This window comes from Rana temporaria, chromosome 8 (genome assembly GCF_905171775.1).
Source record: "Rana temporaria chromosome 8, aRanTem1.1, whole genome shotgun sequence".
Lineage (NCBI taxonomy): Eukaryota > Metazoa > Chordata > Amphibia > Anura > Ranidae > Rana > Rana temporaria.
Genome location: NC_053496.1, coordinates 156,146,464 through 156,207,411, shown reverse-complemented (window position 1 = coordinate 156,207,411; position 60,948 = coordinate 156,146,464). Strand labels below are relative to the sequence as shown.

Below are 60,948 nucleotides of genomic sequence, written 5' to 3'. Positions count from 1 at the left end.
CTGAATCGATAGCAGCTTCACCATTTAAAGTCTGCTGAGAGTTTTAGCTCATCTAAGGCCTTGATAATGTCCTCCTTCGGGAAATATCCTGTTGGATTACCGACTCTATATTATCTGTCCAGACACGTAGGGCGTTGGACACTGATGTCAGGGCTATCGTGGGTTTACAGGCATTGCCCGCTATATGGTAAGCTTTCTTGAGGTAGAGATCCACCCTTCTGTCGAGTGGATCCTTAAACAAAGTCGAGTCTTCCATGGGCAGTGTGACGTTCTTTGCTAACCTTACCATGGCTGCATCGACTACTGGAGGGCCCTCAAGCATTGCGGAGTCGGCCTCTAAAGGAGGGTATAGTTTTCCCAGGCGATTAAGGGAGAATCTTTTCTCCGTCCTTTTTCCACTCTTCCTCAATCACACCCTTAATCTCATCCATGAGAGGGAAAAAGGAAATCTGGCGTTTTGAGAAAGGGGAAGTACGCCTTGGACTTCTTGACTTCTGTCTCAGTCTCATCCCATGCGATTGCTTGTTTTACTGCCTGTACATAGGGCTGAACCATGGCAAAAGCAAAGCCAGAGGCATCTAGGTCATCAGAGGCGTTCCCTGAGATGGCATTCTCCTCCTGATGCTTAGAGGAAGAAGCAGGCGTCAGGCAAGAAATTCCACTTGTGGACGGCCCGGGAATGGCCTCCTCAGCCTGGTTGCTCCTGAGGAGGAAATGCCGGTTGTTGCGGTGGCATTGTGGCTACCAATTCCGTGAAGGAATCCTTTATTGCTTTCTTAAGTAGGTCCGCCACTTGCAGGCCTTCGGACTCTCTGTCTGCTGCATAGTCCCTTAGGCAATCTCAACAGATCAGTTTGTGTGGAAGTGGAGTGGCCCCACAGGCCTGACATTTTGGAGATCTAGGTCTCGGGGAGCGTGAGTGATGGCGTTTTTTGGCCGATGACTTCCTGACACTCCCATGGTCTCCATGCCTGGAAGACCTGTCTCTGCTGGGACTAAAGTCAGAGTCTTCATCTCGCCTTGATGTCTTCTTAGACATCTTCTGGCGTACAGGGCTGAAATACATAAGAGTACCAGCTGCAGTGCATTCCTTTTTTTTTTTTTTTAACATGTGTAAACTTACCTGGACGTAGGACCTTACCTTAAGTGTAGAGTAGGATCTTGTATGGGCGGCGAATGGCTCATGTTAAGCGGCCTAGCAGAGGAAGCAGCTAAAGAAAGGACAGGAAAGGGTTAACTACTGTGTTCTAATCTGAGTGGAAAAACATCTCAGTGATTTTTGGTTCTACCTCCCCCTTTTCTCTTTCTAACCTTTTTTTTCCTTTATGTAAGTTAAGAAAAAAAAAAAAAAAAAAAATTTAATCTCTTGCACATATGTATAATATACATATACATATGTATACGTATATTTATAATTACATTTTAACATCTATTTCCCCTCACTTTTTTTTTACTTACCTGAAATGCTACAGGTATTCTTCCCTTCTCTATAAAGGAGATCTGTAAGAGTGGCAAGGATGTGGAATTCTTTTCCACTCACGGCGGTTTCAGCGGGGAGCATCGATGGTTTCGAAAAACTATTAGATAAGCAAATGAACGACCACAACATACAGGAATATACAATGACATATAATCACACACACAGGTTGGACTTGTGTCTTTTTTCTCACCTCACCTACTATGTAACTATGCAACTATGAAATTTCCCAGCATTAGGTATTGTGTAACAACCTTGGTATTCACCTCTTAGGCCCCGTACACACGACCGAACATGTCTGCTGAAACTGGTCCGCGGACCAGTTTCAGCAGACATGTTCGGTCGCGTGTACGGCCGATCGGACAGGATTCCAGCGTACATTTGCCCGCCAGACCGTTTTCGAGCGGACAAATGTTTCTAAACTTGCTTAGAAACATGCCCGCTGGAATCCTGTCTGTCGGACATGTTCGGTCGTCTGTACAGACTTACCGTACATGTCCGAGTGGCTGCCATCCCTCGCATGCGTCGAATGACTTCGACGCATGCGTGGAAGCATTGACCTTTCAGCGTCGCGCACGACGGTGCGAACACGTCACCGTGCTGTCTGTCTGCGCAGATTGTCTCTCATTTCTGTATGATGGTGTGTACAGCCATCATACAGAAATCTCCGGGCGGGCATGTCCGCTGAAAACGGTACGGCGGACCGTTTTCAGCCGACATGTTTGCCCGTGTGTACAAGGCCTAAGACTATATTTTGGCTTTCTTCATATCACATTAAGGACAAACACACCTCAGATGATCAAATATTATCTCTAGGGGTGGAGATTACACATTTATTATTTAATGAAAAACTTACCTATGTGGACACAGTATTTGACCTCAATATTTGGAGCACCGCTCAAAGCCAGGGACTTTGTTGCCATTAACCACATGAATGAGGGCATTAAGGTGTACCAGTGTGCTCATCTTAAGCAGTGAAAGAGGACCTTTGGCTTCCTTGGGGGGGGGGGGGGGGGGTTCCCATCACTCCCTATCTTGCTGACACAGAATTAATGGAAATTCCCCAGTAGGGACATGGACAGCAATAGGAACCCAGCAGAAGCTTCAACGCTTTCTTGCTTTATCCGAAACAAAATAAAATATTTTGGCTGTGGATGAAGGATGTTGGTGAACTGGAGAATGACAATTGGGACCAGGTTTTGGATTCCTGTAAGCTAGTCTCTCCAAAACTCTGATAAGGCCCATACACACGATCTGACTTTTTGACAACAAATGTCCGACGGACCTGTTTGATCGGACGATCCGACCGTGTGTACGCTCTATCGTACAAATGTTTTTGCTTTTTCATCGGACAAATGTTGGCTGTGAAAACTTTCCGGCAACAAATGTCCGATGGAGGCTAATCCGATCATCCATCGGCTAATCCGGTCATCCATCAGACTAAAGTCCAAACACGCATTCTCAGAACCAATGCTAAAGATCAGACAACAATAGCAGAAGTTGTCCAAAGGGTGGCGGTAAAGAGCTGAAAAACCACACGATTTGGTGAAAGTTGGTTGAAAAAGTCCTGCCGTGTGTATGCAGAACAAGTTAACGGCCAACACCCTTCGAACAAAAATCCACGGAAAAGTCTGATGGAAGTCCGATCGTGTGTATGAGGCTGTAGACTCACTTATTTGCATATATTGCGTAAATCTTATTTGACCCCCATTCGTTTATCCAGGTACCGACCACATCACAACTCAGTTTGCCCTAGGTGCGGTGAGGACAATGCTATTTTTTTTCATTTATTTTGGTCCTGCCCTGTTATAGAATGTTATTGAACCCAGGTGGTCACGTTTCTTCATGATGGGCTCTCCACTTACCCTTTGCCCCAAACAGTGCATTCTGGGCATCCTTCCCACCTCAGAAGAGGATAAACACCTCAATATTTTCCTCTATGAAACGCTTTTCACAGCTAGATTGTTGATTGCAAGTCTATGGGAGGTAGTCCCCATCAACTTTTCAGAGCTGGGTTGCTGCTGTTAATATGACCTTACCTTACAAAAAAGTTGTGTATGTCTACAGAGGGGGCCCTACCAAATACCATAAAAACTTGGATAGGTGGTTGGACAACGCCATCGATGATGAACCAGTTGTTCGATCTGGCACTGGGCTATAGACACTACAAGTTACTTTAAATGGGGGGGGGGGGGGACTTTTTCACCTTCTATTACCATGTTTTGTAGACCGATGTATGAGATGTCTGCCATTTGATTACTGTAAAATTTCACATGATGAATGTGGGTACAGCTACGTGCTACTCAGTTTTGGCACCGTATGCAGCTTCATATGTTAATTTCTTTCTTTTAATAAAGAATTTGTCTTTTTGACAAAAATCAAACAAACATTTTGGCTGGAGTCTGCATATTAATGTATTTTTATTACGTTTAGCAAAACTACCAACAAGAATTTCAAGAACTGAAAGTAGTCAGGCTGCTTTGGAGTTTAAGAGCTGTATCTCAATCAAGTACAACCGGTACTTTCCTCTTCATATGCTTAGGCAATGGGGTCTGCAGGAAGTATGGAGACAGCACATAAAGGACCTGCCCAGTCCAGCAGTGACTTTATTCTGATTAGCCATAACTTTATGACCACCCACCTAATATTGAGTAGGTCCCCCTTATGCTGCCAAAACAGCCCTGACCCACTGCGGCATGGATACCACTAGACCTCTGAAGGTATGCTGGGGTATCTGGCACCAAGCCATCAGCTGCAGATCCTGTAAGTTGCAAGGTGGGGCCACCATGGATTGGACTTGTTTTTCTTGCACATTCCACAGATCTTTGATGGATTGAGATCTGGAAAATTTGGAGGCCAATTCAATACCTCAAATTTGTTGATGTTGCACAAACCATTCTTGAACAATTTTTACAGTGTGGAAGGGTGCTTTTTCCTGCTGAAAGAGGCCACTGTCATCGAAGAATACTTTCCATGAAGGGGTGTACTTGGTGACCAACAATGTTTAGGTAGGTATCAAAGAAAAATCCACATGAATGGCAGGACCAAGGTTTTCCCAGCAGAACATTGTCCAAAGCATCACACTGTCTCTGCCAGCTTGCCTTCTTCTTATACTGCATCCTGGCACCATCTCTTCCCCAGGTAAGCAACACACATGCACCCAGTCACCCACAATGTAAAAAAGCGGGATTCATTTGCACTAGGCCACCTTCTTCCATTGCTCTGTGGTCCAGTTCTGATGCTCACATGCCTATTGTAGGAGTTTTCTGTATTCAACACATCAACTTTGGTGACACCACGGGGGTTATTTACAAAAGGCAAATCCACTTTGCACTGCAAGTGCACTTGGAAGTGCAGTCGCTGTAGATCTGAGGGGAAGATCTGAAATGAGGGGAAACTCTGCTCATTTTATCATCCAGTCATGTTTTTTATTATTTTTTTTCCTTGGATGTCCCCCTCAGATCTACAGCGACTGCACTTGAAAGTGCACTTGTAGTGCAAAGTGGATTTGCCTTTCGTAAATAACCCCCCAATGTGTACTTGCTGCCTAAAATATCTCACTGATTTTCAGATGCCATTCTAATGAGATAATCAATGTTATTCCCTTAACCTGTAAGTGGTGATAAGGTTATGACTGATCGGTGTACAAGCTATTGTCCAGGATGGAGATGGGTTGGTAACACTAGAAATTGCAGATCTGCAACTCTCAATAGTGCTACCATCCTTTGGTATATATCACATGACAACCTTGTTACAAATCACTTCTATTTCAACATGTGTTTAGATTTATGGTTGGAGTTATTTTTTTATTGTTCTCTGGATAAAAGTTTTTTTGTGGCACTGATGTCTACATCACTTACAGGACTAAAGTCCCGTAAACACGGTCAGAATTCCCAACAGAAAAAGTCAAATGGGAGCTTTTGGTCGGGAATTCCGACCGTGTGTATGCTCCATCTGCCTTTTTCTGTCGGGAATTCCCGACAGAAATAGATTGAGAGCAGGTTCTCAATTTTCCTGTCAGAATTTCCAATGGACGTTTTCCCGTTGGAAATTCCGACCGTGTGTACGGGGCATAAGTCCTCTTTAAAAATGCAAAGTTCATTCACTGTATAGTTATAAAAACTATGAAGGAACTGCAGATACATATTTAACCAGTAGACGGTGTTGCATACCAACATCATAATTGTAATACTTGGAAGTGATAATCATGAGCTGTCATGGTATTTAGACATTCCTTGCATTTTCCTGTGTAGTAGTGTATTCTAGACATAATAGCTGCACTTTACTTCACAGGATCAGCTTTCTTTATAGAGGTTCAGCCATGGAAGCCGCCTACTATGTCAGCAGAATATTAGTTGGCTAGAGCCTCCCTTGGGGACTGTATTGTTCTAAGCCTAGAACTACATGTGTTCCAAGTCTGGGCCGACAGACTGGCTCCATTTTATAGAAGTAAAAAGCACACACACAAGTTATTTTAAAAGGTTTTATTGGAATGGTGTTCCTGGTGTGTTTTGGTCACACATCATTTAGCAGCATTGCAAAAATATTTCACAAATTATAGGGAAGCTCCACCCAGAACTAAAATGCAATTTTCGGACAAGTTTGTTGACTAATATTTAATTCTGTGGGGTTGTTCTGGCACCTTTTGTGGAATAGACAAGTCAATGGTGCTTTACATTTTTAAGGATGGTCACTTGTAAAATATTGAATTATTCATTCAGTTTGATGCAAGTTTGTGCATTTTCTACCTTTTTTAGTATTTTATTTGAAAAAAACAAAACTATTTTCTGAATTACCACTTTGCCTACAATTGCTTGTTTTACCCTTTGGCCTACAGTGTTTTGTATATACCTCTATTCTATTCATGGCTTCTGTCGGACCTTCCTCATTAAATTTTTCTTAATTTCTGCAACTCTAACCTAAACCAGCCGAATTTCGATCCATCTATGGTCAGCTTTAACTAACAGTCAAGTCAGTGAAAACGGTTAGCTCTAACATCTAAATGACAACAGATATTTCTAACCCGATTTAAACTAACCAATCAAAGGATATTTCAGGAACAGATAAGGAGAGGTCAGAAATCCACATTTCTGCCATGCTGGAATGGAAGAACTGTGAGGTATAGGTACGTGTAATTCTAAAGCTTCTGGGCTCATACTGTACATAAAATGTATCTTAGTTCTGGGTGAGGCATTAACACAATGAATGTGATGGATTTTGGTCCTGTTATAGTTAGTCAAGCTATAATGTGGGGAAAATGACAATGTTCCTTACAGATAATAAAATTCCAGTTGTCTCTTCCAAAACCGTGCTTTTACTGCAAAATTACTTATTAAGGCCATGCAAAGTACAACAACCCACAGCAAACTCTTTTGTCTGTTGCAATCACACTAGTGAAAGTAGTCATCCGATTGGTTGGTATGGGTTATTGCATATTGCTTTCTGCATTGTTGCCCTGGGAGAAAATGATATGACAGGCTCAGTGTATTAGGAATGGGGCATTCAAGTAACCACAGAAGGAATGTAAAGATGTAACACAAGGGGGCAGTGGAGAGCAGCATTTAGTATGTGTAGCTGGGCTGGAAGAGGGATTCGGAAGAGGCGGAGTCTGAAGATCCAGATGGTTCATACTTCCCAAGGGATGCCAAACCGTTGATCTGCAATATACAATGGCAATTAGTAGACAGTTAATTAAACCTTTTAAAGGCCATCACCCTATGCACGACCAGAACAGGTTCCACGCCATTTATTTATACTTATGTCTATTATTTTATTTACTGATGGCTTTATCAGTGGAAGAAGTTGAATGATAATCTGTTACTGGCCTTTAGAACTGATCAGACTATCCTGTATCATCATAAAAACACAAGAAGGAAACGCTTACAGGTTGCTACAGGCAAAAAAAAAAATGTTTTGGTTCATACACAGTCATCTTGAGTCCAGTCACAATGGGTGTGCCACCAAGTGGCAAACGAGAATAACTAGGAACGACTTTTTTTTATTGCCGTTCTGAACAGTGATGTCTACTGAAATGGCAGGATCAACCAGGTATTTACTGAAGGGAGAAAGAGAAGAAGCCGCTCTAAACAGGGGAAGTCTTGATAATGATCCACCTCACAGAAGCCACAGGTGCAGGCAATGCATATAGAAAGGCAGAAATAGAAAGTTTCTTTCAGGACAGCCACACTCCAAACAAAAGTTGCCATTATTGAAAATACAACAGCATTACAAGCCACAGCAAACTGGACAGTTGACACGTTTCACACTATTCTTAGGCCCTTTTCACACTAAAAAATAAATCCGTTTTAATAATCCGTATTAAAATCCGTCAGATAATGTTAAAAAACGGAAGTTATACGTCCTTTATAACATATCATTAAAGTCTATGGGATTGATAACGTCCGTTATATTTTAACATTGAAGTCTATGGCGCACGGACGTTAGTAAATGTCTCCGTAAATGTCCGTTATGTTAACGGGCGTTAATTTTACTGAGCATGCTCAGTAAAGACTTCTGGAGCTGGACTTCAAGAAAGGGTGAAATGGTTTTTATTAACGGACGTTAGAAAGGAATGATATAACGGATGTATACGGATATATACGGATAAACATTATCCGTTTTCAATAAAGGAAGAATAAAGGAAGAATGGTAAAATATTTATCCGTATGTATCCGTTATTAAATCCGTTAATAAACGTCCGTTAATAGGTGTAATAACAGTAGTAACGGATATTATAAAACAGACATACAATCCATAGTGTGAAAGAAGCCTTAGTGTTTAACCATAGCTGACTAGCACATGAAAACATTTCAAATACCACTCTTGAATAACCATGTGACTGGAGGGAGGGATAGTGAGTTCATTAACAAATTAGTGGTGAAGCGAGTGATTTGAACCTCCTGTGAAAAGGTGACCAGTCAGGATGTGGAAAAGTGAAAATAAAATGTGTGGTGTTGAAATAAATGGATTCAAATAGTGCGTGTGTATATGTATACATGTCATGACAGCTTATAAAGAAACACATGTCTCTATAACTGTCTCATATATGTACCGTACCGCAAATTTATTTAATTTAATGAATCCCCAGTGCGATGCAAAATGTGTAGTGATGAATAAAAAAAATATGAAATTATTATGTGTATAACATTTGAGTGCAGACAGATTTTTTTCTCCCCTTTTTCCTTTCTCCCCTAGTCCTACCGTGTTTCCCCGAAAGTAAGACCTACCCCGAAAATAAGACCTACCCCAATTTTCAAGGAGGGCTGCAATATAAGCCCTACCCCGAAAATAAGCCCAAGCGTGTGTGTTTCTGTAATCTAATCTGTAGTCAAATACCTTCGGTATACAGTGACACTCCTCTATCTCTCCTCTTCCCCTTCCTGTCAGCAGGGGATCTCGCCCTCCCTCCCTCTGCAATGCTCGGATCGCCGCAGGCTATGAAAGTGCGGAGGAGCACTCAGCTGATCTCCTTCTCCTGCTTGTCAGCGGGGGGGATCTCCGCCCCCTTCTCTCTGCAATGCTGGTTCGCGGCGGGCTATGGAAGCGCAGAGGGGCACTCAGATGATGTTTTCTTCTCCTGCTTGTCAGCAGGGATCTCGGGCCCCCCTCCCTCTGCAAAGCTGGATCGCAGCGGGCTATGAAGGCGCCGAGGGGCGCTTAGCTGATGTTTTATTTTCCTGCCTGTCGGTGGAGGATGTCTGCCCCCCCTCCCTCTGCAATGCTTGGATCGTGGGAGAGAGCTCCAACCGTCTATGGAAGCGCAGAGTGGCGCTGTAAGAAGGTATGTGACACAGAAACGCACACCTTTTTCATGATATTCTACTGTAATAGAAAGGATTCTTGGAGTTTACAACCGTGTAAACTTCACACTGGGGATTCCTGCCAGGCAGGCAGGCAGGGAGAGGGGGCAAGAAGACAGCACGTGAAATAATTATAATATGATTATAATATTGTTAATACGGTTGATGTCTCTTTGCTGAGAGTGTTTTTGTTTTTTAACAACCTCACCTATACAACATATTTTCGTTTTAGAGCATCTCCTTTTCACCCCCTAAGGATGACCGCCCTCCACAAGGTCGAAACGCGTCGGGGTTATACTATGTATTATGTGCATCATGTTTGTATGATTAAGACCATGCCATGCTCTTGCTGGTTTGCCCTTAACTTATATACTGCCAATTCATGTATACATGTTTTTATTGTGACCATTCATTTACCTTTTGTGTTTTAGTATAATATACATGTTCTTTATGAGACGCATAAAACACTAATAAAACCTTTGTAATATTTCTACAACATCTATTATCATTATTTTTTGCTGCAACACAAAGCCCCCCGGGGTAATTTTTCCTTTTTCCTTTTTCTTGTACTGTGTTTTTGATTGCCAAAATTATCATAAGACCCTGGCTTATTTTCGGGGAAACACGGTAGCTAGTATTGGGTAATATCTTAGGTTGTGATGTTTCCCTCTGCTCTCTTTTGACATAAAAGTTGTTTACTTTCAGAGTATGTATTGATACGTTTTGATTATGTGTTAATGTGTGGTACTCATGTACCCTTGCTGTATTCTGTACTCTGTTTTTCATTCCTTAATAAAACTTTAATGATGAGACAAAGAATGTATGAACATTGATCTTAAATGTATATGGACGCTATAGTATAATATATTGTGATATGATAAAATTGATGGATGGAGTATGAAATTCGCATCCCTTTAATTTGTAAATGAAAAAGTGAATGGATAAATAAGTGAATGGATGATATGGTAGAAACCAAGAACAAAAGGTGATATGAATTGATTAAAATTATGTCAAAACATGTAATCATATTCTCATATGAAAAGACATCCAACTACCATATTTATCGGCGTATACCGCGCACTTTTTCCCCCTTAAAATCAGGGGAAAATCGTGGGTGCGCGATATACGCCGATACCCGCGCTGTGTTTGAACGCCGCCGCCGACATATACTGAGCGCAGTACACTCGGGTACACTCTGCCAGGCTCGGCTCTCGCGGTCACGCCCTGTGACGCCTCCTAGCCTTTATGCGAGAGGAGCCGAGCGTGGCGGAGTGTACTGCGCTCGGTATATGTCGGCGGCGGCGTTCAAACACAGCGCGGGAAGCGAGGATCGGCTCAAAAACAGCGCGGGAGAAGCGGGGAGGACACCACCAAGGCCGCAGACGGACACCGGACCGGACAAGGCCGCCGGGCAAGACACCAACGAGGGGCATTCAAACTGTAAGTATTTCCTTTTTTCCCTGAAATTTCCCTTCTAGGTTGGGGGTGCGCGCTATACGCCGCTGCGCGCTATAGGAAGATAATATGATGAGTAGATGAATATGCCCAAGATTTAGGCAAGTATGTGTATCCAATATACCCTGCAGATGTGGCAACAGTTTAGTATAGATGGGTATTAATCAGCTCGACCATCGCAACTAAGATACATATTAAAAAATTATGAAAATTATCTTAAAACGTAATAATTTTCAAATATCATTATTCACATCAGTCTATTAGTGCAAAATGTACATGTTTATGTATTATGTTCAATGTTTTTTGTGTCCGATCACCATTTCACATTTGGTTTTATATCTGACGTTATTTTTATAAGTCTTGTGAATAATGATATTTGAAAATCATTACGTTTTAAGATGATTTTTTAATATGCATCTTAGTTGCGATGGTCGAGCTGAACAATTCCTATCTATATAGATACTAAACTGTTACCACATCTGCAGGGTATATTAGATACACATACTTACCTGCGTTTTCTTTACTCAAATCTTATGCCGTGTACACACGATCAGATTTCTGATGGAATAAAATCCGATGAAGCTGACTTTCATCAGAGTTGCATACACACTATCAGACTAAATTCCGACCGTGCCAAAACGCGGTGACGTAAAACACTACAAGGAGCCGGAAAAAAAATGAAGTTCAATGCTTCCGAGCATGCGCCAACTTGATTCTGAGCATGCGTGGATTTTTCTCCGATGAAGTTCCACACAGACGATTGGAATTTACGATCGTTATTTTTTCCATAGGAAAAAATGTAAAACATGCTCTATTTTTTTTTAGACCGATGGGGCCCACACTCAATTGGTTTGTCCGATGAAAAAAGTCCATCGGCCTGTTTTCATCGGATAAACCGATCGTGTGTACAGGGCATTAGGCATGTTCATATGATTCATCCCAATTACACTAAGACCCAAGTTATACCAACATGTTATATATCATTAAACTATATAGTTGGATGTCTTTTCCTCCTTCTATGGGGGGTACACTAGAGCCAAGCACAGAGAATATGATTACACGTTTTGACATAATTTTAATCAATTCAGATCACCTTTTGTTATTCTTGGTTTCTACCATATCATCCATTCACTTATTTATCCATTCACTTTTTTGTTTGCAAATTAAAGGAATGCAAATTTCATACTCCATCCATCAATTATATCATATCACAATATATTATACTATAGCGTCCATATACATTTAAGATCAATGTTCATACATTCATTGTCGGCACTCAAATGTTATACACAATAATTATTTCATCTTTTTTTATTTATCACTACACATTTTGCATCGAACTGTGGATTCAATAAATTAAATCAATTTGCGGTACGGTACATATGAGACAGTTATAGAGACATGTGTTTCTTTATAAGCTGTCATGACATGTATACATATTACGCATACATGACATGTATACATATGTAATTACATATTACATATACATGTATACGCACTATTTGAATCCATTTATTTCAACACCACACATTTTATTTTCACTTTTCCACATCCTGACTGGTCACCTTTTCACAGGCGGTTCAAATCACTCACTTCACCACCAATTTGTTAATTAGATGAAACTCACTCCAGTCACATGGTTATTCAAGAGTGGTATTTATTTGAAATGTTTTCGTGTGCTGGTCAGCTATGATTAAACACTAGGAATAGTGTGAAACGCGTCAGCTGTCCAGTTTGCTGTGGCTTGTAGTGCCGTTTTATATTTAATAAAGGCAACTTTTGTTTGGAATGCAGCTGTCCAGAATTTTTTTTTCTGCCAAGGTATTTACTAAAGCTGGGTACACTTAGACGGAAGATCAGCCAGTTCAGCAGGGACCAGCCACCTTCTAATTTGTGCGTAGCCCTCCCAGTTGGACAAAAGGGGATCATTATATCTTCTTCTGCCAAATGGTCCTGCTACAAAACTTCCTTTGATCAGCTGCTTGCAACCAAGCGGCCGTAGAACTTATTAGTGTGATCAGTGTATGAATACAATAGCATCAAGGGGTGGGGATATTCCTGCATCCACCTCGCTTGTCGGGATGCAGGAATCTGTTCAGCCCACATGGTGAACGAAAAAAAAAAAATGAACTGTGTGTACCCAGCTTAACAATCACAACTTGGGTGATAGAAGGGTTTTACAGATAGGTAGAGACAATACCTTTTTTTTTTTTTAATACCAATAAAAAAGGGGGGTTTGTGACACTTTAAATACCACCCTCATCACCACCCAGCTCAGCCCTAAAGAATGAAGGCAAGCAATGACCTCTGGGAAATGTAGTCCCAGAAAAAGCAGTCACGTCACTTGCCTGTCCATGCCTGGCGCTGTTTTAATCTCCAAAAGGAGTGAGTATCTACAGCACATTACATATTAGATGGTCAAAAATATCTTCTATTGTAAAACTGAGGGTCGGTCTACTTTATTATGGTTATATAGTCTTTTGGCTGAACTTTAGAGTAAACCCTACATGGATGGAAGGAATGAACGGATTCCTTCATCCTCAAAATCAATATAGATGGTAGAATCCTCCCTGCTGCGCTATTGTATTCTCACAGTGGGACTTCTCTGCTGTCAGAATACACCGATCAGCGCTGTAGAAGATTGGCTGCATGCACTGGTCAAACGAAAATTTACCAACAGTCTCCTTTGAGAGGAGACCCTCATTAGATTGGCTTCTTTCTAACTGGACCAGCCATGGATCTATGGCCAGCTTTAGGGTCCTTTCACACAGGCGGATCAGTATTGATCCGCTCCGTGTGTCCGCAAAAGCTCAGCGGGGATCCTCCATCAAATCCCTGCTGAGCTGTGCAGTGACCGCCCTGTCTTTCCTCCCCTTACCCCTATGGGGGATCGGATGAACACGGACCGTATGTCCATGTTCATCCGATCCGATCCGGCAGACGGAAGAAAAATAGGGTTTTCTTCCGTCCGCAAATGCGGATCTTTGCGGACGATTACGGGTGTCAGCGGATGGTCATCCGCTGACACCCGTAATCAAATAGGGACCAATGTACGTCCCGTTTTCATCCGCAACGGACAAAAGAAAATGCAGACATACGGTCCGCACATGTGAAAGGGCCCTAACTGTATATCTGTAGTTTTGGATGTTGGGAGTTGTTAGAACAAGTGTCAGGTTTTTATTGCTGTGTGTTCACCTGGGAAGATCCACCATCTTTATTTGTCTTGGTGGCCATTGTAACAGTAAGGGCACTATAAACTGAGGTGCGGGAGCGTCGGTGGTAAAGCGCTGCTATTTTTAGCAGCGCTTTTCAGCTGCTAGCAGGGAGCTTTTAACCCCCCAGCAGCTGAAAAAGTTAAAAGCAACCGCAAAGTGGTACTGCCCGTGCATTTCAATGGGCAGGGGCACTTTATGAGCGGTGTATACTCCTAAAGCACCTCAAAGATGCTGCTTGCAGGACCTTTTTAGCGATCTGCCAGTGCACCGCTCCAGTGTGAAATCACTTGGGCTTTCACATTGGAGCGACAGGAGAGGTGCTTTGCAGGCGCCATTTTATAGTGCCTGTAAAGCACCTCAGTGTGAAAGTAGCCAAACAGAAAGTGATGAGAAATCTAAAATTTAAGGCTACCTTCACACCAAGGTGTTGGGGGCATCGGCGGTAAAGCGCCGCCATTTTTGCTGTGCGTTTCGGCCACTAGCGGGGTGCTTTTAACCCCCACTAGCGGCCGAAAAAAGGGTTGAATATCGCTTTTCCGGCAGTGCTGCCGATTTCAATGGGCAGGGGCGCTTTAGGAGCAGTGTATACATCTCTCCTACATCGCTGCAAATATGCAGCTTGCAGGACTTTTTTTTACTGTCCTGCCAGCGCACTGCTCCAGTGTGAAAGCCCATTGGAGAGGAGAGGCTCTTTCATTATAGCACCCGTAAAGCGTCTCAGTGTGAAAGTAGCCTTATGCCGCGTACACACGTCCGGAATTTGCAACTAGAAAACCGCCGGAATGTTGGCTCAAACTTGTCTTGCATACACACGGTCACACAAATGTTGTCGGAAAGTCAGAACGTCAAGAACACGGTGACGTACAACACTACGACGAGCCGAGAAAATGAAGTTCAATGATTCCGAGCATATGTAGGATTTTTGCACAGCGGACTTGCATACAGATGATCGGAATTTCCGAAAATAACTTTTCCCGTCTGAAAAATTTGAGAACCAGCTCTCAAATTTTTGCTGTTGAAAATTCCGACAGAAAATGTCCGATGAAGCCTACACACGGTCGGAATTTCCGACCAAAAGCTCACATCTTTTCTTGTCGGAAATTCCAATCGTGTGTACATGGCATTACAGTTGTTTTTGAAACAAATGATGAGGGGTAATATTTTCAATCAAGGCACCCACAGACCTCACTTTCTAAATTCCTTCTCATTTCCTGTTGTGTCTCCAGGACAGGAAGTCTAGGGAATTCTCTGCTATAGGACACCAACAGAAAATTAAATACCGAACACAAGTTAGATTTGTTCCTTGATCTGCACGAGGCTAAAAATAAGTTTGGGCGATAAATACACTTAACGCTTAAAGAGTTGAGGGGTTATCCTGACCTTTGCTCTCTTAGCGAAAGCTTCCTGTGATGCTTTCTGATTCTCTGTTTTCCCGACCCAGGCAGAGAGTGCTGAGGCCTGAAGGGCACGGCCATAAGAGAAGGACAGACGCCAAGGACGAAGGAGATTGCAGCGGTTCATGGCATTCAGGTTAAGAGATGCCTCTTCTTCACTCTGACCTCCAGACAGGAAGCAGATACCTGCAGGAAATCAATGTACAGATGATATTGTTAGTTTGTGATGCTTGTAAGTTGAGTGATCTGACATTTTGTATCTCTTGAGGCTTGTAGGGACAGACCCGGTCATTAGCATTGTCATCAACTCTGGACCCTATTGCTTTTGATCCGTTATGGGATTCATTATAGCATGATCATTTTGTTTAATGGTCTTTATTATATGACATGTCTCAGTGAAATATGTTTTGGGCATTTACACATTTTTCTATTTACTGTATATAGCCGATTCTAGTTTATACCACAGTGTTTGAGTTTTGGTTTTTGGTCCATGGCAGTTGACTGGAACTGCAAATTAAGGTGTACTTTTTGCTATAATAAATATCCCCCAAAAACATATATATATATATATATAAAAAAAAAAATTCCCTCAGTTTAGGCCGATACGTATTCTTCTACCTATTTTCGGTAAAAAAAAAAAAAAAAAAAAATCGCAATAAGCGTTTATCGATTGGTTTGCGCAAAATGTATAGCGTTTACAAAATAGGGGATAGTTTTATTGCATTTTTATTAATTATTTTTTTTACTACTATTGGCGGCGATCAGCGATTTTTTTCGTGACTGCGACATTATGGCGGACACTTCGGACAATTTTGACACATTTTTGGGACCATTGTCATTTTCACAGCAAAAAATGCATTTAAATTGCATTGTTTATTGTGAAAATGACAGTTGCAGTTTGGGAGTTAACCACAGGGGGCGCTGTAGGAGTTGGTGTTCACTTAGTGTGTGTTTACAACTGTAGGGGGGTGTGGCTGTAGGACTGACGTCATCGATCGAGTCTCCCTTATAAAAGGGATCACTCGATCGATACGCCGCCACAGTGAAGCACGGGGAAGCCGTTTTTACATACGGCTCTCCCCGTGCTTCAGCTCCGGGGAGCGATCGCGCCGTCGTCCCGGATCGCTCCCCGAGGGGATCCGCCCGCCGCACACAGCGGAGGGGGTCCTGATCGGACCCCCCACCCGCTAGAAGGCAAGGACGTATATATACGCCCATCTGCCTGTCCGTGCCATTGTGCGGACGTAAATAGTCGTGCGGCGGGCGTTAAGGGGTTAACTATGCAAATGCAGCACTGTCATTCTGATCCTGGCTTCACAATCTGGCATCTGTCCCACTAAGTAGTGATGCCAGGATCAGGCACTCATGGTGCCTCTACTATTCGAAATGGGTCAATGATGGCAGCCCCATATCTCTATCCTAACAGATTCACTTTGACGACAGCCTTACTTACCTGGGACTGCAGAAGGGACCGTTCGGCTGAGGGCAGTAACAGTTGACATAGCGACCTGCTCAGGTGTAAATTTTTGAGAGCATGATTGTCCTCCTGTCACCATGTTTGGCTTTAATAGAGTGCCTTCAAGATACACATGATGCTGGACGAGAGCATGGTACACTGCAGACAGGACCTGCAATAAGGAGGCACACATTTATATAATGTATGTACATGGCAGCATTAACTATTATACTCTGCTTTGTAACGCAATACTCTCTGGTAAGTGGACTCCGGGGAAATAACTCAAATTTTGCAATGCATTTGTGTTATCAAGTGTCATTCACCAAAAATCTGGACATTTTTTTTCACATATGGGAAGTATTTTATTATGGGGAAGAGATAAAAGTGGGGGTTTCCCTTACAATAAACATTGAGATTTATTTGGGGCCGTCATTGCTGACCTTCCTCTAAAAATGTAATTCCCTTGACCCGTTAGGCCCATGCACTGGCTTCAGCACTTTAGGTGACTAAACTAGAACCAGAACACAAATTTGAATAGTTGTGAAAAACTTGGAAGTCTTTATCTGCATGTTTTATTTTCGGTCAGTAACTTAAAGTCAGAAGTCACAAATGTCAACGCAATAGCAAGGAAACTGCCTTTCAACACAGGCTTATTTAAAAAAAAAACAAAAAAAAACACTATATACACTATACAAACTGCCATCCCCTGACCACTGAGAGTGCATTAGTGACCATCAGAAGCACTGTTATTGGAAATTGGTGGCACTTAAAGTGGTTGTAAAGCCTCAATCTTAATGCATTCTATGCATTAGGGTGAAAAACTCTGTGCTGCAGCTCCCCCCCCCCCAGTCATCCCTTTCCTTACCCAAGCCCATATGATCCAGCGATGTGCACGAGCGCAGCAGCTCTAGCCGCTATCCCTCTTCTCATTGGACAGATTGATAGCAGCAGGAGCCATTGTCAGTCAAATCCAGTGACACAGGAGTGGGGGGCGTGGCCAAGTCCCGCTGTCTGTCAATGGATGCAGCAACAGGGCTCAGGAGCGAGCACACATGCGTGCCCCCAGTGAAAGCAGATTTCTGTGGGGGCACCCGATGAAGAGGGGCCTGGAGCACCAGCGGTACACCCCAGAAGATGAGGATCAGGGCTGCTCTGTGCAAAACGATTGCAGGGAGCAAGTATGTATAGGCGTGTTTTTGTTATTTTTATTTAAAAAAAAAAAAAAAACACAAGGGTTTACAACCCCTTTAATACATGAAGTCAGACCCATTAACAAAATAAAACTAGTGTGAATAGCTGCACTAGGGAGGCCTTATTGGCCAATAAAGTAAGAAGCAAGCAGCTCTTTCACTTTTTAAAAATAGCCAGAAGGTTTGCTTTAGGCAGATGCAAACTCAGCATTTGTATTAGTGCAAAAAAGGGCGCAATTATAGTGTGAAAACTATACACACTATTCGCTGACTGAGCAAAACTAGTCAGTATCTTCAGGTCAGCAGGGCATGGTTCAAACTCCATCTGGCAACATTCCCAGACTTCTCCAATAACCATCAATGCATAAAAAACAAAGGTTAATATTCAACAAGGGTGTGGGAAACAAAGGACTCTACAGGTGCTGGCAAACTACAAGTCCCATCATGACCTAAAGAAAAATGGACTGGAAAGGAAATCCTAAAAGTTGCACATTACAGCAAAACTCTGGAGGTGTATGACCGCCTAGGCCAAACCCCCCCAAGCTTTATGTAACCTGCAATCTGATCCCACCCAGTTGTGCGACAATAGCAAATAAATGTTTCCTTTTTTCACACTAAATCTCCTCCCCGCAAATTAGTAAGTGGGTTGTGAGACCCGTTCCCAATTGGCCAAAACGTCAGGTGATTCTATTGGATGCCTAGGAGAAGGAGACGTGCGGCGGAAGCCGTTGGAGGAGAGGACACTGGAGCTGCTGCCTATAGCCTGCCATCTAGATGGGGTCCACGGTGCTGAAGGGCACCGGAGCCACATAGATAGGGTCCGTTGCGCTGGAGGACACTCCCTTGTGACAGTGTTTGGCCAATCAGGAGGCATTAGTACTGTCACAAGGGAGAGGGACAGTGATTCACATGCTCACCCATACCGGGGTATTTCATTTCATCCCTGGCAGTCAAACAGAGTGGCAGAGGAGCAATGGTAGGTGAATATTTACTGCACTGGAACGGAGGGTGCTTAGTGAACCTTTTATTTTGCATTGCATGGACACGGAGAGTGTCAATTTACTATTTACTAGGAAGAGTGGCAACACTCCTGTTGTAGCGAGGGGCAAAAATCTGACTGAAAGCTATGAAATGGACATTTTGTCACTTAGGGTTTGAAAAAAATAAATAAATTATATATATATATATATATATATATATATATATATATATATATATATATATATATATATATATATATATATATATATATATATATATATATATATATATATATATATATATATATATATATATATATATATATATATATGAAGGCCAGTATGGTGGCCTGAGTTTATGGGAGGAGCCCGGAGGGTATTTAAGCAGCCCACTCATACATGCTCTTTGTCGGTTCAGTGTGCGGTACTACACGTCACTGGGCCGACTCTTCCCAGCTCACCTCATGTCCGTGAGTCTGCGCATTCAATCGCATTCGACACCCTCCCGCCCTCCCCTTTTTCAGGGCACTTCTCAGCATATCCTTCTTCAATTAAATACCCATTACTTACCTTGGGTATGCCCCTTTTTCTTGGCATACTGACCAGACCACCAAGGCACACTTCAGGTCTATTTATGTTGTAAGTCTTGTCGCGTGTTTATGTGATCCACATCTCTCTCTCAGAGGGTAACGACCATAAATATATATATATATATATATATAAATATATATATATATATAGCTTACTAATTGAAAAATCAAAAGCCATACACTCTACAACACTTTTTGAACCGTTGAGGAAGCTTTATACACATGCTCGGGTACCCCAGGATGTTTATTCCTGATACTGGTACCCATAGTAGAGTGCTTAAGGATTAGGCAAGAGGATAGTTGGTGGCATGCTGAAACTCGGGCTCTGGGTGGTCAGAACTAGAACATGGGAGCCAAAATTAAACCAGGAAGCGTATTCAGGAGGAGCCTAGGTCATGGCAGACAGAGGATGATCAGGAAACCAAGAACTAGCAAGGTCAGCTATCACCACAAGAAATTAGGGAAAGACTACAACTAGAAGAGATAGACTCCAGCAGGCATCAATAATAGAGCAATATACCTTTAAATAGTACCAATCAGCACTGGGAACCAGGAGAACTAATGTATGTTCTTGTGCCACACACACTATAAGAGTGTGTGCACACATGGATGAGCATTAGGGTTGCCACCTCATCCCTTTAAAAAGGAACACATCTGAATTACACAGATTCTGAGGATAATTTAATGCAGATAAGGCACCAAGTGAGTTTAATTACCACCTTAATCAGCCACAGAACCTGTGTAATTCAGATGTGTTCCTTTTTAAAGGGATGAGGTGGCAACCCTAATGAGCATACACAAGCGCCTGAGGGCATAACATATGACTGGGAATAACAGGATGGAGGTAAATGTTTTACAGACCCCACTTATGACTAAAATACCACTTTGGGCCTGGTAAACCTGCAAGCCTTCTCACCTTTTCTGTTTCATACTGGCATCTTTGGAGATCATGTGATCCATCGGACAGAATTTCAGGTTCCACGATTGGCACAAGACCGTTCTGCAAGACATACATTGACAGCTTGTTAATTCAACACTTTATTTACCAAGCAAAGGCACACCAATCATAGAAGTTGTAGGTTATATAGTTAGGTTGAAAATAGACACTAGTCCATCTAGTTTAACCCCAAAAAACAAACAAAAAACAAATAGAAAACCTCCATATACACAAACCTGTACCCACAGTTTATTCAGAGGAAGGCAAAAAAAAAAAAAATAATAAAACATGATCCAATTTGCTCCAGTGGGGGAAATAAAATCCCTTCCTGATCCTCCAGGAGGCAAAGGATATTTCCTGGATCCACTACCCCTGGTGGTATTACATATAAATGTTAGTATCCAGTTAGGTTTTGTGTATTTAGGTATACATCCAGCTCTTTTTTTTTTTTTAAAACAATCTACTAAACTGTCCAGAACTAGTTCTTGGGGAGTCTATGCCACATCTTCACAGCCCATACTGTGAAGAAGCCTTTTTGTATGTGGAGGTTGAGGCCCCGTTTACAAGTGTCAGAATCTGATTAGCACAGTAGGGGATCTTTTTACTGATCCCCTTCTGAGCAGATCAGAGCGGGTGGATGAAAGGTCCGCGTCCCCTCAGTTTCTGCAAAGCGGACATGTACAAAGCCCGCTATGCTTTATTGCTAGCCCGGTATAAACAGTCCATTTACTGCCCTCTTATCAGCCTAGATAGAGGGGGAAGGATCCTCTTTTTGCAGACTGGATCAGATTGGAGGTAGGCGGGTGTAAACCCACCGGTCCATAGAGATACATGGACCATTTGATCAGGTCCACCAGAAAAAAAAATGATAGGTGGACCTGATCAGATCACACGCATAAAAGGAGTCTTAATCTATTTTACCTCAGATGTAAATAGTGCCTCCCGTCCTCTGTAATGACCTGAAAGTGAATAGCTCACCAAGTTCACTATACAGTATGGACCACTTATGTATTTGTACATGTTGATCATATCCTCCTTAATTGCTCATATCCCCCTTAATCTCTTCTCAAGAGAATACATTCAATTCTTCTAATCTTTCCTCATAGCTGAGCTCCTCCATGCCTCTTATCAGTTTGGTTGCCCTTCTCTGTACTTTCTCCAGTTCCGATATCCTTTAAGAACTGGGGCCCAAAACTGATCTGCATATTCCAGATGAGGTCTTACTAATGATTTGTACAGGGGCAAAAGTCTCTCTCTGGAGTCCATACCTCTTTTAATCAGTAGCGGCCTGTCCATTAGGAGAGCCCGGGTGCTGCTCCCTCTATGCACGTCACCCACTATATGAATAATAGGTCGCAGCGACCACGCCCTATTCATGCATTCGGTCCCTTTTCACCTGATTAGAGCCATAGGCTTCAAAATAGGGTGGCCTTTGAGCGCAGAGCATTGCGCCATGAGCCCACCCAAGTGTTACAACAGCGAATGAATATTCACTGTTATAACACGGATCCTCAATCCGGCCAATCAGAAGCAGGTCTGAGACCCGTTTTCCGATTGGCCCAAAAAGAGAAGACTCCTGATTGGCCACGAGGAGGATGAAGAAAACAGAAGCTGCCGATGACCATGGAGTGCAGTGGAAGGGAAATCCTTCACCGTCCAGAAAGGGAAGCTGCCGGTGAAGTGCTGCATAGATGGGGTAAGTGCACCAGACCCACCCGTCGACTGACCGACAGGGGGGTGGTAACGTTTGCCGCCCCCCCAAAATTACCACCGGCCACCACTGCTTTTAATACAAAGGATTTTGCAAATGTAGTATTTTTCAATGTGAATTCTAGACACAAATTCAGTAGTGGAGCAGCGGCTTACATAGTACAATAGCTGGCAGGGAAGAGGTCTCCATCAGCGCTGTTAAGCATTGGAGGAGTCAAGTGATTTCTCTTGATCAGCCCATGTGTCTCCTTAAAACTTGACAGAGGACGTTCTAACCCTACTCTGCATTACCCAAAATTAGGCGAAGACGGACTTTAAAATTAAAAGTATAAAGGATTGCTTAGAACCCATTTATATCGGTTTAGAGGGTATGTGTAACCAATATACATCCACAAATCTGCCCTCAGCTACATTACCGGTACTAACTTTGTCTCAAAGTACCAACCAAACTGTTCTTTTATTTCCTCCCGAAAACCTCCTGCCCTCTAGCTCCCTTTGCTGCTCCACAACATACAGGGATATACAAGTTAAAACTGACATATAATCACAGTTGGACTTGATAGACCTAATGGTCATTTTTCAACCTCACCTACCATGTAACTTCTTCCCAGGCTCACCTCCAAGACTTCACCCGAGCTTCCCCCATCCTCTGGAAATCCCTAGCCTAATCTGTCTAACTTTCTCCTACTCTGTGCACTTTTATCCGATTTCTGAAACACCTTCTCTATAGAGAAGCCTATCCTGCTCCACCTGTACATTTGTTTTTTTCCACTAGCTCATCCTCCACAGGTTTTACCTTTTGTATCACATGACCCTCCCTTTTAGATTGTAAGCTCTAATAAGCAGGGCCCTCTGATTATTCCTGTATTAAATTGTATTGTAAGTGTACTGTCTGCCCTCATGTTGTAAAGCACTGCACAAACTGTTGGCGCTACATAAATCCTGTAAAATAATAATAATAATAATAATAATAATAATAATAATGCTCAGGGTATTACCCCCTTAAAGAGGCTAATTGAGGGAAATGGACGAACACCAAGGCACCTTTGGGGGTATCTGGCTAATGTTGTAAAAAGCAGCAAATGTTATAAACTGCTCTAGACGAAAAGTAAAAACATGAGAAAGTGTGAGATTAGAATCCCTTTATTGCTGAATTTTAGACATTGCACTGTGCACAGAGCTGTACCATATCATGATCCGGGCTCTGATAAGCCCTTTGTTTTTGCTCTCACTGCAATCCTAATGGGGGTTAATGACAGCTACAGAGCAAAGGAAAAACAGCTTAATCAGCTCTGTTTGTTCTGCACAGAACCTCTGTGTGTCAAAGAGGCAGGGGTGTGACATAAAACTATACAAGCTACAATAAAGATCACACCACCAGCCCAGTGCTGAAAAACACTGCAAGCTAAATTAAAGAGACTACGTCACCAACTTAAATCGCAGGTAGACATAAATATTGAGAATCTGAAATGCTTATTTGCAGTGTTTTTCCTTTCCATAAATCTTTTTTTGCTTGAAATTTGCTTCTGAACTTGCTAGAAAATATTATAACATAAGGAATAAGGAGTCATTTATCTTTATTTATAGGAGTCAGTTACACTGTCACAGTTCCCTTTTCTTTCTGTATGTCACAGCTCTCTTTTTTTCTGGGAGTGTATAATTTCTGTTTGTGCTGACCCAGCTCCTCTGCTTCTCTCCCCAACTGTCTACACTTTTTTTTTTTATGTAGCTGCTGAGATGGGTGCAAAAGGAATACTACCGAGTGTCACTTGAGTGACAGCTGTGAGGCTGCTGACTTCACATCCAAGATAGCGGCACCCAACAGCAATGTCTACATAAGGGAAGCTTTTGCAGATCAATAATATGAAAGAAAAAAAAAAATAGGAAAGTTTACAACCCCTTTAACTATATATCCCAGGAGTCTTCAAGAGGAGAGGCGAGGAGGAGGGGTTTTATCAGCCAATCACACTCTTGCATGTATGCTTAAAGACGAATTGCAGTCTACTCACATACAGGCATACCCCGCTTTAAGTACACTCACTTTACATACACTCGCGAGTAAGGACATACCCGTGAGTGTATGTAAAGTGCCTTACAAGGACTGTACAGACATTTTGCAGCCACAGTAGAAGGAGCTGAAGCTCAGAGAGCATAGCCCGCCCTGTTGCAGTGTGCCCCTGACACCCCCACTACAGCCCCTGAGACCTTAACTACAGCTCCTAACACCCCCATTACACCCCCTGACCCCCCACTACACCCTATAAGTAAAAAAGGTATTGTTTCACTTTAAGTACATTTTCGTTTTACATACATGCTCTGGTCCCATTGTGTACTTAAAAGTGGGGTATGCCTGTAATTAGTAATAAAAACATCTTTGCCATTCTGAAGCTTACCTCCAACCACTTTGCTATAGCCTACCAACAGCTTATTTCCAAAACTCCCATTCTGATGTGTTACCAACCCAAAAGCAGAGCTGAATGTTGCATCAAAGACTTATAGAACGCTGAGTGAAGCTGGCTTAAAGCTTTGCAAATGCTTTGCAATAGCTTGTTAAACACACTGGTTTCTACTTACAAGCTGGAACTTTTGTGGTATGATGTCTTCTACTAAACCAGGTGCACTTGGTACCATCAAGTCCACCCTGAAACATACACACATATATATATAAAAAAAAATAAAGTCACCTGCTGGCAGATGCTGGCGTACCGTGCCAACACGTTGGCATTTTCATAGATTGCAAGGCTTGAGGGTGCGTGGTCTGAGATCTTCAGCACACAGCGCCACTTGGCAAAGTCAGCACCGTCCTTCTTGTACTGAGCGCAACGCTCGGACAGTCCATCCAGACCTGTAATTGTAACAGAGGTTTGCAAAGTGGAAAGCATAACAAGAACGAATGCGCGGTTGGGTAAGTGAACCTGTCACTTATGTACTATCAAGTCTGGGATTTAACACAGCAGATAGCTAAACCTATTTTGCATGGACTGTATTTTAGCACTGAAGAGCTCCTTCTATGTTCACTTTTTCATATATCTACATGATGCGATTACCCTATAGAAAGATATATCAAAAGGATAAGTTCACTTTTTGCAAACAAAATAAATGCACATTTTTTGCAGGTTAAAAAATGTGCATTATTTAAAAAAATTTGGGAGCCTGTAAAACATTGCACCAGCGATCTGCAGATTGCTGGTGCCATTCAGGTCTCCAGCAGAACCAGTGTACTGAATCTGCTTGCCCGTACGGGTACGCAGACAAAATCTGACAGGAAGCATGAATGAAATACCAGAGTGCTCCACAGCACCGTGGTAGTTCACTGAAAACTACAAGCCGACAGCTGCAAAGGCTACCGGTCTTTGTCGTTTTCCATGCTCAGAGCCCTGTCAATCAGTGATGCGGGCAGAGTCCCGCTCGGCCATGTTTTTTTTTTTTAATTGGGACAGCTATCAGAGAGGGAGAAGAACAGTGGGGATTGGGGAGGTGCGGGGGCCGTCTGTTCATAACACGTTACACCCATATTCAGGGTGTAACAAAAGGTGAACTTGTCCTTTAAGGCAGTGATTCTCAACCATAGTACTCAAGTACCCCCCAAACGGGCCATGTTTTCCTTCACTTTGCACAGCTGCTTTAAATCAATATCAATGGTATTGATAAGAGCTATTTTATCCAAGGGAAGAACCAAAAAACATTGCCTGTTGGGGTACTTGAGGACTGAGGTTGAGAACCACTGCTTTAAGTCACCAAGCACATTTTCAAGGATTTAGCCATGACATCAAAAACTTCCCAGGAGCACCACACACTAACAACTGGCTATGAATTTTCTAATGCTGGTCATACATACTAATAATTCGATTTTATGCAATGTCCTTTAGCGTTACCAAAACTATGTGGAGACTAACTCAATCAATTTAAAGTGGTTGTAAACCCTAAAAAAAGAAAAAACCCTGCAAGATTACTTACCTCAGATCGAAGCCCCGCAGCAGTCCTCGACCCCCCCCCCCTCTGGCATCTCTCCCGAAACTTACTTCCGGGTATCGCGGCGCCGTGATGACGCCACACGCAGGAGCCGCCGGTAATGGCACGACGTTCAGTGCGCACGTGGCGATCACTTCAGAACATGCAGACACAGGGGGATATCTCCTAAACCGTGCAGGTTTAAGAGATATCCCGGGTAGCTACAGGCAAGCCTTAATATAGGCTTACCTGTAGCATAAAGTGTGTTGTAAGGGTTTACAACAACTTTAAAGGCATAGTTCACCTTCACCAAAAAACTTCCAATGCAGGTAAGTGGTTGTCTGTAGATAAAAACAAACAGTGCAGCTTTGACCAAAGTTGACTTAAACCGAACTGAAAAACTGAGATGAAATCATCCCATCCTGCCTTGTTGCTAGAAGTTTGCCAAGACGGCAGCTGTGATTGTTCACCCCCAACATCACAGGAGTGAGCTCTCAAACGCTGAGCTCAGAGTTAGTGTCAGGGGAGAGAAAGTGCACGTGAGGGGGTTTGAATCGGAGAAAGAGATTGCTCCTGCGATGGTGGAGGTGAACCATAAAAGCTGGGAGTGTCTTAGCAACGTCCTAGAAACATGGCAGGGCGGGAGGAAGCCAGCCATCTTTGGGAATTTTTTTCCAGGAGGTACATAAATGGCCTACACCTATAGCAAGTGCATTATTCAGCTTTGGGCCGTTTTTAACTACAGCGGTCCCTTACCTGCACAGGCAGTTTTTGGTAAAGGTGAACTAGGTATTTAAAGCCCATATCCAGCCCAAAAAATTATCTTGTGTTAGAGTGGGGAAGGATTAGACCCTGTCACATTTCTGGTGCTATCTGTCTTTCTATTTGTGACATTTCACTAACTTCCTGTTCAGACAGGAAGTGATGGCAACTCTCTAATGGAAACATAGACAAACACATAGGCTGACAATGTTTTATATTTTTCCATCTGTATCCGTTTTTTGGTGATGACCACACTACTCATATTTTGTATGGGTGCTACAGGGGCAGAAGGTGAGGAAAACTTTACCCAATGGGGTCACCAGCAGGAATAGAAAACCAGACAGAAATGTTAACCCCTTCCTCACATCAAACATTAAAAGATTACTGTAGTTAGGCTTTTAGAGAAGCAGGTAGATATTGTCATTAAAAGTCAAGTGATAATTGTTAACAGTAGTATCTGACCTTGTGTGGTGGTTTCTCCATCGGTTCCTGCCAGGGGAGCAGTGCCTTTGTCTACCTGCAAAAGAAAGCCCAGATTTAATATTCAAAAGACTGCAGTGTTGATCACACCATGACGCCACTAAAATGAAGCAGACCGGACCTTGATTCCTACAACGATTCCCTGATCCTTCAAGATTTTGGAGAAAGGGATGCCATCACTGGACTTTTGGTATAAGGTCTCATGGAAAAGGATGACCCCTCCTATGCTTTTGTTGAGGTTGGGATCAGCTGTGAAGAGAAGGTTTCGGAAGAGTCGTCGGTTTTCCTCTGTGTTCTCCACATTAATACGCTTCAGGCGACTCCCCATGGTCCCTTAAATGGCAAGGTTGGACAGAGAGTGGTTAAGACAGTTTCCCATTAAACTTTAGCTTGTTCAATCAAACTTTGACAAAAAAAAAATTGGAAGCCGATTGGTTTTTATGCAGAGCTACACCAGATTTTGCAATCTCCAGTTTAAGTTAAGAAAAAAAAAAAAAACAGTAACACAAGACCCATGAGGAAGGGGGTCTCTAAACTAAGGAGGTGAAATTTAAAAGGTGGACCTTTGGCAGTCAATTATCTGCGTTAAGTTAAAGTCCGTCGCAGTGGTGCTTAACTTTACCCTAACTAATATGAAAATAAACATTTGATACAATCAGTTCAATACAGCTCCATGTTTTTTTAAAAAGACTACATCAACAACTTTTTTTTTCTTTGAAATCTGTCACTTTGTAATAAAAACCTGTACAGAGCAAGAAGAAAAGGACATATTCACTTTGTGTGTATTCTGAGCTTCAGCTACTGAGTTCTGTAAACATGACCTTCTTCAGCGTAGCAGAATATATATATATATATATATATATATATATATATATATATATATATATATATATATATATATATATATATATATATATATATATATATATATATATATATATATATATATATATATATATATATATATATATATATATATATATATATATATCCCTCAAAATTTGCACTCGCCTACTTGCATTTGGCGAGTAAACAAATGCGGAGGGCGAGTAATGACAGGGCTGTGCTGTCCCAGGAATGTATAGCCAGTGCCCCAGCCGCGCACAGGCCATCAGCACGGCCATTGCAATACATATTACACAGTCTGCCGCCTAGGACCGCCCCTCTCCACCTCCTGCCACACATCCCTGCCCAGGCACACAGACCATGCTGTTTAATAGACATGAAAGAGCCGTCCCGGGACCACCCCTCCCTGCTGCAATCCCCACCCAGACCGTGCAATCAGTCTACATTCAAAAGCCGCCTGGGACCGCCCCCACTCTTCTGCAATCCCCACCCAGACCGTGCACTTCAATCTACATTCAAGAGCCATCTGGGACCGCCCCCCTCTGCCTCCCTCTTGTACATCAACGCCCAGGCACACAGACAATGCTGTTTAAAAAGCATGAGAGAGCTGCCCGGGACTGCCTCCTCTCCGCCTCCATTCTGCTACACCCCCCCACAAAGGCACAAAGTCCATGCACATCAATGGGTATTAAAGAGCCGCCTGGGACCGCCCACTCCACCTCCCTCCCTGCTGCACATCTAAGGAGTGATGACTGACCCCCGTGGCTGCAAAATTGTAAATATGACAGTGTGCTGTTAGGCAAGGTTACACTGGGGGATTAAACAAAATATGTGCTGGGGGTGGTATTGAGAGCAAACGTGTGCTGGATATGGGAAGGGGGGGGGGTGCTAATTGGAGGCATAGATGTCATGGATTAGGAAGGGGGGTGGAATTGGAAGTCTGAATCATATCCATGCCTCCAATTCCACCCCCCTTCCTAATCCATTATACCTATGCCTTCTACCACCAACCCCCCCCCCCCCCACCCTCCTATGATAGATTGGGGGGGAGTGGTGGTGAAATTGGAGGCAATGTATGATGGATTGGGGAGAATATTAAATGCATAAATGCGCTGGATTTGGGGGGGGGGGGATATCGGAGGCATAGGTGTTCTGGAGAGGGGAGGTCAGAAGAGTAGGTGTGCTGGGGGGGGGGGGGTCGTTAAAAGCACAGATGGAGGGGGGGGGCATTGGAGGTAGAGGTGTACTGGGAAGAGACGTTGGAGGTAGAGCTGTACTGGGAAGAGGCGTTGGAGGTAGAGCTGTACTGGGAAGAGGCGTTGGAGGTAGAGCTGTACTGGGAAGAGGCGTTGGAGGTAGAGCTGTACTGGGAAGAGGCGTTGGAGGTAGAGCTGTACTGGGAAGAGGCGTTGGAGGTAGAGCTGTACTGGGAAGAGGCGTTGGAGGTAGAGCTGTACTGGGAAGAGGCGTTGGAGGTAGAGCTGTACTGGGAAGAGGCGTTGGAGGTAGAGCTGTACTGGGAAGAGGCGTTGGAGGTAGAGCTGTACTGGGAAGAGGCGTTGGAGGTAGAGCTGTACTGGGAAGAGGCGTTGGAGGTAGAGCTGTACTGGGAAGAGGCGTTGGAGGTAGAGCTGTACTGGGAAGAGGTGTTGGAGGTAGAGGTGTACTGGGGGGAGGTAAAACAAAACCTAATACTGAATAAAGCATTAAACAGTGTAATTTCATGAGATAATTTACGAGGGCGTGTATAGGGGGAGAATTAGGGGTGGGGGAACTGGTGGCGAGTAACTCTGGCTAGTAGCTCAGGACTTTAAATTTTGAGCCCTGAGATATAGATAGAGACATGGATATATAGATATATAGATATATATTCACACACACACACACTTGAAGAAAAAAAGGTTCTTACCCACAGATTCATCTGCCGCCAGTATTCCCCTGCCATCTTTAACAATACGCTGAGCATTCTCTGAGAGTTCCTTCTTCTGTTCGGTGGTGAGTGCTGGAAACTGAGACATTATGGCTGATCTATGTAAATATAAAAAAAAAAAAGAGAAATTTAAAAAGCAGTTCCAGCAACTACATCCAATAGGTTAATCAATAGGATTTTTACAGTGCTCCAATGCAAAAACGCTGTCCCATTATCTTATTTTATGGTGTAAAGTTGTAACGGGGGAATTGCATTGACAGCTTCAATACGGTTTGTGATTAAATAAAAAACAGGAAAATAAAACACAACAATTTCGTGAAAAGTGATTGGATTTTTCTGCTGGGTTCAATCGAGACAATTTATACCCTATCACCCTTTTATTGGTTGAACTAGATAGACGTGTGCCTTTTTTCAACCAGACTAACTATGTAACCCTTCACTTGATCCCAACTACCTTTTTATGTATTTGATTGCTTTGTGACTGCAACAAAAAATGGAATTAAAGGTTTACTCAATTCAACAAATAATCAAATAGCTATGTGTGTCATGGTAGGGAGAGAATATCTGATAGAAACCAGGCATCACAACAGTAACTCGTGCTGAGTGGAGGCTCAGAAGAAATACTAAGAAGTACACCAAGAACACTGGAGGCTTGGGTCATGGAGTGGTGGACAGAAACCTGGAAACCTGATGAGACACTGGGGACTTTTGGAGAAGAGAGGTACCCCAGGAGCACCAAGGAACACTGGAAGCTAGGGTCATGGAATGGTGGACAGTAACCTGATGAGAATCTTGGAAAAAGAGTTACCCCAAGGGCACCAAGGGACACTGAAAGCTTAGGCCACGTAGTGTTGAAAAACAATCTGTACACCTGATGAGACACTGGGGACTCTTGGAGAAGAGAGGTAACCCAAGGGCACCAATGAACACTGGAAGCTTGGACTATGGAGTGGTGGACAGCAACCTGGAAACCTGATGGGACTTTGGGGACTCAGAAGAGAGGTACCCCAAGGCCACCAAGGGACACTGAAAGCTTAGGCCACGTAGTGTTGGAAAACAATCTGTAAACCCAATGGGACACTGGGGACTCTTGGAGAAGAGAGGTATCTCAAGGCCACCAAGGAACACTGGAAGCTTGGGTCATGGACTGGTGGACAACAATCTGGAAACTCAAGACACTGGAGACTCTTGTAGAGACACTAAGTAAAAGCAGAAGCTGAAGTGACAAGAGATGGCACTGGATACTGGGAAGACAACACACTCCAGGGATTCGGGATTAACTTGTCTCAGAGTGCCTACCCATTGAGTGGAGGTGAAAGCCCCAAGGAGGGTCAAGTTTAAGCAGTTGCCTGTTATTCATTAGAGTGCCGAGCTGGGAGTGATGACCTTTGCCGAAGGACAATTTTGAGGTTGTGGCCCTCTGACTCACTCAAATAGGCAGCATCTGAACATTAGGCACTGATATTTAAAAGTGCAGAGTACAGTGGAAACAAGCAATATGGTTACAGAGTGCAGAAAGTCTCACAGGATCACTGAATAGGATCATAGGAACATCGTGGTGAGAAAATCTGGAAGCACAGAGTGCAGAAATGCTGAGAGCTCACTAGGAGTACACAGGGCACACAGGTGGTGGAATACCGGGCCCTTTATAAAAGCCCCTGGGATCTGATTGGCTACAGCACTGGGGGCCTCTGAGTGGTTGAGTGCAGGGGGCTTCACATAGAGGGAAAGATCTGGCACTGGACCTGGGCACAGGTAAGAGAGACGTGTATATATCTTAACTGTTTTCCCTCACTTTCTTCATGAGTGTAAAGCCTGCCATAGACTGTTTGAATCTCGTCCAATTCTGCAAGGACCGGCTGAGATTTGAACCATATATGGGCAGGCTGATTGTACCCAAGTTGATCGATTAAACAACATGGGTGCAATCAGCATATCAAATTTTTCTACACACCGTTACTGCCATCGGCTATAGCCGCTAGCAGCAACCACTGTATTCTGCTAGCCAGGAATGCTCCCCTGCTGGCAGAATACAATAGCAGGGGGCATTACTCCATCAACACCTAACTTTGTTGATGGGGGAATCAAGTGATTTTATTTCCCTACATCCCGGGGGGGGGGGAGGGGGGAAGGAAAGAAAATGTTATTTTCTGTGGCCAGCCTTTGGTGTTAGAGAAATACTGCCCTTCTCTGGTGTCAGTGGGAGGAATAGTGTCTCATCATTGCTGTCAGTGGGAGGAATAGTGTCTCATCATTGCTGTCAGTGGGAGGAATTTTTTGGCAGAATAGTGTCCCAAGGGCAAGATAAAAGGCACTCAATGGGCTACATTTTGTTAATTACTGTTATGAAGTCTGAAGTTTTTTTTTACCTGAAGGTAAAAAACAAAAAAACTTCAGTGTGCTGCTCCCCCCACAGCCCCCTTCCTTATACGTACCTGAGCCCCATCTAGATCCAGCCAATGAGGAGAGAGCAGTGTTGCCAACCGTCCATATTTTTACGGGCACTTTTTTCCCCCGTTTGTAAATGTCCGTGGTTGCGGGAATGTGCCAGTAAAAATAGCCGAGATTGGTTTGCCTTGAACTGTGCATGGAGATTGGAGGCAGGGGGTGATGGTGGCTGCAGTGGCACCGCAGAGGGGGATGGAAGCAGGGGGAGATTGGAGGAACCGCAGAGGGGGATGGTTGGAGACAGGGGTTGTTGGTGGCACCGCAGAGTGGGATGGAGGCAGGGGGTGATTGGAGGCACCACAAAGGGTGGTGAAGGCAGGGGGGTGTTGGTGGCAGAGGGGGATGGAAACAGGGGGTTATGTGACTAAATAATTTGCCCTTATTATATTGAAAATAACAAAAATATGTTTTTTTACCTTAATATCTACCTTAAGCCCAGGTTCACACTGGGTACGATTTGCTTCCATTTGAGATGCGATTTCACATGTAAAATCGCATCTCAAATCGGCGGCATTTGCCGGCAATGACACCATCCTAATCGGTGCGACGCCGCATCTGCGGCGCTGCACCGATTTCAAAAAGTAGTTCCTGTACTACTTTTTGCGATTTCGGGCCGCGATTTACATTGACATCTATGCAGAAACCTGCACAGATGTCTCTTAAATCGCGGCCAAAATCGGGACTGCCAGCGGGAGTGAAATCGTGCGAGTTTAGCTGAATTAGCACGGCTTCACTCCCGCAGCCCAGTGTGAACCAGGGCTAAATCACATTTCTATTTGCCTAGCATACTTGTTTGTAGCCAAAATATTGAAATTTGCACCTAAAAATGTAATTTAGTAACTTTTGTGAAATGCCAGAAAAAACGTGGCTGTGCCAGTAAATTTCAATCTGGTAGGTTGGCAACACTGGGAGAGAGTGGGGGGCGGGGCCAAGCCACATCTCTGTGTCTTCTGGACGCATAGAGTGCGACTCGGGAGCAAGCATGCACTAGTGCTCCCATAGCAAGCGGCTTGCTATGGGAGCACTGGTCAAGGGGGGGCGAGTCAGAAGTGTTGGCAGGGGACCCGAGAAGAGGAGGATCTGGGCTGCTCTGTGCAAAACCATTACACAGAGCAGGTAAGTATAACATGTATGTTATTAACTTTAAAATACAACATTTTCGTATATATACACACTGTATAAATATTGTGCATACTGGTCTCTCCTGTTTGGACGTTGTATATGCTGAATGTCTGCTACAGACTTCAGCAAACATGGACAAAGATAAACACGCACTCCATAAAACAGCCCATTTCACAGCTGCACAACAGGATCTTCACATAACTAACTCCCATAACTGCCACTTCCTCTGATCAGCAGTTCTGCCACCCCCCCTCTCCTTCCCAGTGTGATCTCTGCAGAACATCTCAACCAGCAACTGTATTACACCACACAATGCTCTGCATAGCAATGTCTGCAAAACGTTCAAGCCTTGTTGCAAACAACTAATGCAAAACATTGCTGCTCTATTCCAAAAGACTGCAGATCATTGCACCCCTTTTCCAATCAGTTGCAAAGGTTTGCTACCACCCCCCAACAGATGCAAATTATACGGGGTTTACAGGGCTGTTTCCAAAGAGCTGCAGAGCATTGCTTCATAAAAAAAAAAAAAAAAAAAGTAGCACTACTGTCCTTACTCAGAGCACGCCTCTTATTTCTAACATCTGCAGACCATTGCTCCCTTCCAAAGAAATATGGGCATTTCTAAAGCACAATACAATACTCTCACCTGCATCTGTTGCAGCACATTGCTCTTGTCTACTAATAATCTACAGAGCATTGCTGCAACCTTTAGCTGCAGAGCAATGTTCAAGTTTTCAACATCTGCAGAGCATTCCTTCCATCTCTAAAGGTAACAGAGAATTGCTCACGTATTCCAAAGAGCAGCAGAGCAGGTTTCAACGGCTGCAGGGCATCTCTCCAGCTTGCCAGTGAGATCAGCACGTACTACTCCCTTCTTCAAAGAGCATTCCAACAGCTGCAGAGCATTACTCACAAGGAGATTAGACTGCTCTTTCAGGCTTTATCTTCTGCAGAGCATTGCACTCTTCTCTGAAAAGAATGCAGAGTATCCCCCCCCCCCCATTTTCCTAAAGTTCTGTAGATTTTGAACATGTGGACCCAAATAAGCCAACATTTCAGAACCACAGATGTAAAAATGAACAGCCCAGACAAAATGTATTGCATCTGCAGAGCATTGCTCCAGCCCTTTAAAGCCCTGCAGAGCATTTATACGGCCACCAAATTTTGCAGAACATTGATTTATATTGTGCTGGCAAATTCTTTGGCGCTTTGCATATGCAGATATATCCCTGCGCACAGGAGCTTACAATCTAAAGTCATACAAACACACAGCAGGCTCCCAAACTCTGCAGAGCATTCTACATTCTCCTGTATCAGATCAGAACATGACAAATGACAGTTGTCTTCCATAAAGGAACTTTGACCCCTAAGGTGGCCACATGAATCAAAGCAACCGACCACCAATAACTCAAGAGTTTGTAATTTGCGATGGGTTGCCCTGATTGCTGGTCAAAAGTCGCTCTATGTATGATCTGCAGAGTATTTGGACCCCTTAGATGCACTTACTGGTGTGTTGGCACTGAGCTGGCAGTCAGGATCCTGTGAGTGGCAGGGCAGAGGTGATCACATTACTCTGTATATATATGTCCATCAACTTCTAGGATCTGGGTGTGGACTAAGTTCTTCCATCACCCATAGGCTCCTGTGTCTGCACACTCCTCCACAGCCAGCCAGTAAGTGACAGCCAAGCTGGAGCCAAGGCTGGACCTGGGTGGAGGAAGAGTAGATCTTATGTTGGACAAAGTTCACCCCCCTCCCTCCCTGAGCCCTGGGACACATCACAATTCTGTACAAAAGTCTACCCAATGCTGGAAAAACAGGCCATCACATTCAGGGCTTGCCAACAAATTCAATCACCTAATATTAACCTCTTAATACTGTCCTGGATTCAAGAAGCAATTGCGCCTGTGTAACCATAGTTACACAGTGCAATTGCCTACTTGCCCCGGCGTAACGAATGCTCCTGATTCAGGAACCTCGCCTCGGCTCTTATGCCCGCATATCTTAGGCTGCATTCTTGCGATGGCCGCTAGGTGGCGTTCCCGTTGTGCTCAGCATATAGTATGCAAATTGCATACTAACACCGATTCACAACGTTACGTGAGCCCTGCGTACGCAGTTTACGTCGTTTCTGTACGGCGTTTTTCGCGTAAGGGGCAGCCAATGTTACGTATACCCGTCGTTCCCGCGTCGCGAAATTTCAAATTTACGTAGTTTGTGTAAGTGATTCGTGAATGGCGCTGGACGCCATTCACGTTCACTTTGAAGCAAATGACGTCCTTGCAACGTCATTTGCCGCAATGCACGTCGGGAAAGTTTCCCGACGGAGCATGCGCTCTACGATCGGCGCGGGAACGCGCCTAATTTAAATGATTCCCGCCCCCGCCGGGCATTTTGCCGGCGCGCCCACGCAATTTACGGAGCTACTGCTCCGTGAATCAAGGGCAGCGCAGTAAATTTGCGGGGGCGCAGGGCAAAAACGTTGCCCTGCGCCTCCGTAAAAAAAGCGCAATTGTACTTGAATCTAGCCCACTGTTTATAGTTGTCATTTTTATTTATATATACACTGTGTATAATATATATATATATATATATATATATATATATATATATATATATACACACACACATACATATACATATATATTAACCACTTCAGCTCCGGATGGTTTACCCCCCCCCCCCCCTGTATGACCAGGCCATATTTTGCGATACGGCACTGCAATACTTTAACTGACAATTGCACGTGCGATGCTGTACCCAAATACAATTTTTGTCCTTTCTTTCCCACAAATAGAGCTTTCTTTTGGTGGTAATCCCAATAAGCATATAGTGAAGGTTATACTGTCTACAAACTATGGAATACATTATTTCTTCATCGATCAGCGACTTATAACTGTGTATAAAAGTTTGCCCAATGCTGGAAAAACAGACCATTAGGCTGCATTCACACCTGAGCGTTTTGTCGCCTGAAGCGCGACGCTAGAGGGGAAAAATAACATTATGCTCTATGGAGATGGTTCACATCTCCAACGCAAAACGCAGAATGAACGCCGAACGCCTGAATTTCAAACAAGTCCCGGACCCTTTTTTGACGCGCGAATCGGACGGCTTGGGCGTTTTCCATTGGTACCAATGACCTGTACAAAACTGCGGTACAAAACGCCACAATTTGTCGCTGCAAATCGCGGTAAAAAACGCTGCAAATTGTCTACGCTTAGGTGTGAATGCAGCCTCACATTCAGGACCATCTAATTCGCTCACCCCTTAATACTGTTTATAGTTGTCATTTTTATTTATATATATTGTGTATACAATTGTTGTCCGTTCTTTTGGTGGTATTTGATCACCTCTTTTTCATTTTTTGCACTATAAACAAAAAAAAGGACATAAAATGAAAAAAAAAATGTGTATGTATATGTAGCGCTACCCCCTCAGGAGCCGCTGGTTGTTGTTGGGATCGGCATATTAAGTTACCTCTTACCGTTGTCTAGGGGTGAAGTTGATGAGTAGATTAGTGAGTGAATGTCCAGACAATAAATGAAGGTTTTCTGAATGCTTTATTCTCGGCCCAACATGAGGTAGAGAGAAAAGGTTGATGAAGCAATAGAGAACTTTGCAGTATCAGGCCTGGATATGAGAAGCAGCAATCCTGCTCTCAGTAGTAGTAGATACAGTTCGTCGCCACTCTAGCCAAAGTGGGTGAAGTGCCCCCGGACAGACTCCTGCCACGAGCCTGTCAGCCGGAGCACCACTTTAAGGTTGCTGGGAGGAAAAGGTCTCTGCCACAGACCTGGCTCTAGGGACCTCTGCCACAGGCCTAGTATTTGGATGAGCTGAATGGATTGAGCGAATCCTCCCAGTAGATTAGATTAGGGTCACCGGGTGACAGTTGAAGTGTACCTGTCAATGTCCCGGTCACCAGATCCCCGATGGTTCGTTCAAGCCCCTCAGATAAGCTGCCTCCGGGTTTTCTTTGAGCCGATCCCCACCGCACAGCACATAGCTTGGGATCTCTTCAATAGAGCCGGGGACCCAGCAAGTCACTGGGGCCCCTTTCAGCAACATGGAGCACCGCGTAGCATGCGACCCCGGTCTGGTAGGCCATATCGCCGGGGTCTGTTGGATGCGCACACCCTAAAGGTGGGTGCCGCACCTGGAACCCGGAACCCGCGAAGAACCAACAAAAATGGCGTCTGCCACAGATATACTCATCCCCAGCATGCCCCGCGAGGGAAAACTCCTCTAATTGGCTGCTGGGAAAAGTGGCTCCGCCAGAACCCCTTTAGCGCCAACTGTCGCCCAGGGGTGGGATCGACACCCCTGGAGCGCAGACTGACCCACAGGACAGTTCAGGAATGACAGCAGCCCAAATTTAGCAAATTATGAATGGGAGCAAAATAACTCTCCCATACCCCACTAACTTTAGCGTAGTGCCCGTACTGAAAGTAAGGGTGCGCTATATATATATATATATATATATATATATATATATATATATATATATATATATATATTGTAAGATTGGGATGATCAGCATACCTCCCAACATTTAAAAAATCAGGGGGGGGAATTGAAGTTGTTGAGTGGGGGGGGGGGTGCCTCTCACCTGTCCACAGACTGTCATTAGCCCGGCTGTCGGCTCTCTTCCCTTCAGCAGCCACAGTCCTCCACACACCGCTCCGGTATCTCCTCCTTCCGTGCTGTCTCCTCTTGCACAGTATCCTGTGCGGGAAAATTAACCCTTTCGCGGGACTGCGGGAAGATGCTGTCTGTGCGAGAAAGTCCCGCAGAATCCGTGCGGGTTGGGCGGTACTGTATGTGATCAGAGTCAAGCGGTGGGTGCGTTTTCAGTGAGTACGCCAGTCCAGAACTGAGTTTTTAAGGGCCTGGTAGCCCACTTTTATTTAAAATGACAGAAAAGTTCACAAAGGTATCAGTAGCCCACACAGGGGGTTCCACTATTACTGTATCTTGTATATGCAGTACTTTAGCCTCCTGGATTACATTCTTGCCATATGGCTGCTTCAGGCCTTTAGCCTAGGCCTTAGGTCTGCTCCTAAGACCAAACAGACTTTCCTGGAATCAAACTTACACCTGATCAGCGCCTTGCTGCTCTATCACCAATGACATCTGCCTCCTGCAGACACGCATTCTCTGGCTGCGCCCATGCAACCTCTGACTCCTCTCAGAGGGATGGGAGTCCATCTGACTCCCATGCACAGACTTCCTGTCTGTTGGGTGGGGCAAGGTGACCAGATTTTTAAAATGGAATCCGGGGACATATTTTTTCTTTACTAGTAACTCTCTGCCTGTCGCCGCCCGCCTCACAGCCTTTCAAGTCTTACTCTTCGGGCCCTGGCTACTACTGGATGGGGAGTGGAGGAAGATCACTCCGCCAGGGAAGGCAAGGAGATAGGCAGGTGACTGGCCAGGATTTGAGCCAAGGCAGAAGAACATGCGAGCGAAGCTGAAGAAATATTCCCTCTGCTCCGACCAGCACATGATCATCAGAAAGGGGCACAGATAATGGTAAAAATAATTCAATTTTTTTTATTTTAATTCTGCACTGACTGTCTTTGAAATTGCCCCTGCCCCCTATTAAATCCAATCTGGGAACAAAACCAGGGACAGACTTGGTCAGGGGACAGTGTCCTCAATCAGGGGACTGTCCCCTGAAACTGGGGATGTCTGGTCACCCTAGGGTGGGGCCCTGAGCCATAGTTAGGTCACAACTAATTAGCCCAACACACAGCTGTGCAATCAGCGTGTCTTTCTCTACAAAATTTGGCGTAAACCAGCAGTCTTTAATGCCACGTACACACAATCCGAATATTGCACGAAAAATGTCGTCCGAGGAAGAATCGTCCGATAATCAGATCGTTAGTACAGGGCTGGACGAGCCGATCATTTTATCGGACATGCATGAAAATTTTCCTCGTACGATTTTCGTTTGGACAGTACAGTTGTCATCCGAAAATACAACACAAATACATTACAACACATGACATCACTTCCGATTTTTTTTTTCTGTCGTACGAGAATGTTTGTGACTTTAGTAACCTATTCAATTTCTACTTGCGACTAGTAAATTTTCGGATCGTGTGTACGTGGCATAAGGCCGCACAGGGTCCCACCGCCACAATATTATATATATATATACACACACACAGTACAGACCAAAAGTTTGGACACACCTTCTCATTCAAAGAGTTTTCTTTATTTTTATGACTATGAAAATTGTAGATTCACACTGAAGGTATCAAAACTATGAATGAACACATGTGGAATTATACATAACAAAAAAGTGTGAAACAACTGAAAATATATTTCATATTCTAGGTTCTTCAAAGTAGCCACCTTTTGCAGCAGACACATCTCTAGAACTGTTAAGAGGAGACTGTGTGAATCAGGCCTTCATGGTAGAATATCTGCTAGGAAACCACTGCTAAAGAAAAGGCAACAAGCAGAAGAGACTTGTTTTGGGCTAAAGAACACAAGGAATGGACATTAGACCAGTGGAAATCTGTGCTTTGGTCTGATGAGTCCAAACTTGAGATCTTTGGTTCCAACCCCGTGTCTTTGTGCGACGCAGAAAAGGTGAACGGATGGACTTTACGTGCCTGGTTCCCACTGTGAAGCATGGAGGAGGAGGTGTGATGGTGTGGGGGTGCTTTGCTGGTGACACTGTTGGGGGTTTATTCAAAATTGAAGGCATACTGAACCAGCATGGCTACCACAGCATCTTGCAGCGGCTTGCTATTCCATCCGGTTTGCGTTTAGTTGGACCATCATTTATTTTTTCAACAGGACAATGACCCCAAACACACCTCCAGGCTGTGTAAGGGCTATTTGACCAAGAAGGAGAGTGATGGGGTGCTGCGCCAGGTGACTACCTCTTGAAGCTCATCAAGAGAAAGAGAGTCCCAGAGCCGGGAGTGCAACCTTAGGAGGAGGGACGGCATGACAGGGGGGGACCGCAGGAAGGAATAGTGTAGCTGTGGCCGTTTTAAGATAGAAGGAGGGGCCGTGGGGGAAACAGAGCAGCGCTGCTTTAAGGGAGAGGAGCAGGCTGGGGGAGAAAGGAGGGGCCGGCTGGCTCTAGCCTGCGGGGAGGAAGTGACGTAGCGTCACTCCTCCATCTTAAGTTTCAGGAGAAACGTGGTGTCTGCTCGGCTCTGCATGATGGCGGCCGTTGCAGACTTTTTGACGCAATTGCGAGTGGCGGTATCCGCCCGGCGGGGGGGGGCGGCAGCAGCACGCGCTCGGAGGTCTAGGCCTCCAGAGCGGTACAGCCCTGACAACTCCCCGGGGGCTGGGAGACAAGAACGGAGACCCGATAGGGGCCCTCAGGCCTCATCTTCGCAGCGCTCTCCACCTGCGTCTGGGGGGGGGGCCGGGAGGAATCCGCGGCGTGGACGGAGTTCGACAACGGGGGAAGCGAGCAGGTCAGCGGGCCCCTCCCCACCTGCGCGTAGGATGTGCCGGGACGACGCGGACGGGGCTGCCAGAGGAGGCCAGGGCAGTCCTGCGGCCCAGCGTGGAAGACCTTGCCAACGGGCCGGAGGCCAATCAGCGGTGGCGGCCAGGGGTCCCAGCTCATCGGGAGGCGGCCCAGCAGGAAGGACAGTCGGGGATGTCAGTGGTCGGGTGAGCGAGTCCAGAAACCCGGGGGAAGGGTCAGAAGTCCGTCGATGGAAGTTGCTAGCGGGTCCGGTGCTTCGGGTCGTGGGGGACGGAACGAGCAGCAGCAGGGGCCCTCGGCATCCAGGTCACGTCTGACGGGAGGGAGATCGGTGGACGTCTCGCCAGCACGGAGTGCGGTCAGGTCGGAGGGGGAGCTGTCCGGGTCGGAGAGCGGAGAAGACTCGGGACATCGGTCAGCGGTGGATGACGGTGCAGCGGCTCGGGGACCCAGTCCACGGCAGCCCGGTAAGTCGAATACATCTACTACCATATATGCACTGTTACACGATTTGTTAGGTCAAGGCCGGCAGGGGGTGGGTGCTAGCTCAGTGGAGGCACATACAGCAGGTGATGGGGCCTTGGCAGGTCGAGGGGCTGGGGATCAGAGTCAGGACTTATGGTTGGGCCTGCTAGACTTGGTACAGCGTTTTGGGCCCGACAGCGTGGGGGTGCGGTCACCGGCGGTGGCTTGGGGGTCACGGGTGGAGCCAGCGGCGGCACCGGTGGTGCCCGCGGCGGCTGCTGCACCGGTGGCACCCGCGCCGGTGGCAGCGGTGCCCCCGGCGGGAGAGGTGTCGGCGGGTGGTTCCACGGTCGAAGGGGTAGCAGAGGCGGGAGATAAGAAGAAGGATGCGGTTAGGCTGGCGGATGCGGCGAAAAGCGAAATGTATTTTTGCTTTGAAGCCCCCTTGGGAATGCATCTCAAGGCAGAGGTGAAGGAGAAGATCTGGAAGGGGGAGTATGTGGAGATCTTCACGTTGCTGCCCCTGGAGAAATTCAATCTGGACAGATTGAAGCCAGAGGAGAGTAAGAAGGAGGATGAAGAAAAGCGGCGTTACCGATTGATTCCTCGCACGTTTACCAATTGGCTGCAGGCCTTTTCGATTATGGCGTGCGTGATTGGGGAGAAACACCCTGAGCATTGTTCGGGCTTGTTTATCTATCAGGAGTCGATTTGCGAGGCTCAGAGGACGTATGGGGGCACAGCATGGCTCCGTTACGATGAGCAGTTCAGGCAGAGGATGGCCGTGAGACTGTCTCTGCATTTGGACCACAAAGACATAGCGTTGTGGATGAAGATTATGACGGCGGCGAGGGTGCCGGGTCAGTTTTTTCAGGGGGGGGGGGGGTCGGAGGTGCCTCGGCCTCGGGACAGCCGACCGAAAAACGTTGGGGCTATTGCTGGCAGTTCAACGACAGTGCGTGCAAATACGGCGCGAACTGCCGTTTTAAGCACACTTGTTCAGGGTGCGGGGGCTCCCATTCCCTGGCTAAGTGTTTTAAGCGTGGAAAGGGGCGTCCCGGAGATTCTGCAGGAAAGGGGGTTGACTCCGGTCCGGGTGGAAAGGATGCACCCCTTTCTCAATAGGTACCCTGACAGACGCGCCGCCAGGTTGTTGGAGGACGGTTTTACTGACGGCTTCAGAATTCCGTGCTCCCTTTCGGTGGTCCCCCCTGAGGCGAAGAATTTGAGGTCCGCCTTCTTGCACCCCTCGGTGGTGGCCGAAAAGCTAGCAAAAGAGGTGCAATTGGGGTGGATGGCCGGGCCTTTTTCAGTGGTTCCGCTGAAGAACTTGGTGGTTTCTCCTTTGGGGGTAGTCCCGAAGAAGGAGCCACTTAAGTTTCGCTTGATCCATCACCTTTCCTTTCCGAAGGGTGGGTCGGTGAATGAAGCCATTGCGCCGGAGGCATGTTCCGTTTCGTACACTTCTTTTGACGCGGCTGTGTCGTGGGTACGGAAATGCGGACAAGGTGCACTCATGGCGAAGGCTGACGTGGAATCGGCGTTTCGGTTGCTTCCGGTTCACCCGGAGAGTTTTTGTTTTCTGGGTTGTGCTTGGGATGGAGCATACTATGTGGATCGCTGTTTGCCCATGGGTTGTTCCATCTCTTGTGCCTTATTCGAAACCTTCAGCTCCTTTTTGGAGTGGGTGGTGCGGGATTCGTCGGGGCTCAGCTCGGTGGTCCATTACCTAGATGACTTCTTGTGTGTGGGCCCCCCGAAGTCGAACGTTTGCTCGGTTCTTTTGGGGACATTGCAGTACGTGGCGGATCGTTTCGGGATCCCTTTGGCACCCCGAAAAACGGAAGGTCCCACGTCGTCCATCGTCTTTTTGGGCATTGTGCTGGACTCGGTGCGGATGGAGTGTAGGCTACCCGTTGATAAGTTGGAGGCGCTTAAAGAGGAATTGCAGGGAACTATTGGGCTGCGTAAGATTCAGCTGCGAAAATTGCAGTCCCTGCTGGGGAAGTTGAACTTCGCATGCAGGATAATTCCCATGGGCAGGGTCTTTTGCCGCAGACTGTCCGCAGCGACGGCTGGGGTGAGGGCGCCGACTCATTTTGTGACTCTGACGGGGGAACACAGGGAGGATTTGGAGATGTGTCACGAATTCTTAGGGTCCTTTAATGGACGGGCATTGTGGATGTCCGGGCCTGTTAGCAATTTTGACTTGGAATTGTTTACAGACGCCGCCGGCTCTACTGGCTACGGGGCTTTTTGTCAGGGGAAGTGGAGCGTGGGCGAGTGGCCGTAGGCATGGGAGGAGGCGGGTTTCTTGAAGAACCTTGCACTCCTGGAGCTATTCCCAATTGTGGTGGCGTTGGAGTTGTGGGGCGAGTCTTTTCGGAATTTAAAAGTTCGCTTCAACTGCGACAATTTGGGCGTCGTCCAAGTGGTGAACCGTGTGTCGGCTGCTTCACAGCCGGTGGTGCGGTTGCTTCTGCATTTGGTTTTACGTTGCATGTCCTTGAACGTGTTTGTGTATGCTGTGCACCTGCCGGGGGTGGAGAACACTTTAGCTGACGCTTTGTCTCGATTCCAGTGGGACAAATTCCGGGAGTTGGCACCAGCAGCGGAGCAGCACGGAGTCCCCTGTCCCGAATGGATGTGGGACATTGCTTTGAACAAGCGGCAAAGTGGATTCAGCGGTCGGTGAGTGGGGCTACATGGAATGCCTACTCTAAGGTATGGCGGGATTGGCAGTTTTTCGTGGATGGTTTGGGAATTCCACCGGCTGGACAGGAGGCTGGCTTGGCGTTGCTATACTTTCTTACTCTAAAAATGGAGGAGGGGGTCTCGGCGTCAGTGATTGATCGGCTCTTGGCCGGTTTGGCCTTTCTTTTCAAATGGCATGGCAGTAGGGATTTTACCAAGGATTTTTGGGTGAAGCAGGCAGTTAAGGGGTACAGGAAGGGGTGTCGGACGCCGGACTGCCGCCGCCCAGTTTCCTTTTTAATGTTACAGAGTTTGTTTCAACACTTACAGTCGGTGTGCAACTCGGCTTACGAGCGAGTACTTTTCCAGGCAGCGTTTGCGCTTGCCTTTTTCGGGGCTTTGCGAATCGGGTAGTTGGTCAGTTCGTCCAGGACGGTCCATGGGGGCCTGTTAGAACGCGATGTGAAGTTGTGTGGAGACGAGGTCAGGGTTTGGGTGCGCAGGTCGAAAACGGATCAAAAGGGTAAGGGCATGCGCTTATCGCTGTTTCGCATTCCTGACGCGACAATTTGTCTTGTACGGGCGGTGGACTACTTTTGTTCCGTGCGTCCTGGACTTGGGGGTTCTTTTTTATTGCATCAGGATGGATCTGCGCTATCCCGCTTTCAGTTTTTAGCGGTATTCAGGAAGTGTGTGGTAGCAGCGGGGTATAATCCCAAGGAGTATGCTACGCATTCATTTTGCATAGGGGCTGCCACGGAAGCAGCTAGGGCGGGATTGGATGCGGCCGCGGTGAAGCGGAATGGGCGTTGGGATTCAGACAGGTTTAGGATATATGTTCGCCCTCAGTTGTTGCATGAGTAAGGGTGTGGGAAGGGGAAGATGGTGGAGGTAGGTCATTGGGGTATAGGTGAGCAATTGTTATGTGCGTTGTTTGTGTTCTTGTTTTTCAGATGGTGAGCCCTGTCTAGTCTGGATCTTTGGGCACTCTTATGTGTCTTGGGGGGCCAGGCGGGCCGAGGTAAGGCCTACTGGGAGACAGCTGGGGATCCCCACTCAGGAAGCGAAGGTTCGGTGGATTGGGTTTCCGGGCATGATGTGGGGCAGGGTGATGCCGGAGGTTCTGAAGTTCACCCGTTTGGACAAGGCTCCTGACATATTGGTGCTACATGTTGGGGGTAATGACATGGGGGCCAGGTCCATGCACCAACTGATCAGGGATATAAAGTGCGATTTTTTGAGATTGCGCGCTTTGTTTCCTGGGATGGTGATAATTTGGTCGGAGATGGTGGGGAGGACAAATTGGCGGTGGGCTTGGTCTGTAGATAAAGTGAACAAGGCCCGTGTAAAAGTGAACAAGGAAGTGGGGCAGTTTGTGGTCAGGAATGGGGGTTTGGTGGTGAGACACAGGGAGCCAGAAGAGGAGACTTGGCGGTATCTGAGGAGTGATGTGGTCCACCTCAATGCGATAGGCATTGATTTGTGGGCCTTGGGTTTGCAGGAGGGAGTACAGAGGGCCCTTAAGGTGTGGAGGTGCGCGCAAGGGTAAGGTTTTGCCCTTGCGTGCGGTGGCGGTGTTTGGGGTTTCTGGAGAGGGAAAAGGCAGGAAGTTTGATTTCAAACGGTTGTACCCATAGGTATATGGGGGATACGTGTACCTTTCGGTCAACGTGGTTGACCAGGAAGGAGTTCATGTGTAGGTCACTGTGGACAGGTGTACTGCCTTCGAGTCTGGGGTTTGCGACTGAGGCCGAAGTTAAAAAACAGTTATTGTCCCAGTGGCCAGTTGGAGTTGTGGTCTTTAGGCCCCGTACACACGACCGAACATGTCTGCTGAAACTGGTCCGCGGACCAGTTTCAGCAGACATGTTCGGTCGTCTGTACACCCGAGCGGACAGGATTCCAGCGTACATTTGCCTGCCGGGCCTTTTTTCCAGCGGGCAAATATTTCCAAACTTGTTTAGAAACAGCCCGCTGGAATCCTGTCCGTCGGACATGTTCGGTCGTCTGTACAGACCTACCGTACATGTCAGAGCGGCCGCCATCCCTCGCATGCGTCAAATGACTTTGACGCATGCGTGGAAGCATTGACCTTCCTGCGTCGCGCACGTCGCCGCGTCATCGTCGCGGCGACGGCGCAGACATGTCACCGCGCTGTCTGTCCGCGCGGATTGTCTCTCATTTCTGTCTGATGGTGTGTACAACCATCAGACAGAAATCTCCGACCGGACATGTCCGATGAAAACGGTCCGGCGGACCGTTTTCAGCGGACTGTCCGGTCGTGTGTACAAGGCCTTAGACGACCAGGTGGTTTAAAGCTGTGTAAAACGTTATTTATTGAAAATGGTCATTTATGTTAATTTTAGTTTTGTTAAATAAAATAGGCCGTAAGGCCAACTTTACTCCACACCGGTGTCTGTCGTTAATTTTGGTAAAGGGGGAAAATGGGTAGCAGTCCCAAAAGGGGGTGGTTTATAATGCAAAGTCGGTCCTTAACATGTCAAGAGAGTCCCAGAGCCGGGAGTGCAACGTTAGGAGGAGGGACGGCATGACAGGGGGGGACCGCAGGAAGGAATAGTGTAGCTGTGGCCGTTTTAAGATAGAAGGAGGGGCCGTGGGGGGAGCAGCGCTGCTTTAAGGGAGAGGAGCAGGCTGGGGGAGAAAGGAGGGGCCGGCTGGCTCTAGCCTGCGGGGAGGAAGTGACGTAGCGTCACTCCTCCATCTTAAGTTTCAGGTAGGCGTGTGGTAGGGGGAAGGCGGTGTTTGGGGTTTCTGGAGAGGGAAAAGGCAGGAAGTTTGATTTCAAACGGTTGTACCCATAGGTATATGGGGGATACGGGTACCTTTCGGTCAACATGGTTGACCAGGAAGGAGTTCATGTGTAGGTCACTGTGGACAGGTGTACTGCCTCCGAGTCTGGGGTTTGCAACTGAGGCCGAAGTTAAAAAACAGTTATTGTCCCAGTGGCCAGTTGGAGTTGTGGTCTTTAGACCACCAGGTGGTTTAAAGCTGTGTAAAATGTTATTTATTGAAAATGGTTATTTATGTTAATTTTAGTTTTGTTAAATAAAATAGGCCGTAAGGCCAACTTTACTCCACACCGGTGTCAGTCGTTAATTTTGGTAAAGGGGGAAAATGGGTAGCAGTCCCAAAAGGGGGTGGTTTATAATGCAAAGTCGGTCCTTAACATGTCATGCCAAGAGTGATGCAGACGACACACAACTGTATTTCCGCATCTGCAACAAAAAGGATCATTCTCTGGGACTAGAGAAATGCCTTACTCTAATAGATAACTGGATGACAAACAGTTATCTTAAACTCAACGGTTCAAAAACAGAACTTCTCCTGTTTCACGCTAACCGGAAAAATCACCCCGCGTCAACATGGACTCCCCCGCCCATTCTGGGTAAAACTATCACCCCTAGCACCAAAGTCAAAAGTCTCGGAGTCATTTTCGATGGATGCACAAATAGGGTCAGTAGTCAGCGGATCCCACCATCTGCTGCGCCTACTACGCAAACTCACGCCCTTTATCCCGAAAGAGGACATTGCAGTCGTGGTGGGAACAATCATCAATTCCAGACTCCACTACGCAAATGCCCTCTATCTAGGACTCCCCAAATACCAAATCACTTGTCTGCAAGTCGTTCAAAATACGGCCGCTCGACTAGTGACTGGAAAAAAAACATGGGAATCAATCTCACCTTCACTGAGATCCCTTCATTGGTTGCCAGTAAAAGACAGAATCACTTTCAAGGCACTCTGTCCAATACATAAGTGTATTCAAGGCAACGCCCCCCAATATCTATGCGAAAAAATAAAAGCCCATAACCCCAATCGCATTCTGCGACCCACCAATCAAAACCTACTCCAAATACCCAAAGCCAGATACAAGTCCAAAGGAGATCGAAGATTTGCAGTCCAGGGACCTCGCCTGTGGAATGCACTACCAACCACCATCCGACTGGAGTCGGACCACTTGGCCTTCAGGAGAAAGATTAAAACCCATCTCTTCTGAGGTCAAGGGGTTCCTTACCCATGAAATGGATACAGCGCCCAGAGGCGATTCAGTTCACATGTGTTGCGCAGGGGCGTCCCTAGGGGGGGGCCAGAGGGGGCCCTGACCCCCCCAACATCATGCTGTGCCCCACCATGTGCCCCCCCAAAAAAAAATTTTTTTTTTTTTTTTTTTTTTTGCAATTTTTGTATTTTGCTCCCCGAGAGGGAGAGCGTCCCCAGTCAGCTCTGCGGGGGATTCCTCCCCCTCCCTCTGCTCGCCATCACTGCATAATGTGAGCGCTCACACAACCAGATATTCTAGCCTGGACCGTGTTTAAGTGTGTGCACTGCAGACTGCAGTACACTGTAATCACTGAACTACATTATCTCCATCCCTTCTCTCTCCCCCCATCTGTCTCCCTCCCCCTCTCCTGTTCTTTCAAAACATTCACAATTTACTTTCACTTTCAGTTAGGCAGATAATATACGGTGCAAATTTCTTTCCTGCATCCACAGATTGCAGGAAAAAACGTGCATGATTCCCCCATCAACAGACAGTGGTGACAGGGGAATATCCCTCCTGCCCAGCAATTATATTCTCCCGACAAACAGTGATTATCACCAGTGGCTATACAGCAACCACTAGTGATAATTATAAGAGAATCTGCTCATTAATGGTTCAAATCTCAGCCAGTTTCTGCTGAACCAGCTGAGATTTAAACTGTCTATGGCTGGTCTTAGCTCTTAGGCAGCCCATACATTGATTAGCACTGTGGAGTGTCGGCTTCCTGGCGGGATCGGGCATGTGGGATTTCAAACACACCCGAGCCCATCTCTGTTGGTTGTAGACAGTTGAGCTCCCTGCAGGTTGCTTAGCAGCAGTGGACCCTTCTCTGACATGCTGATCGGGATGCAATCCAGGTGATGCTCTTAGTCAAATCCTAGTCATAAATATCAGTGATTTTATTGATCAAAGCCCACACTTTACAGGCATAGAGCCCACATGGCTGCTGATCATACGGTTGATTATATTCATGTGGTTGTACTCTTGATGCTAATAAATACTGTGTTTATTAGATCTGACTGGGAGCATCACCTGGATCACCTGCCGATCAGCATGTCAACAGAGAAGGTTATACAGCATTACTGCTGCTAGGTGACCAGCTGGGGGCTCAGCTCTCTATAACCAATAGTGCCAGCCTTCCCCTGCATGCACCCATAATGTCACCAGCACTAGGTCCTAATAGACTGCCGCCGCTGCCAAGGAGACAGATGCCAGACCAGCGCTGTAAATAGCAGGGACATGACAGCTGGGGATCCCCACTGTGGCAGAACACCAGGGCCCGGTGGCAAGACAACCTTTGCAACAATGATAGTTCTCCCACTGCTTTGGACCCTCTATTTTCTTGGTGTGCTGGTGACATATATCTCTTGTTTTCTGCCACCCTGGGGGGCCCCAGTATAGTAGGAAGGGAGCTCACTGCAGAACATATGAAAGGGCCCATAGTGGGATCGTAGTAAAGGGCCCCAGGATATATATATATATATATATATATATATATATATATATATATATATATATAATTGCATTTTATAGTTGGCCCCCCTACTTTTGTCCCTGTCCCCCCATGTGCCCCCCTAAATATGAAAGCTGGAGACGCCACTGGTGTTGCGCTTTACAAGTCTCTCACTACTTACTCAGTGTGCAAAGCAGTAATCAAAGCAAAAGGTGGCTACTTTGAAGAACCTAGAATATGAAATATATTTTCAGTTGTTTCACACTTTTTTTTAATGTATAATTCCACATGTGTTAACCACTTAAGCTCCGGACCAATACGCTGTCTAAAGACCAGAGGTGTTTTTACAATTTGGCAATGCGCTGCTTTAACTGGTAATTGCGCGGTCATGCAATGTTGTACCGAAACGAAACTTGCGTCCTTTTCTTCCCACAAATAGAGCTTTATTTTGATGGTATTTGATCGCCTCTGCGATTTTTATTTTTTGCGATATAAACGCAAAAAGACCGTAAATTTTGAAAAAAAATGATTTTTCTTATAACAAAAAGTAAAAAAAATCGAATAAACTAAATTTTAGTCAAACATTTAGGCCAAAATGTATTCAGCCACATGTCTTTAGTAAAAAAAATCGCAATAAGCGTATATTTATTGGTTTTCGCAAAAGTTATAGCGTCTACAAACTAGGGTACATTTTCTGGAATTTACACAGCTTTTATTTTATGACTGCCTATCTCATTTCTTGAGGTGCTAAAATGGCAAGGCAGTACAAAACCCCCCCAAATGACCCCATTTTGGAAAGTAGACACCCCAAGGAAACTGCTGAGAGGCATGTTGAGTCCATTGAATATTTAATTTTTTTGTCCCAAGTGATTGAATAATGACGAAAAAAAAAAAAAAAAAAAATGTTTACAAAAAGTTGTCACTAAATGATATATTTCTCACACATGCCATGGTTATATGTGGAATTGCACCCCAAAATACATTCTGCTGCTTCTCCTGAGTACGGGGATACCACATGTGTGGGACTTTTTGGGAGCCTAGCCGCATACGGGGCCCCAAAACCCAAGCACCGCCTTCAGCATTTCTAAGGGCACAAATTTTTGATTTCACTCCTCACTACCTATCAAGGTTTCGAAGGCCATAAAATGCCAAAATAGCAAAAAAAAAAAACAAATGACCCCATTTTGGAAAGTAGACACCCTAAGCTATTTGCTGAGAGGCATGTCGAGTCCATGGAATATTTTATATTTTGACACAAGTTGCGGGAATATGACAAACTGATTTTTTTTTGCACAAAGTTGTCACTAAATGATATATTGCTCACACATGCCATAGTTATATGTGGAATTGCACCCCAAAAGACATTCTGCTGCTTCTCCCGAGTACGGGGATACCACATATGTGGGACTTTTTGTGAGCCTAGCCACGTACGGGGCCCCGAAAACAAAGCACCGCCTTCAAGATTTCTAAGGGCATACATTTTTGATTTCACTCCTCACTACCTATCACTACCTATCACAGTTTTGAAGGCCATAAAATGCCAAGATGTCACACAACCCCCCCAAATGACCCCATTTTGGAAAGAAGACACCCCAAGCTATTTGCTGAGAGGCATGTTGAGTCCATGGAATATTTAATTTTATGGCCCCAAGTGATTGAATAATGACCAAAAAAAAAAAAAAAAAATTTTTTACAAAACGTTGTCACTAAATGATATATTTCTCACATATGCCATGGGCATATGTGGAATTGCACCCCAAAATACATTCTGCTGCTTCTCCTGAGTACGGGGATACCACATGTGTGGGACTTTTTGGGAGCCTAGCCGCGTACGGGACCCCGAAAACCAATCACCGCCTTCAGGATTTCTAAGGGCATAAATTTTTGATTTCACTCCTCACTACCTATCACAGTTTCGAAGGCAATAAAATGCCAAAACAGCACAAAACCCCCCCAAATGACCCCATTTTGGAAAGTAGACACCCCAAGCTATTTGCTGAGAGGCATGTTGAGTCCATGGAATATTTAATTTTTTTGCCCCAAGTCACTGAATAATGACCAAAAAAAAAAAAATACAAAACGTTGTCACTAAATGATATATTTCTCACACATGCCACGGTTATATGTGGAATTGCACCCCAAAATACATTCTGCTGCTTCTCCTGAGTACGGGGATACCACATGTGTGGGACTTTTTGGGAGCCTAGCCGCGTACGGGACCCCGAAAACCAATCACCGCCTTCAGGATTTCTAAGGGCATAAATTTTTGATTTCACTCCTCACTACCTATCACAGTTTCGAAGGCAATAAAATGCCAAAACAGCACAAAACCCCCCCAAATGACCCCATTTTGGAAAGTAGACACCCCAAGCTATTTGCTGAGAGGCATGTTGAGTCCATGGAATATTTAATTTTTTTGCCCCAAGTCACTGAATAATGACCAAAAAAAAAAAAATACAAAACGTTGTCACTAAATGATATATTTCTCACACATGCCACGGTTATATGTGGAATTGCACCCCAAAATACATTCTGCTGCTTCTCCTGAGTACGGGGATACCACATGTGTGGGACTTTTTGGGAGCCTAGCCGCGTACGGGGCCCCGAAAACCAAGCACTGCCTTCAAGATTTGTGTGAGTGAAATCAAAAATTTATGTCCTTAGAAATCTTGAAGGCGGTGCTTGGTTTTCGGGGTCTCATACGCGGCTAGGCTCCCAAAAAGTCCCACACATGTGGTATCCCCGTACTCAGGAGAAGTAGCAGAATGTATTTTGGGGTGCAATTCCACATATAACCATGGCATGTGTGAGAAATATATCATTTAGTGACAATGTTTTGTACATTTTTTTATTTTAATTTTTTTTGGTCATGATTCAATCACTTGGGGCAAAAAAATTAAATATTCCATGGACTCAACATGCCTCTCAGCAAATAGCTTGGGGTGTCTACTTTCCAAAATGGGGTCATTTGGGGTTTTTTTGTGCTATTTTGGCATTTTATGGCCTTCGAAACTGTGATAGGTAGTGAGGAGTGAAATCAAAAATTTGCGCCCTTAGAAATGCTGAAGGCGGTGCTTGGTTTTCGGGGTCCCGTACGCGGCTAGGCTCCCAAAAAGTCCCAAACATGTGGTATCCCCGTACTCAGGAGAAGCAGCAGAATGTATTTTAGGGTGCAACTCCACATATAACCATGGCATGTGTGAGCAATATATCATTTAGTGACACATTTTTCTTTTTTTTTTTTTTTTCTCATTATTCAATCACTTTGGACAAAAAAAAAAAAAATCAATGGACTCAACATGCCTCTCAGCAGTTTCCTTGGGGTGTCTTCTTTCCAAAATGGGGTCATTTGGGTTTTTTTTGTGCTATTTTGGCATTTTATGGCCTTCGAAACTGTGATAGGTAGTGAGGAGTGAAATCAAAAATTTACACCCTTAGAAAGCCTGAAGGCGGTGATTGGTTTTTGGGGTCCCGTACGCGGCTAGGCTCCCAAAAAGTCTCACACATGTGGTATCCCCGTACTCAGGAGAAGCAGCAGAATGCATTTTGGGGTGTAATTCCACATATGCCCATGGCATGTTTGAGCAATATATCATTTAGTGACAACTTTGCGCAAAAAAATATATATATATATATATATATTTATATTTCCCGCAACTTGGGTCAAAATCTAAAATATTCCATGGACTTAAGATGCCTCTCAGCAAATAGCTTGGGGTGTCTACTTTCCAAAATGGGGTCATTTGGGGGGGTTTTCAATTGTCCTGGCATTTTATGCACAACAATTAGAAGCTTATGTCACACATCACCCACTCTTCTAACCACTTGAAGAAAAAGCCCTTTCTGACACTGTTTGTTTACATAAAAACATATTATTTTTTTGCAAGAAAGTAAAGTTGAACCCCCAAACATTATATATTTTTTTAAAGCAAAGGCCCTACAGATTAAAATGGTAGGTGTTGCAAAAAAAATTTCCACACAGTATTTGCGCAGCGTTTTTTCAAACGCATTTTTTGGGGAAAAAATACACTTTTTTTTATTTTAAAGCACTAAAACACACTATATTGCCCAAATTATTGATGAAATAAAAATTATGATCTTAGGCCGAGTACATGGATACCAAACACGACATACTTTAAAATTGCGCACAAACGCGCAGTGGCGACAAACTACATACATTTTTAAAAGCCTTTAAAAGCCTTTACAGGTTACCACATTAGATTTACAGAGTAGGTCTACTGCTAAAATGACTGCCCTCGATCTGCCCTTCGCGGTGATACCTCACATGCATGGTGCAATTGCTGTTTACATATGACTCCAGACCGACGCTTGCGTTCGTCTTTGCGCAAGAGCAGGGGGGGACAGGGATGCTTTTTTTTATTTTTTTATTTTTTTATATATTTATTTCGCTTTTTTTATTTTATTTGTTAACTGTTCCTTCCATTTATTTATTTTTTTACCATTTTTATTGTTATCTCAGGGAATGTAAATATCCCTTATGATAGCAATAGTTAGTGACAGGTACTCTTTTTTTTTTTTAAATGGGGTCTATTAGACCCTAGATCTTTCCTCTGCCCTCAAAGCATCTGACCACACCAAGATCGGTGTGATAAAATGCTTTCCCATATTCTCAATGGCGCCGTTTATATCTGGGGGGGGGGACATTCCCTCCCACTGAATGTAAAAGCAGTCTAGAGGCTAATTAGCCGCTAGGACTGCTTTTACATGAAAGCCGACCGCTGGCTGAAAAGAATGATACCAAGATGATGCCTAAACCCGCAGGCATCATTCTGGTATAACCATTCAAAGTCCTGCAACATACCAGTACGTTGATGGTTCTTGTTGGACATGTATTGTAATCTTTTTTTTTTTCATGCAGTCTGTTGGCTGAACAAAAAAAAGATTGATCGGTGGGTATGCCCACCATTAGAATACCTCCCTTCATCCACCCACTTCTAATGATGGGCATACATGCACCATTTATATATGCCGAAGCATGGGGGCATCCTCCCGCAAAAAAGTTATGCCGCGTACGGTCGGACTTTTCTATGCCGCGTACACACGGTCGGACTTTTCTATGCCGTGTACACATGGTCAGACTTTTCCACAGGAAAGCCTCCGTAGGAATGTCAACCGTATGTACGCGGCATTAGGAGCAAAATCGCTCCTCCGCCCCTAATGCCCCCATGCTCCGGCATATATGCTCTTTTTTGAACTGTAGTGGTGAAATCACCTCCTACAGCATTGGAGTCGCGGCTTTATATATCGTGGGAGCAAACGCTGTTGCTGTCACGCTAAATAAATCCGCACTGCAACTGAATGGCGTACCTGCTAAGCAAATGATGGTTAACATTAAAACAAAGTAACATTCCAGTATAACAGTAAGATCATACCATACCTGCAAAGCAAATACCTATAAAAAAACATAGTAAAAAATAAAACATTTTTTAACGCAACCTGTGCCTAAAATATATATATATGCCAAAGCATGGGGGCATCCTCCCGCAAAAAAGTTATGCCGCGTACGGTCGGACTTTTCTATGCCGCGTACACACGGTCGGACTTTTCTATGCCGTGTACACATGGTCAGACTTTTCCACGGGAAAGCCTCCGTAGGAATGTCAACCGTATGTACGCGGCATTAGGAGCAAAATCGCTCCTCCGCCCCTGCTGCCCGCATGCTTCGGCATATATGCTCTTTTTTTTAACTGTGGTGGTGAAATCACCTCCTACAGCACTGGAGTCGCGGCTTTATATATCGTGGGAGCAAACGCTGTTGCTGTCAAGATAAATAAGTCCGCGCAACAGCTGAATGGCGTACCTGAAAACAGTAAAATAAATTACATACCTGAAAAGCAAGCATGAAAAAACATAACAACAATAAAACTTTGCAGAATAGAATACAGTAAAAAAGAGCAGAACAATAGAGAGAGAATAGAGAGGGAGAGAACAATAAAACGACAACTATTTTTGGTTTTTTTATTTTATATTTTTTTGTGTGTTTTTATTTTTTACTTTTTTTTTTTTTTTTTTTAACACTTTTTTTTGTAACTGTGAACTGTAACTTCAACTTTTCGGTTCCAGGTTTGGGTCTCTCAAAATGCGATGGCATCTTGGGAGACCCTGTGTGAGTGTGCCTAGCCTGTGAAATGTTTCACCCTACACTAATAATTAACGTGTGTGTGGAAGCGTTCAAAACATTCACCAATACAAAGACCAGGATTGCCAGGACATTTGGGACAAAAATAACGGGTGTCACGCCTAAATCCGCGCTTGGTACAGACACGACATTTTCTTTGGGGGGCTCGTTGGGTAGGGGTACTCGGGAGGACATAAGAAAAATGCCTCTCATGCAGTCGGCTTACTGCATTTGGTAGGAGATGGTGAGGTACAATACCGCCTGGATACAGGAGTTCTGTGATGATATCCCTCTGGAATTGAAGGAAGGATTCATTCCGTCCTGAAGCTCTGTATACGACATGAGCATTCAGTAGAGCCAATTGAAATAAATGTAGAGACACTTTTTTGTACCAGCGTCTCGTCTTACGGGCAATATGATACGGCGCCATCAACTGGTCGTTGAGGTCCACCCCTCCCATATTAAGGTTATATTCGTGGACACAGAGGGGTTTCTCCACAACACCAGTCGCCGTACGAATTTGGACTGTCGTGTCTGCGTGAAGGGTGGTAAGAACGAAAACATTCCTATTGTCCCGCCACTTCACAGCGAGCAAATTTTTACATCTGCAGCAGGCTCTCGCCCCCGGCCTAACACGGGCATCTACAAGCCGCTGGGGGAAGCCCCGGCGATTAGGTCGCACGGTGCCACATGCTCCAATCTGTTGATCAAATAAGTGGCTAAAAAGTGGCACGCTGCTGTAAAAATTGTCCACATACAAATGGTACCCCTTTCCGAATAAGGGTGACACCAAGTCCCAAACAATCTTGCCAGCGCTCCCCATGTAATCTGGGCATCCTTCCGGCTCTACCTGACTATCTTTTCCCTCGTAAACCCTAAAGCTCCATGTGTAGCCTGTGGCCCTGTCACAGAGCTTATAGAGCTTGACCCCGTATCTGGCACGCTTGCTGGGAAGGTACTGTTTGAAAGACAAGCGGCCAGCAAATTTAATCAGGGACTCATCAACGCATACAACCTGCTGGGGATTAAACAAGGCTGCAAAACGTTCGTTGAAATGGTTTACGAGGGGCCGAATTTTGTAGAGCCGGTCAAATTCAGGGTCTCCACGTGGACGACAAAGTGCATTGTCACTGAAATGCAGGAACCGCAGGATCGCCTCGTATCGTCTCCTGGCCATGTGAGCAGAGAAAATGTACATATGGTCAATGGGATGTGTGGACCAATACATCCGCAATGACGGAAATTTGTGTATGCCCATGTTGAGGGTAAGGCCCAGAAAGGTCTTAAATTCGGAAACCTCGAGAGGTTTCCATTCTTTGGCAAGGCGAGACTGGGGGTTAGCGGCGATGTAAGTACCAGCATATAAATTGGTCTGGTCCACAATAGATCTATAGAGATCTTCCGTGAAATACAGCGAATAAAAATCAAGTGACATAAAGTTCGCTGTATCCACCTGAATACCGGGTTGGCCAGTGAATGGGGGAAGTACAGGTGCTGTAGAAGTGGTGGGGACCCAATCAGGATAGGCAAATTCTACAGGAAGGGCACTATGGGCACGACGGGCCTGTCTCTGTCTTTTTCTTGGTGGCAGCGGGACACTACTTGTGCTTGCCCCATCGCCAGCTTCAACTGCACTTATGGGACTCGCCACGTCACCAAGTGTTACTGCAGTGCTGGATAAACGACCAGGGTGTACTAGGCCGCTGGTGCTTGCCAATTCACCAGAAGGAATAGCGGCGCTAGTACTGGATCTCTGCTCCATACGAGGGTCCTGCGGTTCTTGCTGCTCAACAACATCAGAATGGGATCGGGTACGCCTGGCCTTAGCAGGGACCTCAACTTCGTCGTGCGAGCTATCTGACATGGAGCCGCTGTCGTAAATGGGTTCATATTCTGAGCCAGAATCTGTCAGATGCGTGACCTCCTCCTCTTCACTATCTGACATGCACATGAACTCAAAGGCCTGCTTATCATTGTACCTTCGGTTTGCCATTTTGGACTCTAAATTTAGTGGTACAATGGTAAGGATTCACAGGTAAAAAAAGCACCTGACTATAGAAAAGCAAATGTAGAAAACGCTTCAAAAAAAACTGTAAGCGATCGCAGGGATCAGGCCTGTCTCTGCGAACGCTGCAGTTATGTGTCTTGTGTTTTGTAAGTGACAGTGATCGATCGATACTGCACTTGGGTGGGTTGGGCTGGGCAGAGGGGGAAAACGCAGGTGCTAGCGGGTATCTGGGCTGATTCCGCTAACAATGCGTTTTTGGGTACCCTAAACTGCTGGGTACGCTAGTATAGATCTGATCAGATCAGGTATCGATCCGTTCAGATCCTATACCACTAAGGGGGGTGTATGCTTAGCGAGTGGGTGTAAGCGGTACTGGCTCTAACCTAACGCTGCCTGGGGTGACGCAGACCCTGACTGGCGCTAAAATTAAATTTATATCACCCGCCGGGTGATCAGGGGGTTAAACCTATTGGGTTATATACGGCGGGTGCTCTGATGCTATAAACAGCAAACTAACCAACCAGCGTCAACCGTAACACTTATACGGTGATCACTGGTGAAAGGGTTAACTAGGGGGCAATCAGGGGGTTAAAACCTTTATTCGCTAATATATGGGGGTACCTAACGCTTTCTAAAAACCTGGTGGCGAACCTAAAATAACTAAATAACTAACTGGCTAACCACGTCACCAGTGACACTTATACAGTGATCAGTGGTGAAAGGGTTAACTCTAGGGGCAATCAGGGGTTAAAACCTTTATTTATGGGGGTACCTAACGCTATATAAACCTGGCGGCGAACCTCAAAAAAAACTAACTGCCTAGCGGCAACAGTGACACTAATACAGCGATCAGAAACCGATCGCTTAGTGACACTGGCAATAGGGGTGAAAGGGTTAACTCTAGGGGCAATCAGGGGTTAAAACCTTTATTTATGGGGGTACCTAACGCTATATAAACCTGGCGGCGAACCTCAAAAAAAACTAACTGCCTAGCGGCAACAGTGACACTAATACAGCGATCAGAAACCGATCGCTTAGTGACACTGGCAATAGGGGTGAAAGGGTTAACTCTAGGGGCAATCAGGGGTTAAAACCTTTATTTATGGGGGTACCTAACGCTATATAAACCTGGCGGCGAACCTCAAAAAAAACTAACTGCCTAGCGGCAACAGTGACACTAATACAGCGATCAGAAACCGATCGCTTAGTGACACTGGCAATAGGGGTGAAAGGGTTAACTCTAGGGGCAATCAGGGGTTAAAACCTTTATTTATGGGGGTACCTAACGCTATATAAACCTGGCGGCGAACCTCAAAAAAAACTAACTGCCTAGCGGCAACAGTGACACTAATGCAGCGATCAGAAACCGATCGCTTAGTGACACTGGCAATAGGGGTGAAAGGGTTAACTTTAGGGGCAATCAGGGGTTAAACCTTTATTGGGGGGGGGGTAGGGGGCTACCCTGGACCTAAAGGGGCCTAAACCTAACTGCCCTGACACTTTTTTCTGTCACACTGACACTAAAAGCAGTGATCAGAAAATAAATGATCACTGCAATCAGTGACACTGTGACAGGGGGTGATCTGGGGGTGCTGGGGGGGTGATCGGGGGGGGTTATGTGCCTATGTGTGCTGTGTCAGTGTGCTGTTGGTGCAACTCACAGTACTGACGTCTTCTCTCCTCTGGAATCAAACGAAAAGACCGCCAGAGGGGAGAAAACGTCACTTCCTCCCTGCCTGTGTTTACAGTTACACAGGCAGGGAGGGCTCTGCAATCCGATTCGCCGAGGGAGATCGAGAGGGGACGGCTGGAAACCAATAGCCGCCCCCTCCTCCCGGACCTCCCGTACACCGTTCCCGGCCGCCGCATGTACCGGAGGGGGTCCCGATCGGACCCCCGAACCGAGGTAAGGCGGGGACGTACCTATACGCCCATGTGCCTGTACGTGCCATATTGTGGACGTATATGTACATGCGGTGGTCGGGAACTGGTTAATTCATAGTTTTGATGCCTTCAGTATGAATGTACAATGTTCATAGTCATGAAAATAAAGAAAACTCTTCGAATGAGAAGGTGTGTCCAAACTTTTGGTCTGTACTGTATATATACACACACACACACACATTTTTCTTTTACTGTAAAAAATTAAATGCCTTTTAGGCCAATATGTATTCTGCTACATATTTTTGGTTTAAAAAAAAAAAAAAATCACACAAGGCTTATATTGATTGGTTCACGCAAAGGTTATACCGTCCACAAACTATGGGATATATATATATTTGTTTTTCCTAGTAATGCCAGTGATTAGCGACTTATAGCAGGACTGCGAGTTTTCAGCGGGAAAAAATCAAACACCTAAGGTTTCAGGTACACAGGACATTTTTACATCCTCTCCTGAACGATTTAACTTGACGAATAGTAACCCACATTTAAAACGTCCATTTTGCCTCGTTTACATGCCGTGTTTAGCGGCGTTTTGCTGCGTTTGCATTTAAAAAAAAGTTGTTTTTTTCAAAATAGCCAAAAATTAAAAATTCCTGTAAACAAAACATGTTGGAAGCGTTTGGCGATTGAAATGCCTCTAAACTCAGCATCTGAATGAATTTTTCTGCTTTCCAAAAAAAAGACTCTAAACTTATCTCCCTATAAACGACCCTGTGTACATGTACTGATAAGATAACATATAAACGACCCTGTATACATGTACTGATAAGATAACATGTAAACGACCCTGGGTACATGTACTCAGATAACAGAGGAGAGTTCAGAAGCAGTTGAAAAAAATGCCCAACTGCTCCTAAATGTCCGTTTAGCAGCAGCAGTGTACATAAAGCCTAAGAAGCACTTTTTGGGGAGCTTAGGCCCCCTTTAACATGATCAGAACGATTGGGTCTGCCTGTCCATTTTTCAGGCGGACCT

The 60,948-nt window shown here is 45.2% G+C and overlaps 1 protein-coding gene across 1 annotated transcript; it reads right to left on the bottom strand.

Moving 5' to 3' along the window:
* Window positions 1–5,946: 5,946 nt before the first annotated feature.
* LOC120909255 (fructose-bisphosphate aldolase B-like) lies at window positions 5,947–35,357 on the bottom strand. The gene is made up of 9 exons (XM_040320985.1): window positions 35,249–35,357; window positions 30,152–30,270; window positions 27,518–27,729; window positions 27,379–27,433; window positions 24,888–25,048; window positions 20,473–20,556; window positions 16,794–16,968; window positions 15,327–15,526; window positions 5,947–7,134 (listed from the first exon to the last, which is right to left on the bottom strand). The coding sequence occupies exons 2-9, from the start codon at window positions 30,258–30,260 to the stop codon at window positions 7,039–7,041; spliced, it is 1,092 nt and encodes a 363-aa protein (XP_040176919.1). The 5' UTR covers window positions 30,261–30,270; window positions 35,249–35,357; the 3' UTR covers window positions 5,947–7,038.
* Window positions 35,358–60,948: the final 25,591 nt, after the last annotated feature.

Bases quoted from the DNA above. Each gene is read 5' to 3' on its own strand.
- LOC120909255 (XM_040320985.1), bottom strand. From the start codon at position 30,260: ATGTCTCAGTTTCCAGCACTCACCACCGAACAGAAGAAGGAACTCTCA. The intron at 15,527-16,793 runs GTAAGTAAGGCT...GATTTCCTGCAG, and splicing joins GGTCCCTTCTGCAGTCCCAG to GTATCTGCTTCCTGTCTGGA. The intron at 7,135-15,326 runs GTCAGGATAACC...TGTATATTGCAG, and splicing joins CTTTCGCTAAGAGAGCAAAG to ATCAACGGTTTGGCATCCCT.